Source organism: Ciconia boyciana, chromosome 4, assembly GCF_034638445.1.
Source record: "Ciconia boyciana chromosome 4, ASM3463844v1, whole genome shotgun sequence".
NCBI lineage: Eukaryota > Metazoa > Chordata > Aves > Ciconiiformes > Ciconiidae > Ciconia > Ciconia boyciana.
In genome coordinates this window covers 18,333,938-18,406,026 of record NC_132937.1, presented here as the reverse complement: position 1 = coordinate 18,406,026, position 72,089 = coordinate 18,333,938, and the positions used below count along the sequence as shown (strand labels likewise).

The 72,089-nt window shown below is 41.4% G+C and overlaps 2 long non-coding RNA genes across 2 annotated transcripts; both read right to left on the bottom strand.

The window, feature by feature from the left end:
- Positions 1-14,014: 14,014 nt before the first annotated feature.
- On the bottom strand, positions 14,015-46,175 carry LOC140650718 (uncharacterized). Its single transcript, XR_012042146.1, has 3 exons — positions 46,100-46,175; positions 40,039-40,114; positions 14,015-14,090 (listed from the first exon to the last, which is right to left on the bottom strand). It is a non-coding gene; the product is annotated as an uncharacterized lncRNA (long non-coding RNA).
- A 6,809-nt stretch (positions 46,176-52,984) lies between these two features.
- Positions 52,985-64,330, bottom strand: LOC140650717 (uncharacterized). Its single transcript, XR_012042145.1, has 2 exons — positions 64,255-64,330; positions 52,985-53,342 (listed from the first exon to the last, which is right to left on the bottom strand). It is a non-coding gene; the product is annotated as an uncharacterized lncRNA (long non-coding RNA).
- Positions 64,331-72,089: the final 7,759 nt, after the last annotated feature.

The window sequence follows — 72,089 nt, the reverse complement described above, 5'->3', positions numbered from 1 at the left end:
AAGTCCAGCATCTTTCCTACCCTCAGCACTCATTCTTTTCCAAGGACAGTTATCTGAAAGTTAAACCACATTTGTTGTCACTAAATCATCAGGAAAATAAGAGACCAAGACACAAAATGCTTCATGGCAGCTCTGCTGTACAGACTGCTGTCACCACTGGTGCCTCATCTGCTTTAGGAGGTTACCTGTGTTACCATGTTACCCTTTTCCACCTCTCCTTTCCCCTCTTCATGTTTATGGAAATCTCTGCCCTGCCAGTTTTGCTGACTAATCTGTTTATGACTAAACTCAGGAGATGAAAGCAACAACCCTTCAAAACCACTTTTTTCTCCAAACAATTGTTTATTGTAAAATTTAGTGAGAAATTAATGCACTGAGATGGGGCTCAAGCAGAAGTTCCACCTCAAATCGTGACACCATTCCCATCATAACCACTCTTCTTCTATGAAACATTTCATTTTTGATAAAACAACATTACATGGAAGTGAAAAGGTGGAAATCTGTCATGTTTAACAAACCTTGGGCTCCCATCTTGCAGTACTCCAAAGACCCCACCAACTTTGCTAATACCTTTCCCTAGAACAATTAATATCTATGGGATAAATTCTGCTGTTACTTATATCTTAACTGCATTATTAAAGTAAGTGAAAGGAAAAGAGATTTAAGGAAGGGCAGAATATTATTCCAATTTAAACCATGGAATATTGAATGTAATTAATCATTGCAATGAAGTAAAAAATGTACTCGGGCATAACCAAGAGGTGAATCTGACCATATGGATATATAATATGTGTAATCCTCACATTTTGCAAAGACTTCACATACCTGTTTAGCCCCAATACTATTATGGTTCAAGTGCGTCCTTAAAATTCATTTTTGAAAGGCTGATTGCCATAAGAATGCCTCATCAAATTTTAATTAATCCCCAAGATAAAGTGGCAATGGGCATCTTGAGGAATCTTCTCTATTGAACTGACACACTGGTTAAAAAGTAGAGCAATAAAATTCCAATTCTTTGAAGGACTGTTTGGATTCTGAAAAACTACCAGTGCATTTAAATATTTAATGTGGTTGATATGGGAATTCTTAAACATAATTTTTATTGGAATTCTGTTTCTGCTATTATTTGATTATTCTAGCTTCTGTCATATATGAAAGCACCTTGGATGTTTAAAGTGGAAGTGTACTAAGTCTCTAAAATCTTGTGAGATGATTCCTTCAAATTACTTTGTACCATTATTCAACATTAAATTGCAATATTTTCAATTTTGGAAATGCAATTCTATACCAGGCCGATGATAACTGGCACTTATGCTTACACTCTTTGCTTTATGCTCTAAAATGAGCTGTACACATTAATCAGTGTAGATCCAACTTCTTTTTGCCTTGAGTGCCTCAAGCTCTGGGAGGGATACAGTTGCCATACCTTAAGCATCTAAGTCTGAGCTGGTCACTATATGCTCCATCTATAGAACAGAAAACTAAATTAACATTTCCAGAGAGTGATTCACCCCACTTTAAGATGGATGTCTAAGGCAGGCTAGATGACTCGACCTCCAGAGGTGCCTTTTTTTTCCATTGACTGTATGAGAAGCCTAGTATGAAGTTGGACTGAGGTATGTAGCTTGCTGTTTGAGCAGATCATAGGGTCATTTGGATTAGAGGAAGTTGTACATCTCAATCTACACTATCACTCAAGTATGGTACAAAATGGGAATGGACTGCCTGCGTGATAATCTCCTACAACCACTGCTTTTGTGAGGATATAACTTGTTCTGTTTTTTTGGTTTGTTGTTGGGGGTTTTTGTTGTTGGTTTTGTTTTTGGGGTGTTTTTTTTTTGGGGGGGGGGGAGCAGTGCCTGTTCTTGGGAATTTTGGCTGATATTGAGTTGGAAGAAGAGACATGAGCAATTTTACAATGTCTTCCTACCATTCTTGAATCTATCTGAATTTTCAGTCAAGACATGCTTGCTTTGATGTTTTCTTGCCCTTGGTAGTGGAGGGCATCACAGCTGCCAAGGGTAGTAGTTCTGGAATAATTCATTCTAGCTGATGAGAAGCCAACATGTTTTGGAAAGTTATAAAGCCAGACCTGTGGTTGTATATTACATTCTTCCAAAGAGGATTTCCAGCAGATAGGGCAATAACAATGAAAGCAAATTAGCTCCACATGTTATAGGAACCTTTCCCTCCTGAGTCACTATTGTATCTCTCAGGATTATAGAGAGAAGAACACAAATTCTCCTTTGCCCCATTATCAGGTCTTATAGAAAGAGGTCAGTAAATGCAATACATTAGTGACTCAATGTAATTAATCAAATCAAATTGGTAGGGTTTGCATGTTGTATTTCTCTAATACTTTTTTTTTTTCTTCATAAAAAGGGCCAATTTCCACATTAACAATGTTTAATTTGAGATTATCTGTTTCCATTCACAGTTCTCAGATGGGTGATATGACTCTGTCGTGGTTTAGCCCCAGCCAGCAACTAAGCACCATGCAGCTGCTCGCTCACTCCCCCCTGGTGGGATGGGGGAGAGAATCAGAAGAGCAAAAGTAAGAAAACTCATGGGTTGAGATAAGAATGGTTTAATAATTGGAACAAAATAATAGTAATAATAATAATGAATTGTAATGAGAAGGAAAAACAAAAGAGAGAGAGAGGAACAAAACCCAAGGGAGGAGAAAAAAAAACCACAAGTGATACAACCACTCACCACCCACCGACCGATGCCCAGCCAGTCCCCGAGCAGCAACCGCTGCCCCCTGGCCAACTCCCCCCAGTTCATATACTGGGCATGACATCATATGGTATGGAATAGCCCTTTGGCCAGTTTGGATCAACTATCTTGGCTGTGCCCCCTCCCATTTCTTGGGCACCTGGAAGAGCATGGGAAGCTGAAAAGTCCTTGACCAGTGTAAACATTACTTAGCAACAGCCAAAACATCGGTGTGCTATCAATATTATTCTCATACTAAAATCCAAAACACAGCACTATACCAGCTACTACGAAGAAAATTAACTCTATCCCAGCCGAAATCAGGACAGACTCCTATCTCATCAAGTGTTTTACTTTACAGCGATTGCTCCTGTGTATTTTGTGATCCTTAAAGAGATACAGTTATTACTTTCAATGTGTTTGTGCTTCAGTTAAGAATAGGTGTATCTTTCAGAGAAAGAAATATGGTTTTTTCTTGAAGAAATAAAATAAAATGTGGCTAGAAGGGACATGAAGAGGTCATGTAGTCCGTCCCCTTTCATAAAGACAGGGTCAGCTATGTCACTTGTGACAAATGCTAGTCCAATTTTTCTTAAAAATCTCCAGTGATGAAAACATTTCCTGATGATAGATTTTTAATCTTTTTTGCTTTATTACCTCTTGGCCTAACAACAGTAGACACAGAAAAGAGTTTATTTCTTTCCCTTAGCTCCCTTTTACCATTAAAGACCATTTCCACATTTTCCCTCAATTTTTGTTTTCTCTAGATTAAATGATCTTAATTTCTTTAAACTTTTCTCCTAGGTCATGTTTTCTACACCTGACCAAATCAGTCTTGTTCTCTTTTGAGGATCCTTTACAAATGGTCCCCATCCTTCCAAACTATTGTGCCTTCTATACATAAGCACAAGGTTTTTGACTGAAATTCAGCTGTGAATTTTGTTCAGCTGTAATCTGATATTACTCAGATCCCATTCTACAACACTGCAGCCAGGCCAGAAATCCACTTTAGTATTTGTGCAGTTCTGTATTTCCAAGAGTTTCACTTTACATTTGTCCTTCCTGAATGGCAGTGTACTTTTTCTCCACTTGTCTCCAATTATTTTGAATTCTAGTCCTCTTCCCCACCATGTTTGCAGACACTCACCTTGGTGCTCTCTGTGGCTGTAATAAATATGCTTTCTTCTTTCATCCAAACCATTCATGAAATTATGAACGGTATCAGACGTTAGACAGAATCCTAAATAGCCAACTGTATTGAGTGGGGGTAGCTATCTAATTTTGATGTTTTGACAGTAGCTATGTAACCCTGCACTCTAGAGTTTCACCTAGATAACGTTTCTCAAACTTTTTTCTAAGTCCTTCATGTAAGACAGTATCAAAGCTTTGCTAAAGTCAAAGTATATGACATTTGCTGTTTCTCCCTTATGCACAAAGCCAGTTACCTTGTCATAGTAAGAATTAGATTAGTTTGACATGATTTGTTTTTGATGAATGTAAATTCATTGTTGCTCTTCTCTTATTATCCTCTAGATGCTTACAAACTTTTGAGTTATTTATTCCCGTATTTTTGTGAGAATGTGACTTCAGCTAAATCTGTACATTTGTCACAGTTTCCTGAATCTTTTAAAGATAAGCATTGTATTTTCTCTTTTCAAGAAAGAATTCCAAAGTACCAGAAAAAAATCTGGAATTTTCCTTTTCTATAACTCAACCAGCTGTTTTACAAAAAACTTACAAACCCCCAAAAATCTGTTTTTATAGGTGTTAAGAATTTATGCAAGATCTGTCTCTGCATTCAGTTATTGAGTCATATGATAGATACTTATGCAGGCTTGTGCTTCAGACACTATTATACCTACAGGATTGTAATTCTGTTACAATAGCCCTATCTACCACAGCTCTTCAAAGCAGCACAATGGCATCAGGACTAGAATTGCAATTTTGCTTCTTCAAGTACTTATGACACAGGGAAAAAAATTCTCTCTGCTGTTAGCAACATTATTGAAATGACAGAGGTGATCTGTTCCAACTCAGGAAGGAGAAGTTAATGATACATAAAAAATTGCATCCTTCTTCCTCTGCCCCTCACCTTCTGCGGCATTTACAATACTTTGAGGGCCATCAGGTGGAAATACGCAGCTCAAAGAGATACAGACTGCCCAAGTTTCAAAGTCTTGTTCTCAGATCTCTTTCAAAAGTTTGTTCTGAAGAAGTTTGTATCTATAAGGAAACAAATGAATAAGCAAGCAAAGAGGAGTTGAAATAAAGGAACAATCTACAAAACCCGCAATTAATCTGATTTAAATACAGGCAAAAAAATCAGAACTCTGACAAAACATGGACTTGCAGAAAATGTGACCAAAATGCCTTGTTTCTTATATATTGACTACAAAGGAAGCATGCTACAAATAACCAATTGTCTCTTCTACAGCTCCACCATAAGATAATTAATTGAAATCTCCCTAAGCCACATATTCTTTATTCTATTTCATTTTTATTTTTTTATTTGGTCATGAGAGTTTCTTCTCCTTTTGATTCACTTCCAGTTGTACTCTCTCCCTGTCCCTGCCCAATCTGAAGATGAGTACGAAAAATTTGGTCTTTCAGTACTCTGTTAAATTACAGATAGTGAGCTGTGTAGGTGTTAGTGTTTCTTGGAAGCAGGGTCCCGCTTATTTATAGCTCTGTTTAGCCTTCTGTGTTGGCATGCTGTAGTACTCTGCCAGAATACCTACTGAATATGCAAGTTCATAGGCAGCTTCACTAGCAACTGAAATCTTAGTTTATGACTAAAATAAAGGATGTGCTTGTAGCAATCACACTGAGATTTGGCATGGAGAATAATTTGATGAACATATGATAGGCTTTGATACCCTATTTTGACATCATATTTTGATATATGGCTATCCTGCCCTAATATTTGATAGGAGGACCTGTGTGAGTTAGTCCTGCTCATCAGGAATGGTGCTTCTGACTTTGAGAGCCTTATGGTTAAAGGATTTTCCTATGGGCAAGACTCAGCCAGTTTAAGAGACTAAGTAATTTTGAGAGAATTGTTCCCAAAAGCTTCTCTAATGGGCCACCTTAGGGTGGAGAAGTCTACATGCAATACCCACCTTATTTTTGAAATAAAAAAAACCCCACCCCAAACCCAAAAACCACACCCCAAAAAACCCCAGTCAGTAGGATTTAGATTTTGGTTAAAATATCCACCTTTATATAAGTGCCTTTATATAAGTGTCTACTTCTCTGCTGGATGGTGAAGCTGTCTTTATAGTCAGTGGAGAGCTTGCAAGTGCAGTAGGTCCCACTGAATCATTCTCTGCCACAAAGCTTGATCATGAATTGGCTATTCATCTAAATTGTGCCCTAAATGCCATTGGGATTGTATTATCTCTTTCCATTGACTAAAAAAATAGTTTAGAAATACCCCACATACAGACACCTACATCTGGAGGCCTAAATTGAACTCAGCTAAGATTCAGATCACAGCCTGAGTTGCTTGGACAACTATACTTGAGAACTTGTGCAGTCTGAGCAAGCAGGTGCTGAGGTCCCACTTTAGACTGTATTGTTTTAGATTACAAAGTCTTTTTATCATGGTTTATGGTTTTCTGTACATTTCTTTTCCTATATGGTTTGCACCTACCTCCCACACCTGGGGTTTCATGACCCTCGGATAATTCAGCCAGTTTCTGAGACTAAAACCACTGCCTCTTTGTGGGATCTTTTCTAGCCTGAACTTGCAGAAGCTTGTTCAGTGTTTTAGCATCTTGAGTGCCTAGCCACAGGAGATGCATGTTAATGCATAGCCATCTCCCTCAAGTCCATCATTTCATCTGCTACATGATTTCACTGGGTGCTACTTAATATTCCTCTGTGAAGCTGTTTGCTTTTCCTGAAGGATACAAAAGACCTATTTGCAAATGGCAGCTACTTAAACAACCCCCCCAGGTTGGTTTAATATATATTTTACTAATGAAATAAAATCAGCGAAGTGTCGTAATGGAAAATTCGTGAGGCACTGAAGCAGCCTGTTGAGCTGAGCAGCTCATGAGCAGCTCAAATGCTGAGCAGCTGTTAGCTCCATCTGACTGAAGATGAGGGTCCTCCTCTTTGGGGATAGTATTGTAGGTGTCCTGCAAGCACTCTTTATTAACCATTTGGGGAGGTCAGGACATTTTGATGTTGTTTGTAATAAACTGTGCCTGCGTCTTCAACCAAGGTGATCGTCCCATTGCAGTAGGCGTAGCAGTAACTCATAAAAGAGGCTTTCTTTATATTAAAGGTACTATGAGTAGATAGAGACAAAGAAAGGTGGAAGTGAAGCACGGTTGTTCTGAACTGACAGGTGGAAATTGATTCACAAATAAAATGTTGCAAGGCTCAGTAAACCAGGGCACAAATAGTGAATTATGGGTTTATGGTAGAATCACAAGGTAAGTTGTAAAGACAGTCTTATATAGGGATCATCTGAAATCCAATGTAGAACACTGTTGTTTTTTGGTTTTTGTTTTTAAATAATATATATATTTCTATGTTATGGTTGCTGGTGTTATTTCTGCCCACTGCTATGACAGTATTTTTTTCTTTAAGCCATTTCAGGTACAATATGACTGTTACATCCCAGTTCCTGGAAAATGATTGGTTTTAGATGAAGCTGTGTTTCAGATGAACAAGGTTCAGAGGTGCCATTCTCATGTCTTCTGTTCTTACATGAAGATCACAAGATCAGTAAGATAGTCAGCAAGATAGGTCATTGCAGACAAGTGAACATGATTTTAAACAAATCTGTGAGAGTGCCTACTGCATGAGGTCTGTTTTGAATTCTTGAATTTTTCAAAAGACAAACTTATCCAAAGTTAGCAAACTGTGTCAGCAGTTACTTGGTTCTTTTTCAGAGAGTCCACAAAATATGACTTTTAATGAATTTTGCCAGGATTCAGGATTTATTATTTCTATACAGCTTTAGACTTGGTAGCATTTAGTACCTGTAGTGAAGTAATGCTTAATAATGATATGAATTTCCTCATCATTTATTTTTTCTTTTATAGATGGAAGAAGATCTGCCAATAGTATAATCGCAAGCTAATCCTTTGATCTTTTAGTAGCTTATATTTCATCTTCTACAAAACATCACTTACAAAGTAGTCCTGGCACCTTGAGCTCCTGGAGGGAGAGAGCTTCTGTACTGCTGTGTTGTTGCTATTAGAAATCAGATCCTAATTTTTCCTTATTGTATTGCAATACTATTTTAATTCCCAATGTAGGATGAGATCTGCACTTGTAGGCAGTGTCTACTCTTAGTCTGTGTAGGAGGGACTCCAGATGGATATGACAAATAAGCGGAGGAAGCACAAGGTACCAGTAGCATGATTATGATTCGTGTAGTAAGTGGCAGTCACAGCACACCCACTGTCTAGCTATTGTCGGGCGTTTTGTAGTCATTATGGCACAGAAGGTAAACATTAATGGGAAAATATTACATACTGTGAGACAGAGCATTAGCCTGTGTAAATCATCAGAGCTCAGCTGAAGTCAATGGAGCTGTAAGGTTTTGGACCAGCTAAGGATATGGCCTTAAACTCTTCCTTTTCAAAAGAAAAATAAATATCTTGAGTCTCTGCTGCCATATGCTTCAGACTGTTCTCTCTGTACAGCTAGTTCTTCAAGTGTACACATATCTATACTTAGTGCGTGGGCATTATTATTATTTTGGAGAAGGAAGTGCAATACACCTTATGTGCCTAGGGGAAAGGTCTGTGTCTGTAACTGTCAGCAATTCCTGTAATTACACCCACTGTCAATATCAGCTCTTGGAATTCCCCTTTCATACAATCTACATTTGTTCTCCTTCATCAACAAAGCTGAGTGTGACATCCTCTAACAAGGTTGGTAGAATGGTTATGCAACTCAATTATTAACTCAAATGCAACTCATATACTGCAGCAAATAGAATTTCTTCTGACAGGCTGCTTGTCATATTATGGCCTTATTTGATTAACTCACAACTTTGGAGGTGTTCATGACTTCATTATATCTTTAATGATAAAATTCCATTCTGCTATGTGCTATTTTACATTACGTTAAAAGGGATTCATTCATTTTTCGCTTGTCACTTGCATAATAGGATAAATATTTAACAGGGGCAAGTTGATTAAATTTCTGCTAAAACTATACTCACTACCAAAATATATTCCGAACACCTTAAAAGTTGGTCTGTTGGCCATCAGTGGAGCAGGTGGTAAATCCAATGAGACTTTCCCTCTTGAAGGTCACATAAAGTCCTTCTTTTGAACTCTGCAGAGCCCCAAAAAGGAATAACAAGCAAAGATTTTACTCCAGTAGAAAATAATGGGTTTAGTAGATTACACTGCAAAGAGTTTGAATCGGAAGATGGGAGCCATGACTGAGGTGACATGTTACTGAATTAATCAAATGTGAGAGCTAGTGCGTCTTCTGGTTAAAATGTGAGATAATCAGGGTCAACATTCTGAGTCTTTGCTGCTGAATCACAAAGGCCAGAAACCGATTTTTAAGATCTCTTTGAAAGGGATTTAATTTAGGTCAGCAAATACAAACTGTATATATAATCCGCATGTGCACAGGCCTCATTCTCCCATGATTATATTTGGATGTCAAAATATTTTGTTTTATACATATCTATGTGTCCTGGTTTCGGCTGGGATAGAGTTAATTTTCTTCCTAGTAGCTGGAATAGTGCTGTGTTTTGGATTTTAGTATGAGAATCATGTTGATAACACACTGATGTTTCAGTTGTTGCTAAGTAATGTTTACACTAGTCAAGGGCTTTTCAGCTTCCCATGCTCTGCCAGGTGCACAAGAAGCTGGGAGAGGGCACAGCCAAGATAGTTGATCCAAACTGACCAAAGGGCTATTCCATACCATATGATGTCATGCCCAGTATATAAACTGGGAGGAGATGGCCAGGGGGCAGCGATCGCTGCTCGGGGACTGGCTGGGCGTCGGTCGGCAGGTGGTGAGCGGTTGTATCACTTGTGGTTTTTTTTTCCATGGGTTTTGTTCCTCTCTTGCTCCCTTGTTGTTTTCCTTCTCATTACTATTATTATTATTATTATTATTATTATTATTATTATTATTATTATTTTGTTCCAATTATTAAACTGTTCTTATCTCAACCCACGAGTTTTCTTACTTTTGCTCTTCTGATTCTCTTCCCCATCCCACCAGGGAGGGGAGGGTGAGCCAGCAGCTGTGTGGTGCTTAGTTGCTGACTGAAGCTAAACCACAACACTGTGGAACATAGGACTCCGTATGTTGTCAAAACTGTCTTCAAAATTTGTATTCAAAGTAATTTACCAACTCAGATTATTGACATCAAACACAAGTGCAAACAGGCAGTTAATGCTTGAAAACATGGGCAAGATTGTGGCTTTATGGGATTCACAGCGATTTCAAAACTAGTCTTTTTTTTTCTTATTGTCTCTGTTTCCCTATCTATAAAATAATATGATGTGAACACCTGTAGATAAAATGTTTCTGTCATTCACTTTTAGATCTTAACATAAAAATCAGTGGAGAAGGACATATAATTATTAAACAATTTTGTTTGGAAGGATTACATTATGCAAAATGTCCATTAAAATAATCACTGACATTTTGTATTTTGACAAAACAGGCTTAAGTATACATTTATCAAAATTGAAACCTCTAATTTGCTTATCTCTACTTTTATCTGATTGCCTATTGTCCAGGAGGGTGACATGAAATTCCTGTCATAAGATTTTAACAACCATAAATCTATAAAGCCCTGGGCTCCTAGAAAGTAAGATAATCAGGGTCTCAATAGGTCTTCTGGTCCATTCATTTGCCCCAGAACAATATCAGTTCAGACAGTGCTTTTCAGGTAGATGTTTGTATAGCCTGTTCTTAATATTCTCCCATGCTGGATATTTCACAGCTTCCCCAGGCAAACTGCACCAATGTTTCCCTATCCTTGCCATGAGATTTGGTCTTACGTCTTCATTATATATATGCTCAAATAATTTCTGGTGTCTTTTTTACTCTTTTCAAATACAATTTATTTTATAAAGTCAGGAATTGGATATAGATGGATAGGTTTGGGAAAAAAAAGATATAGAAGAAAACCTGAATGAGAGAGATTTTGATGTATTAAAGGAAGTGTAAAATTTTCCAAGTCTCATATGATCAAATTTTTCATGGCTTACAACTATTTAAAGGCACCAAACCTCTTCACATTGTGCAGTTTCTCAAAATGAGTCTCTGGAGGCACATGTTTTTCTCCATTAGCTATAAACAGAGACAGCTGAGACTGAAGATGACGTTAGATAACCAAATTATATGCCTGAAGTTGCACGGACCCACCACCCCTTTCTGATCTTCAGTAAAACTGTTTATTCATCTAAAGGCACAGTTTTCAGTCTGCGTTCTGCTGGCATCAGAGGTTTTGGTTGTCAAAGAGTATTCCAGTCTTCTGGAGTTTGAACTTTTAAGCTGTTTATTTGTAAAAGTTTTTCCTTATGTCGCTTTGGCCTGGGTTGACTTGCACTCTTACAAACAAGTCCCAGAGTAGCCTGGAAGTTTTCATGGGCAAGAAACCAATCTCAGTTGGCACTTTGCATACAGCCACTCGGTTTTGGACAGTAAGAAATGTTACTTGTGTAAACGTGGGCTGATCCTTGCCTGTTGGCCTCACTGTCAAAGAACAATACCAGAAACATCTAATTTACCAGAACAGACATAGCCTATAGTCCATTGCCTAATTTGAAAAGTTCCAGGAAAGGTCACAGAGAAAGGTCACATTTGGACATTTGACATAATAATCTATGTAAATTAAATTTTTCCAGTGATCTGCACACCAGTCTGAAAACTTTTAAGGGGTTCATCAGTTGGAAAATTAAAAAGAAATAAACCCCAAAACATATCCCAGTTCATTATTCTTCTCTTTCAGTCACTCTACCAGGCAGATTAAAACCCTTGCCATATGATTCAGATGGGCAATCACAGAACAGCATTCTGGGCAATAAGCACTGAATAATTTTACTGGGAACCTGCCAAAGGCTGAAAATTATGGAATGAAAAATGAATGATGAATAAATGAATAAACAAATCTGTTTGCAGAAATTAGGGTTGATTGCTAAATGATTTGCTGCCTCACAAATGGGGCTAAATTAATCGTGAGATTTGTTCTGTAATAGAATGATTTGGCCTTTATAGCACCTGATTGAGTGCGTGTTGAATTCAGCTGAAAGATTCACAGCTACTTCAGTGGACTTTGAATTAGACCCATGCAACATTATTCATTGTCATATCATCCTATGCCCTTGGAAAGAAAGTTGTCATTATTTTCACTGCACAAGTGAGGACATTGCAGTACAAACAGAGAATGGCTGTGGTCATAGAAAAGGTCACTGGTACAGCTCACTGACACAAGACACAGATGGGAAATGAGAAGACAACAGTCATGCCCATAAGGTTTTATTGCTATATACACAGAAGTAATAATAATCCATAATAGTCTGGGATTGATTCATTTGCTATTGGGTGTGAGTAGCAGGGCTTTGAGGACAGAAACTGAACTTTGAATTACCTACAATATTGCATCAAAGTTATTTTTTCTTCAAGAACATTTTTTTCTTCCCACAAATTAATTTTTGATCTGCAGTATGAGAAGAAAGTCATCTGCCACCTGAAGTCCTGGGTAATCCTTTCCCAGACCTTCATTTGAAACCAGTAGGTGACAGTTGTACTATTTCACCCAAATTCACCTGTCCTTTTAACCTGCGGGGGGCAAATAGGAAGCAAAATAGCTTTTGCTCTTAACAGATCAAACCAAAGAAAAACAGTGGTGAGAAATGGATTGTGTGCTGAGCTCACTCACTCATTTGAGGGAGGGCAGATTTATTGACTGCAGGAGTCAATAAAATTGGAGCACAATCTGAGTTTTCATTCTGAGTCCTGAACTAACTCTTTGAACTTTGGCAGAAACTTGCTGCAAACAAGTTAGATTCCAAAGTGTTTGCTAGTTTAAACTATGGCTAAGCCAAAGCAGACACAAAGGGACTAAGGGGCATAAAACATCCCACCCCTGCATGAGAAAAATCTCCCTCATTCTGCTGCTAGTGTAGAGGGTATACAGCCCTAGCCAGCTGGTACATCCTCCTGTGAGCATGAGGGTGAAGGTGATGAGGAGGGTGTGGGGATCTAGCTCAATCCTTAATTTTCCACTGTTCAAGCCAGAAAAAACCATGGTCAGCCCAAGACTGGCCCTAAAACTGGATGCACATTTTTTCTTTGTTTTTAATCATTTTGATATTAAGGTCAGAATGGTAGTAAAGATATGGGTCCTGTAACGACCGTAAACAAGATAGAGCCAGTGCCTCACGAGTTTCATTCTCGTAATGGACACTGTCATCAACTCACCTAAAATTGCAAAGCTAGAAACAAATGTTTGATTGTTAGGTGTTATCATGTATAACAAATAGAAGTAACAAACACGATACCCGTATTTAACAAAGGGAAAACAAATTCTCCACTAGTCTTCAGTTTCATCAATTTGATCTCAATAGCATGCACTACTTCAGGAGTCTCCAAGGAATGGAACATTCAAGTGATGGAAATAGAGGAGAAATGACATAAAAATAAAAGTTTTCTATAGAGAAACTATGTATCTTTCTTAAATGAATGTTTTTTGTTAAAAAAAAAAAATGGTCAATCCACTAGAGCTAAATGTTAATAAAATATTTAGTTGTTACTGCATAAGATATTTGCTGTTAAGGAGCAGAAAATGGTAATTCCTTCAAGAGCTTTAAAGAGGTAAGAAACTGTATTAAAAGAGGTGATATGAGGCTAGAAATAGCTTACTGATGGAGGCTGGGTTCATGCATTATTATTTTTTTGAACAGTAATCTTGGCATGAAGGAGATTGCTTATGAAATTTGCTGATAGCATGAAGGAGGAAAGCATCATCAGTGCAAAGGAAAAATTAGATACCACATATGAAGAAATGGATAATGTAGTGGACAAGGGTAAAGATGGTTAAATTTCTTACTACAATGCGGAAGTTCATGAGCTGAGGGAGTAATAGCAAGAATTTAATGTATAAACTGCTAGGTCATCACTTAGTAACATCTTAAGGGAAGAAAGATGAGGATATTCTCATCAATCATAGCAGAAGAGTGTTCAACAGCATGCAGCCATGGGAAAAGCAGCTGTGATTGCTCAATGAGGTATTTTCAGTAGAGGTAAGGATTCATTAATTTCTCTACGCAAAATTGTGATGAGAACTCACCTGCAATTGTATAGATAGTTTTGACATTCAGGTTTAGGAATGAAGTAATAAAACTGGAACAAGTTTAGTGATGAACCTTTAGAGAAGGAAGATTGAATAATTCGTAAATGAGGAGACTGACACTATGTCTACACTGTATTCGCAGGCAGCTCGGAGGACATGCTATGCCTAGCTCCAAACCAACCATAAGCTGTATGCTCACAGATAATGAGGCAGCAATCCTAAGATTATACATGCTGCAGCAAGTCACACTGTTTTAGCAGAGATTTGATGCCTCACTAATATCATTCAATGGCTTGAAGCTTCAGCAGAGAGACTTAGCATTTCCCTAAAGTGAGGGCAAAGGGATGCTTGGACTATAAAATCCTATGAGAAGAGGTTGCATTGTTTAGCTGAGGCCAAGAGGAGGAAAAATTACTACAGACTATTTAGGATATTGTAGATAAGAAGAGTAAAGCATGCTATTTAAGCCCAGGAACAATTCTGGCACCAAGTCAAGTGTGTCCAACGAATGTATAAAAGGGCTGTTTGGATGTTACTGCTTGAATGTCAACAGTCTTTTCTGGTCCTGTGCTCATTTGAAGCTTGATTTTTCTCTATACTATGGGTACCTATTGCAAGATACAAAAAGTTGTCTTAGTAGTAAATGACCTTAGTAGTAGATGTGGTTTGGAAAACTTTATTTTTCTGTTATTTCTATTATGCAAGTTTGGCTGTTCCTGCTGCTTTGGCAGCCCTCACTGCCTTTACTGAGCTTTCTTCCCTGATCTGGATGTCTGCTCTGTTGTCACTTTTGCTAGCGTTGCTGCCATTGCCAACATGCTTTTGGTGGCCATGCTGGGGTAGGATGGTGGGAGATGAGTGGAAACTACAGGACTTTTAGAGTGCAGAGGATTGAAGTAGGAGGCTCCCCAGTGGTACATTCAAAGCTTGATTCAGCTGCTTAATCAACAGACATCAAGTGGTATTTGGTGGTATATCTCTTGGTTGCCTGTCCAGAAAGGTATAGCTGTCCTACAGGCTCCATGTCATTTCTGTCTGTCCTGTATGGATGTCTTATGCACCCAATACAATCTCAGACAGTATCAGAGGCCTATGTGGAGGTAACTGAGTCAGTCAACTTTTCAATGCCTCTGGTAGCCATTAGAGCATCATTATACCTCTGCTTTTGTTCAACCTGGATTCAACCTGGATTCAACCTGGATAGTTGTTCTGGAGGGAAAAATCATCATCTTACATGCAGAATGGTACAGAGATAGAGTGGCCTTCTTGAAAAATTAGGGTTTGTTTTAAGAGATACACGCACTTGAAAAAGGTGGGAAGCGAGCCCCATTATTGGAATTAGTAGTAGGACTGAAAAGGCCAAAAGGATCTGAACAATAGAAGAAGTCAAAGGCTTCAAACTTGTAAGTCTAAGGTTAAATATGACAGCAGTTTAGATTCTCTGAAAAACAAACTTCCTATTAGGTTCCTAGTGCTAGGAAGCCAAAATTTTGACAACTGAACTGTGCAGGACTGGAATTAGAGTCGAACCATGGAATCATCTTAGCATGGTGTTACCATTATTTACCATCTGACAGCTGTGAAAGTAGTCCATCTTAGATATTTAAATTCACACCACAATCAGTCTTTTTCTCTTAAGCTTTCAGGAAATACTCTTATAACTTATTCAATGGATTTTACACTCTCTTTAAAAATTCATTATTAAGATTTTAGAATTAAGAAAACTACAAAAGAAAGGCCCACGTTCTTTCTATATTGGTGCAGCTTTTTCATTCAATGCAACTATATCAGCTTAGACCTGGCCTACATTCCTATCTTACTGAGACTGTACAATCTAATTATAAGCAAGACAAATAGAAAAAAATATCAAATGATGGAAAGAACAGTAGATAAGAATAAAAATTATTCAGTGGTGCAGCTGCTTAGATTTGTTATCTTCACATCTTAGAGATTCCATTAGGTTTCCAACACAGACTGCCTGGCTGTTTTTTTCATAGTCTACTAGTGCACTAAATATCCATAGACATAAAATGTACAAAAAAGTCTTCTAAGCCAGAGGGAATAGAACTGTAAATGTGTAAAACTCTGTGTCTGTGTATATATGTCACATCAGTTAAAAAGGAAAGTATAGTTTCTTGATTGCCTATACAAGCTCCATTTACTAAACAGCAAAAGTACCAGACATACATTTTTCAGGGAGCATTACATTGGCCAAAGGTCGCAAAAACAATTTCAGAGGCAGCCTGCCCATATTAGTTTCTTGAGATCTTGATTACAAATTTATAAGAGACATACCCTAGACATTGAGAGATGGTCTCAAAGATTACTGTCCTTCCTGCCATCTGCACGCTCCACTGGGAACATTAGAAACCCTGTCCATCAACCAAAATAAACAGCTCTTCTCATGAACAGGCCCAAAGAATGCCTTATAAATCATACCTGTCAAAAATGCTAGTAGCATTGCAGAAGACAGAAATCAATCCAAAACTCATTAGTTCGCCTGACAAGTGCTTAATCTTATATTGTTTAATGCTGACCTGAACAACTCAGATAGAATAGAACCATGCAAAGCAGTGGCTGGATTTTCTATTATAGAAACTTTTGCAGTGATTATAGCTTAATCTTTCTCTCAAATCTTCTTCCTTTTCTTTCTCCTTTTCTCTATGCCACCTGACAAAAGATATTGACTCCCACAGAGTTTTCTTACTTCTAAAGGGATAGATACATCATGATTGCCTCATTCGATAGCATGCAAGACTATACATCTACATTTTGCAAATGTCTTCTGCTAAGCAGGATAAACAAGTATGGATTGGATTATATACGGTATTGTTTGAAGAGGTTGCCAAGCAGAATGGGTATACTACTAACTTTTTATTATATTTGTACTAAATCTTTTAATCTGCCAGCATGGAATAAAGTATAAAATAATTCCTAGGTCATGTGAGATAACAGGAAAATGCAAGTACAGAAAGTAAATTGTAAGTCAAGGTGGTTTTCATCCGCAGATTTGGGGAACAAGACATATTACAGTCCCACGTGGAACTCATATTTTGTGAATTCCTTAAAATATTGGAGGAATGTGTACTTTTATTTCAGTGGCTTTATTCAAGTGATTTAAATGTGACTAGGGACTGTTTTTTGCAGTCGGACCTGCTGGTGTGGAATGGCTTGCATCCATGTTATTGGACTCCCTGATTCTCCAAGAAAGGATGTATGCCTATTACTAATTCTTCAAGGGCTGTTTAGGAGAGTGCTAAATGGCACTGACCAAAATGATGCCCAGGATGATTCCAACAGCTTTAACAAAACGGGTGGCTGACTTCCAGTGTAAAGTTGAATTTACTAGTATATACACTTAGTCTTACCATTTCTGTTTAGTTTACCAGCATATGCAGAGCTGTAGTATCTAAGATCACAAAAGTGAAAATACTCCATCCCAATATAAGAAAACATTAAATTTTGGGAAGAAAGACATTATTCTGAAATGGCCTTCAAAGTGACACTACCAACATCCACATGACATATAAGTGGTGGTTTTGTTTTTCAGTTTTCACAAAATATAAACTGAAACTTCAGAAGCCATATCACCTCTGGAGAATGTATTATGTTATGAGCTCAAGTGGTGAGTGTTTGACATACTGCTTAGCACTCTGATATCAGGTGGCCCTTTGGATCTATGGACATCACAGAAGAAGCAGAAATTCAAATCTAAAACAAGGAATGCATACAGCCAGTCATAAATAAAGCTAACAGCACTGCACAGTAACTTCCCATATAAATCCAGTGAAGAGCCAACTTGTAAGGAACATGCTCCAGTCAGATCACAAGACACAAAGCTGGTCTGGCTTGGTGTAATCACTCTGGACTTTGAATGTCAGAGCATATGTTGTGGGAGGAAGAAGTAGCCCTGTCTTTCACTGTGTGCTTGTAAGTGTTGTGCATACAGCTATAATTGCAATCTGGAGTTACAGCAAGGATGGAATTAGCTGCTGCTTCTTCTTTTTTTTTCACATTAAAGGGTCAGTTCAATTTTTGAAGCAAGAGAACCCCTTGTCAGTGTTGTGCATCCTTGTACAAGGTACCTTCCCTGAATCTCATGGATTTTGCTGGAGTCAGGCATTAGACCCAAATCTGGAATTGTAGCTCCTAATGAATTTCTTCTGTTCTTTTAGTCTAACTGGTCTAAGATGTGTGCAAAGAAACTGGCTGTTATGAGGACTGAGTATCTAAGACCTTGTTTTAGGATGGTGGGAAGATAGGCAAGAAGTTTTCTGGAAGAGAATGTGGTTTGAGAACCGGAGTGTGGGAATATTGGGTTTGGAACTGGGGGGAAAAAAAAAAGGGGTCTGGGTAGGTTTGGGAGTCATTGAAGGGAAAACAGCTGAAAGGAGATGAAGATATAAGGGAGGAGATTGGTGCTAGTGCTGGACCAGAACAGGGCAAGAAAACATATTCAATTTTGACTTCACAGAGATTGTATCAAACAGCTAAAGACATCCATCAGAATCTGATAGCAGATGCTCAGGAATAATTTACAGCCTGTGCTAGTTTAGGAACAACAAGTTCTGTAAATATATCCCCTGTCTGCTTTTTACAGAGAAAAAAGGAAGAGAGAAAAGCAGAACAATACAATGGGATTATAAAATGCTATAGCAGTAGGAATTAAGGAAATGGAAATAGTGGGTGGTTTCTGTGATAGGCCCAGAAGAGCATGAAAACCCTGCTTGATGATGTAGCTTCTGGATCAATGGGTGATTTTTAGTTCACTGATTCCCCTTCTCACATCGCTTATTTTAAGGGGGGTGAGGTGGTGGTGGAAATGGCACTTCCAATTTAATAGTGTCTATAATAATCCTTACAGACTTTACAGGTCTTGTTCTCTCACTCCTTTGCTCCCATCTCTATTCCTAAGCCATCTTCTCCCCCATATTCTTCAGCTTTCATTTAGGAGCTGCTTTCCCCAGGGAATCTGACCGATGGTGCTCCTAATTTCAGAGTTATTATTTCCCCAGGCTCCTGTCCACCACCAGCTCACAAATTCCATCAGTCAGTATGGCAATCAGCCTCTCCCACCTGCTCCTGTTTTTTCTGATCAGCATTGTCCCCTTCTCCTTCCCCTTGTACTGGAGTCTCACCTGTACCAGCCTCTTGCTGGTGACAATTCATCCCCTTTCTCCACCGCAAAACTGCTACAAATATCTGTGTCTTCAGGCTTTTAGCTCACAGATGTGTATTGTTTTTAATGTCTTGCCATTCCAGGCAAGAGTTTGTATGGGTTCCCTCCCCTCATTTATACCCTTCCTAAGATCCCTTGCAGCCTGCTCTTCCCCCCATGCAATCATCACCCACATTACCTCTGTCCCTTTTAACGGGGAGGTTTGCCATGAGTTTTGGGATATTATGAACTCCCATTTACCTGGAAGGGAGCAGGGAGGGCAAAGATGTGTAAACCCACAATTATGTTAAAGTTGGCATCCTCTGAGGAGTTCCAGATGACACAACCCTTTTTTTTTGCTTCAATTGTATTGACTTAAATAACAAATTTTCACTGCATCTTGGGGAGAACATCCTACTTAAGGATGGATTAAAAGTTCCTATAGGAGCACTGATGACAGAACTGGGAGTTTTCAGAGTAGCTAGGAAATTCTGTCTCAACTTCTGCTTCCTTTTTTTGCAATATATAATTTTAATAGCAACAACAACAGCAAAAATAAAACTAATAATAGAACCTCCATCCTTGGAGATATTCAGAACTCAACTGGACAAGGTCCTGTGCAACCTGATTTAATTAAGCCTGCATTTAGCATCAGGCTAGATTAGATAACATCCAGAGGTCCCTTCTGACCTTAATTATTCTATGAATCCATGATTAGTAGCTGTTAATAGCAACGGCCCTGAAAATGAAGATTTGAAAGATGCACAGGGAATGAAATGATTATTTACTATACCTTTTTTGTGGGTCTTGAACTTAAAATAAATTATTTACCAATATGTAGGCATGATGTTCTTTCTTTAAATCAGGGGATAATTTCGTTTCCCAAGGGGGAGGAGGAACTATAATTTTACTTTAAGCACATGCCCGAATGCCATGGAAATCAATGGGATTTGAAAATGTGCATAATGTTAGACATGTGTTACATATTTTCTGGAGTTGTAGCCTATGGTGGGGAAGCAATATTAATAACAGAAAAAGGCAGTTCCTAGAGATTAGAAAGAGATTACATCTCTCAGTACTTCACCTTGGAAAGTCTTTTACCATTCCTCAGAAAATGAGACCATTATAATGAAAAGTCTTCCTTTGGTGACCCTTGTAATCTTATTAGTAAATGGAATCTTTCCTTCCCCAGGGGCTTGATTGACTAACAGCAATGGAGCAATGCCTGCAAGGTTCACAGGGAGGGAGCCTAACTCTTGTGTTGCTACTTGTGTTGTGGGCAACAGGAAAAAATAATGTGCCTGTGGGTTTATGTCCCATGTTCACTTTATGCTCCTCCATTTCCAACCAGATTCAAGAGATGCTTCTCTAACACTGAAAAAATTTAAGCATCCTGCTTTGTAATTGAAAGAGAAGACTCACATCTACTATCATTAAGCAATAATAATTTTGTTTTTCTAGGGATAATTCAGTAAGATAAACACTTCACAGATAAATAAAGTTCCAGGGATTCAGGCCAAGATATTTATTGACTTAGAAGGTACTTATCTCTTAGTTCACTCCCATGTAAAAAATGTAATGATAGTAATTATGTTAAAAAACAGATCACTTCTTAAAAGTGCTCTTCCAGAATTTAACAGGATGATAATTGCTCCAGCAGCTTTTATGACCTGTGGGGAAAAAATTAGCCACAGGGAAAAGGAAGATCCCAACCTGCTCTTTGTATTTCATTCTTACTAATTTAAATTATTTTTAGGATGGCATCTTCATTTCAAATACAAATGGAATTTGGGGAAATAGACTGAATTCTGAGGACAGGAAAAGATTCAAATCCCTTGAAAATGACAGTTAGTCTAAAAGCCCCAAAAGAGAGCAATATCAGAGAATTGTCAGATTGAGTACCTAGATAAAACTTAGACATAACTAATACTTGTAACTCAGAATCTCAGTATCTCAGAGAAATTCAGACACCTGAATTTTTTTTTTCTCATTCTGTAGTCTAACAAGTGTACTCTAACAGGAGCAGGTGGAAGGCCAAGGCTTACGTAAAGTTGATAAGGGGGATTCAGACTGGAATGTGGAATGTCTAAACAAGAATTACTGTCCTTGGGAGTAAAGCACATCCTGGAGAAATATGTAAGCTAATTAAGATGTTTTGGGAACCATCTGAAACAACTAGTAGAAGTGTGATAAGAAGCACCCTCACACGAACTATCCTCATTATAATACTAAAAGTCACACCCCTCAAGCTGGAGACCTCGTCCAAGCAGAGACCCCTCACCTTTGAGCGTGCGCAGAATATTAAAGTAGCACTGTAGCTTTAAGTTGAAATAAGAGAAATGTAGACCAATAGAAAACTGCTTTGTGTAATAACTTATGCATATGCATAACTGGACTGTATAAATACTGTACCTGCATGACCGAACTTTGTGCTAGCTTTGTGGAGCTACCACCCAGCACCCATCTCTGCGCAGACATGAAATAAAAGTACCTCTGCCCTGTGTGTATATTGGTGTCTCACACACTGGGTAAATGACCTCACACTTGTGGGATAACAGTTTTGGCACCCCAGATGGGACTGAGCTGACAGCCTTGCCCGGTTCGTCTTGCCGCATCCGACGGGGAGAAGAGACCTGAGTGGACTCCAGTGTGCACCAACCTGTTGATCAGGGACTCCTTCAGCTCCTCTCCTGCAGTCGGGCGGTAAGCGACACAATGGTGCAACGCTACTGAAAAGAGGTATTTTGGGGGCATATGAGAAAAGGGAGGGTAAGGGCAAGATCTCTCGGGAAGCAGGCACCATCTGTTCTGTTCTGGGCTCTGCATAAGACGGGATCAGAAAAGATAAGCGGCAGCAGCATAGTTCTGTTTGTTTCTACACGCTGTTCTGTTCTGTTCTGAGTAACGAAGGGAGACGTCCCTCGTTTTGGTTTGTGTAGAAACGCTGGGGCTTTCAGTACTGATATGGGTGCTGCTGCTTCCCAGGAGGCACCCCTTTGCTCTCCTCTAGGATGCATCCTAAAGAATTGGAATAAATTTGGGGGGGATCCCATGACTAAAAATAAGCTAAAATGATATTGTAATCAATGCTGGCCACAATATCAATTGGAAGATGGTGAAAAATGGCCTGAGAATGGATCCTTGAACTATAACACTATATTGCAATTAATGTTGTTTTGTCGGAGAACTGAAAAATGGGATGAAATACCTTATGTGGATATGGTTTTTTGCATTAAGAAATGATTGGGATATTAGAAAGAAATGTGGTTTAGTGGATTCTAAACATCAGATTGGAAGATATGCGTTAAAAGAGAAAAAGGAAAATCTTGTTGTATTGAACTGAAACAATCCAGAAGGACTGTATAGTACTGTTAAAACTGTAATGATGACTCATAATCCTAACTGAGGCGAGAAGAATGATTTTAGAGAAGGCTAGAGAGGGACTGATCTAACAACAGGGGTGGTGTGCCTAATACCAATATGTACCTCCCAAAAGAGGATCCGGGGTGGGATCCAAACACAAGTGAGGGATTACAAAGGGTAAAGGAATATCAAAAGTTAATTTTGTATGGGATTCAACATGGAGTGCAAAAGCCTAAGAATTTATCTAAACTGTACGAAGTAAGGCAGGGGGATAAGGAAACCCCGTCAGCCTTCTATGAGAGACTGTGTGAAGTAGCTCGAAAATGGACAGTTCTGAATCTGGAAGATGATAGCAATTCAAAGGTATTTAACATGCTGTTTATTGGCCAAGCGGCAGCAGATATAAGAAATTACAAAAGGTAGAGGGTGCGGATGGAATGACAATCTCACCGTTATTGTCAATCGCATATAAGGTGTATACAGTTTCCCCAGCCGATCCTCTGGTTCCAGTCAAGCTGGGGAATGAAATAATAGATTTTTTAATTGATAGTGGAGCCACACACTCTGTAGTAACTAGTTGTAGGGGACCCTTAAGTAGAACTAAAATAAGCGTTGTTGGTGCAACAGGGAAAAAGACTTTAAGGCCGTTTTTACAGCCTATGGAATGTTCAATTGGAAATACTAAATTAACTCATGAATTCCTTTATATGCCAGAATGCCCCTTACCATTGCTTGGATGGGATTTACTCTGTAAACTGAATGCACAAGTAACTTTTTCTGAAGACTCTGTTCAGTTGCATATTCCTCCAGAGACTGCCTGGAAAGCCCAGATATGTTTGTTAACTGAGAAAGATCCTAACAAAGAAATGAATGTTCCAGAGGAAGTATTGAATGCAGTCACACCTCTGGTATGGGCATCGAAGATACCCGGATGAGCGAAGAATGCGACCCCGGTAAAGACTGAACTGAAACCAGGAGCTCAACTGGAAAGAAAGAAACAATACCCCATTAAGCTGGAGGCCCGAAAAGGATTAGAACCTATAATAAGCTCTTTTTTAGAACATGGATTGTTACGGGAGTGTCAATCGGAATTTAATACTCCCATCCTACCTGTAAAGAAGCCCCATTCTTCTGAATACAGACTGGTACAGGACTTATGAGAAATTAATGCAAGGACAGTAGATGTCCACCCTGTGGTTCCAAATCCATATACCCTCCTTACTACAATCCCTAACAGTAATACTTATTTCACAGTGTTAGATTTAAAGGACGCCGCCTTCTGTATACCTGTGGATGAGCAGAGCCAGACCATCTTCGCCTTTGAATGGGAGAATCCAACTACAGGACGAAAGACACAGCTCTGCTGGACTGTCCTTCCCCAAGGATTCAAGAACAGCCCTACCTTCTTTGGTAACGTACTAGCCAAAGAATTGGAACTATGGCAAAATGATCATGATGCTGTAACATTGTTGCAATATGTTGATGATTTGCTAATTGGTTCTGACAGTTATGAGGCATGTCTGGAAGCCATCATCACTTTGCTTAACTTTCTGGGCTTGGCAGGGTATCGGGTTTCTAAGAAAAAGGCTCAGATTGGGAAAAAAAAATGGTCCAATATATGGGGTTTGAAATCACCAAAGGACAGAGAGAATTAAGTACGGAAAGAAAAGAGGCAATTTGTAGAATTGCTGCACCTACATCAAAGAAGCAATTAAGAGGATTTCTGGGAATGGCCGGATGGTGCTGCTTATGGATTCCCAATTTTGGACTAATTGCCAAACCACTGTATGCTGCTGTGAAAGGACCTGAGGGGTTCTCGAATGGACACCTGAAGGTAGGAAGGGTTTTGATGAAATTAAAAGGAAACTCATGGAGGTTCCTGCTTTGGGACTCCTGAATTTGAGGAAACCCTTCCAATTATATGTACATGAACAACAGACAGCAAGTGGCATTAGGAGTTTTGACACAAAAATTAGGGAGCTGGAAAAGACCGGTGGGATATTTTTCAAAGCCGTTAGATGAAGTCAGTAAAGGTTGGCCCGCTTGTTTGAGGGCAGTAATGGCTACTGCAACTTTAATTGAAGAATCTTGGAAATTGACATTAGGCCAACCGATTACTGTGTTTGTACCTCATGCTGTGTCTTCTGTCCTTGAGAATAAAGGGCATCATTGGATCTCCCCAAGCAGGTTAGCTAAATATCAAGCAGTGCTGCTGGAAGATGATGGAAATTCTACTCGAGAAACTGCACCAAGAAACACACTCGGGAGCAGATGCATTAGTGCTAATTGCCAAAAGACACATCATTGGGCCAAGAATGCAAAGCCTAGCGGATATAATAGTCAAAAAGTTTGCTATTATTTGTTGTGCCAGTAACCCCAAAATTGCAAAGAAAATCACGGGAGGAATCGTAAAACAAGGAATAACTCCTGGCAAATAGATTTTACAGAATTGCCAAGGTGTAATCTGTATAAATATTTATTGGTAATGGTAGACACCTGTCCTGGTTTCAGCTGAGATAGAGTTAATTTTCTTTATAGTGGCTGGTATGGGGCTATGTTTTGGATTTGTGCTGAAAACAGTGTTGATAACACAGAGATGTTTTAGTTGTTGCTGCACTAGTCAAGGACTTTTCAGCTTCCCATGCTCTGCCAGGTGCAGGAGAAGTTGGGAGGGGACACAGCCAGGATAGTTGATCCAAACTGACCAAAGGGCTATTCCATACCACATGATGTCATGCTCAGTATATAAAGCTGGGGAAGAAGAAGGAAGGGGGAGGACATTCGGAGTGATGGTGTTTGTCTTCCCAAGTAACCACTATGCGTGATGGAGCCCTGCTTTCCTGGAGATGGCTGAACACCTGCCTGCCCATGGGAAGTAGTGAAGGAATTCCTTGCTTTGCTTTGCTTGCGTGCGCGGCTTTTGCTTTACCTATTAAACTGTCTTTATCTCAACCCTCGAGTTTTCTTACTTTTGCTCTTCCGATTCTCTCCCCCATCCCACCAGGGGGGAGTGAGCGAGCGGCTGCATGGTGCTTAGTTGCCAGCTGGGGCTAAACCACGACAACACCTTTTCTGGTTGGCCCGAAGCTTTCCCTTGTCGCACTAACAAGGCTAGGGAAGTGATTAAAATTTTACTGAAAGAAATTATCCCCAGATTCGGTGTTCCAGAAGGTATATCCTCCGATAACGGACCCCACTTTATTGCAGAAATAGTGCCGGGAGTTTGTAGGTTTCTAGACATGAAATGGGATTTGCATACCCCTTGGAGGCCACAGTCCAGTGGCAAAGTAGAAAGAATGAATCAAACCCTAAAAGGCAGATTTCTGAAGTGTGTCAGGAAACTCAAATGAAATGGGTAGATATTCTACCCATAGCATTAATGAGAGTACGAATTACACCCAGAGTTAGGGAAGGTGTGAGTCCATTTGAGATCCTGTATGGGAACCATATCCAATCAATCATTTAACCACAAAGGGAGACCAAATGCATATAAAGGGACAGGCTGTAATTAAAGAGTATTTGATCTCTCTCTCGCAGAATTTATCCTCCCTGCATAGGTACCTAAACCAGAAGACTCCCATTCCCTTGGACACCCCGGTACACCCCTTCCAGCCAGGAGACACGGTCTATGTACGAACCTGGAAAGATGAGCCCTTGAAAGAAAAGTGGAAAGGACCTTATACAGTGCTATTAAAAACTTATACAGCGGTAAAGGTGGATGGGATCGACTCCTGGATTCATTATACTAGAGTAAAGAAGGCGCCAGACCAGGACAAGTGGACCTCCATGCCAACTGGAGAACTGAGACTCCGATTAACCAGGGACTGTCAATGAATTGTATCAAGGTTTTTCTTTTAGAATACTACTATTGAAATTACTCCTAGGACACTCTCGGAAAGTGTTATTAATTTAGCATGATTACAATGAAAATTGTATCTGTGACGTTGATTAACCTAGCATTTACTTTTTGTAACAGAAATCTAGCCTTAAAACTTGTCCAATCCTTTGGAAGAACCCATAATGTCAGCAGTATAATGGCCTGTTCACCATTACCTAAATCCGCAGCCGATCCCCTCGAGTGGGGAATTTTAACTTTAGATTTAAACCGAAGCTTTCTTCAGTCTCCAAATTATCTCCTTTCAGAGTCAAATGTGGTTGTACAATCTAACAGGACAAGTAGAACTATTAGCGAATGCAACCAGAGCAGGATTACAAGATTTAAAACACTCAATTACAGGAAACTTCAAAGATGACATTGCAGAACAGGCTAACCTTAGATTTAATGTTATTACATGAACACGGGGTATGTGGGTACCTAAAACTGAAAAACAAAGGCTGTTGCATCCATATCCCCAATATAACTGAACATTTAGATCAACACACACATGAAATAAAACAAGTGGCAAAATCAAGTAGAAATATTCAGGCCTCTAAACAAAATATTACAAAGTTTTGGATTCTCCCTAACTGGATGGTTGGCAAGTTTACTTCAAATGATAATTGTAATTGTAATCATCATGATAATCATCTGTATTGTTGTTAGTTGTGCCTTAAAATGTGTTAGATGACTAATTGTACAAGTTATTAATGAGAACTAATAATGAGACATATGAGGACTATGAAGAAAAGTCTCATAGTCTCAAGGGGGGGAATTGTAGTCTAACAGTGTAGTCTAACAGGAGCAGGTGGAAGGCCAAGGCTTACGTAAAGTTGATAAGGGGGATTCAGACTGGAATGTGGAATGTCTAAACAAGAATTACTGTCCTTGGGAGTAAAGCACATCCTGGAGAAATATGTAAGCTAATTAAGATGTTTTGGGAACCATCTGAAACAACTAGTAGAAGTGTGATAAGAAGCACCCTCACACGAACTATCCTCATTATAATACTAAAAGTCACACCCCTCGAGCTGGAGACCCCGTCCAAGCAGAGACCCCTCACCTTTGAGCGTGCGCAGAATATTAAAGTAGCACTGTAGCTTTAAGTTGAAATAAGAGAAATGTAGACCAATAGAAAACTGCTTTGTGTAATTACTTATGCATATGCATAACTAGACTGTATAAATATTGTACCTGCATGACCGAACACTGTGCTAGCTTTGTGGAGCTACCACCTAGGACCCATCTCTGCGCAGACATGAAATAAAATACCTCTGCCCTGTGTGTATATTGGCATCTCGCACACTGGGTAAACGACCTCACACTTGTTGGGTAACAGATAGAGTTAGCAAAGTGACAATTATTTGCAATAGGAAGCAAAACTGCATAATGAACAAAGTTTGTCACATTTCAGTGAAAATCAAAGCAAAAGCCAATTTCTGAAAATGTTGTACAAGTCCATAAACCCGTATTTATGTTCTTTAGGAAAATACACATGTGCCTGAATGTGTCTTGGGTTTAAAATAAAACACAGTCACTGGATTTTGTGTATTTCATGGGTAGTTTTTTCTCTTACTATGAAAATCTGAGCATATTGTTGTTTTATTCTACACCTGTCCCAGCTGAGTTTGCATATAGAAACCTTCAGGACAGCATACCACACTGACCAGTGTTTGCTCACTGAGTAGACCAGCCATAGCCAAAGGTCTCATTATGTGTTTAAGGGCTCATGATCTACAGGAGTCCTTATTGGATAGACCTGCTATCTGTCCTAGCCTATGCAACATTTTTTTAAAAATCTCAGAGTAAAATCTAGATGGCAGGTTTCATAAATCACAAGGAGAACATTTAAAAAGCTTTATCAGTAAGACTTGAATAAAAGACCAGTCTTCCTTGATCCTGGGGTGAGTTTCAAGTTCCTTTTTTTTCCTTTTTTTTTTTTTTATAATAATGATGTTCATCTCTGGTGAATTATTTCAAGATTAATGCAGAGAAGTTATTCAGCCGCAGTTTAGCATTATTGACTGTGTCATTATATGAGGCACTGCTGGTTGACCATTATGTCTTGTTTGCAGTTTATAAAGATGCTGAACAGGATGTGAAACTCAATAATGCATCAGCAGAAAATGCAAATTTCCTGTATTTACTAGAAGGGGGGGAGGGAATCCACTACCAACAAACCAAAAAAGAGAAAAATATTAGGCCATGCTTTAATGGGTTTCTTTGGCAGCCTCCATCATTTTGTTTTTCCAAATCTGCCAAGCTGACAGAAACCTCCACAGTGATGCGGCCCTCTCCCAGGTCCCTGATGCCCCAGCATTGCCAGCTGCTGCTGTTTAGTCAGTGACAGGCTCTGACTTCTCTGTGAAAGCCAAAGGGCCACTTATGGCCCCAAACCTCCCTTTTCCAGGTCACAGCTTCTTTCAGGAATGTAAATCCTCAGCTGGGATGTGGTAGTTGATATTCCTGACAAGATCACTGCTGCTGGGAGTAAAAGACCACATTTTTTTTAGCAGTCATTTTGCAAGAACAGACCTTTAAAGTACTCCAGTCTTCTCATTAACTTTGCAGATAGCAGGAGTTCTTATCTATTTCATCTCCTTTTGCTAGAAGCTTCAGTCCCCATAATCATGAAATGGCTATGCTTATTAGGAGCTCCCACAAAAACACGCAGCTGTCCAGGTCTCAGGGTGCAGGGAGTGCCAGAGCCTCTCACTGTTTACGGATGGCAGCTGTGTGGACAGCTGTGTGAGGTGCAACCAGGTGGATGATTTGCTCTGCATGGTGGCAGAGCTATGGGAGGAGGTAGAAAGGTTAAGGAGCATCAGGGAGGCTGAGAAAGAGATAGACTGGTGGTGCCATGCTCTGCCCCCCCTGAGACAGGAACAGGAGCAGCAGCAGCCACCAGTAAAAACCCACAATCAAGGGGATCCTGTATCCCCCCGCCACTGGGGTGAAGGCAGCAGCTCAAAGGAAAAGAGTGAATGGAGGCAAGTCCACGCTCGTGGTGGCAGGCGAAGGCCCTCCTTGCCCACCTTGCCTTCCCAGGTGTTTCTGTACAACAGGTATGAGGCCCTGGAGGTGGAAGGCCAGTCAATGGAGGATGGGGATGATGGTCCATCTATACCAGAGGTGTCACCTAGGTCAGAAAGGCAAACGTCTCATATCAACACCACCTCCACAAGGAAGAGAAGACGGGTTATAGTTGTGGGCGACTCCCTTCTAAGGGGAACCGAGGGTCCGATATGCCGGACGGACCCTCCTCTTAGGGAAGTCTGCTGCCTGGGGCCCAGGTGAAGGATATCACTAGGACACTCCCTAGCCTGGTATGGCCCTCGGACCATTACCCCCTACTGCTCTTCCATTTAGGGGGCGATGAAGCCACAACACAAAGTCCTAGGGCAATCAAAAGAGACTTCAGGGCCTTGGGACGGCTAGTAAGGGACTCCGGAGCCCAGGCTATTTTCTCCTCTCTCCTTCCAGTTGTGGGCAGTGACACTAGAAGGAACAGAGGCACCCAGTCTATTAACTCATGGCTCTGTGGCTGGTGTCATCGCCATGGATTTGGTTTTTTTGACAACGGGATGGCCTACACAGCACCAGGTTTGCTGGCGTCTGATGGGATTCATCTTTCTCAAAGGGGAAAGAGAATCTTTGCTCAGGAACTTGCAGGGCTCATCGACAGAGCTTTAAACTAGACTTGAAGGGGGAGGGGGATAATATCAGGCTTGCCCGAGGGAAGCTGAGGGACGACGTGCCACGGTTAGAGGGAGCGGGTGCCAGTGAGGGCACTCAGCCTTTGTCTCTGAGATGTGCAGGGTACACTGGGGCACAGCTGAAGTCGAACAGAGTTGAGCTAGGGGATACTGAGGCAATAGGAGCCAAGAGGGAAATGCCAGTGAAACACCTCAAAGCACACAAGGGGTGTTCCTCTATGAAGGAGACAAGGACGGCAGCCCAGCTGAAGTGCCTCTACACCAATGCATGCAGCATGGGCAACAAGCAGGAGGAGCTGGAAGCCATTGTACATCAGGAAAATTATGATATAGTTGCCATCACGGAAACATGGTGGGATGACTCGCACAACTGGAGTGTGGCGATGGATGGCTATAAACTCTTCAGGAGGGATAGGCAAGGCAGGAGAGGCGGTGGGGTAGCCCTGTATGTTAGGGAGTGTCTGGATAGTTTAGAGCTTGATGATGGTGATGATAGGGTGGAGTGTCTATGGGTAAGAATCAGGGGGAAGGCCAACAAGGCAGATATTGTGGTGGGAGTCTGTTACAGACCACCCAACCAGGATGAGGAGACAGACGAACTATTCTATAAGCAGCTGGGAGAAGCCTCACGATCGCTAGCCCTTGTTCTTGTGGGGGACTTCAACCTACCAGATGTCTGCTGGAAATACAATACAGCAGAGAGGAAACAGTCTAGGAGGTTCCTGGAGTGCGTGGCAGATAACTTCCTGACACAGCTGGTGAGTGAGCCAACTAGGGAAGGTGCCCCGCTGGACCTCTTGTTCACGAACAGAGAAGGACTTGTGGGTGATGTGATGGTTGGAGGCCGTCTTGGGCAGAGTGATCACGAAATGATCAACTTTTCGATTCTTGGAGAAGTGAGGAGGGGGTTCAGCAGAACTGCCACCTTGGACTTCCGGAGGGCAGACTCTGTCCTGTTTAGGAGACTGGTCGACAGAGTCCCCTGGGAGGCAGCCCTAATGGGCAAAGGAGTCCAGGAAGGCTGGACATTCTTTAAGGAGGAAGTCCTAAAGGCACAAGAGCAGGCTGTCCCCAGGTGCCGAAAGACGAGATGGCAGGGAAGAAGACTGGCCTGGCTGAATAGAGAGCTCTGGCTAGAACTCAGGAAAAAGAGGAGAGTCTACGACCTCTGGAAGAAGGGGCAGGCAAGTCAGGAGGACTACAAAGGAGTAGCGAGGTTGTGCAGGGAGAAAATTAGAAGGGCCAAAGCTGAGCTAGAGCTCAATCTGGCTACTGCTGTAAAAGACAACAAAAAATACTTCTTCAAATACATTAGCAGCAAAAGGAGAGCTAAGGAGAATCTCCAGCCCCTAGTAGACGAGGGAGGGAACATAGTGACAAAGGCTGAGGAAAAGGCTGAGGTACTTAATGCCTTCTTTGCCTCAGTCTTTAATAGCAGGGCCAATTGTTCTCTGGGTACCCAGCCCCCCAAGTCAGAAGATAGGGACGGGGACCAGAATGGAGCCCCCATAATCCAGGGGGAAATGGTTAGTGACCTGCTGCACCACTTAGACACTCACAAGTCTATGGGGCCTGATGAGATCCACCCGAGAGTACTGAAGGAACTGGCAGATGTGCTCACCAAGCCCCTTTCCATCATTTACCAGCAGTCCTGGCTAACTGGGGAGGTCCCAGTTGACTGGAGATTAGCAAATGTGACACCCATCTTCAAGAAGGGTTGGAAGGAGGACCTGGGGAACTACAGGCCTGTCAGCCTGACCTCAGTACCAGGAAAGCTGATGGAGCAGATCATCCTGAGTGCCATCACACGGCATGTAGAGGATAACCAAGGGATCAAGCCCAGCCAGCATGGGGTTAGGAAAGGCAGGTCCTGCTTGACCAACCTGATCTCCTTCTACGACAAGGTGACCTGCCTAGTGGATGAGGGAAAGGCTGTGGATGTTGTCTACCTAGACTTCAGTAAAGCCTTTGACACAGTTTCCCACAGCATTCTCCTGGAGAAACTGGCTGCTCATGGCTTGAACGGGTGTACTCTTCGCTGGGTAAAGAACAGTCTGGATGGCTGGGCCTAAAGAGTGGTGGTGAATGGAGTTAAATCCAGTTGGCGGCCGGTCACAAGTGGTGTCCCCCAGGGCTCTGTGTTGGGGCCAGTTCTGTTTAATATCTTTATCAGTGATCTGGACGAGGGGATCGAGTGCGCCCTTGGTAAGTTTGCAGCCGACACCAAGTTGTGCGGGAGTGTTGATCTGCTTGAGGGGAGGAAGGGTCTACAGAGGGACCTGGACAGGCTGGATCGATGGGCTGGGGCCAATTGTATGAGGTTCAACAAAGCTAAGTGCAAGGTCCTGCACTTGGGCCACAACAACCCCATGCAACGCTACAGGCTTGGGGAAGAGTGGCTGGAAAGCTGCCAGGCAGAGAAGGACTTGGGAGTGTTGCGTGACAGCTGCCTGAATATGAGCCAGCAGTGTGCCCAGGTGGCCAAGAAAGCCAATAACATCCTGGCTTGTATCAGGAATAGTGTGGCCAGCAGGACTAGGGAAGTGATCGTGCCCCTGTACTTGGCACTGGTGAGACTGCACCTTGAATACTGTGTTCACTTTTGGGCCCCTCACTACAAGAGAGACATTGAGGTGCTGGAGCATGTCCAGAGAAGGGCAACAAAGCTGGTGAAGGTTCTAGAGCAGAAGTCTTATCAGGAGTGGCTGAGGGAACTGGGGTTGTTTAGCCTGGAGAAAAGGAGGCTGAGGGGAGACATTATTGCTCTCTACAACTACCTGAAAGGAGGTTGTAGAGAGGTGGGGGTCGGTCTCTTCTCCCAAGTAACTAGTGATAGGACGAGAGGAAATGGCCTCAAGTTGCACCAGGGGAGGTTTAGACTGGATATTAGGAAATTTTACTTCACTGAAAGGGTTATCAAGCATTGGAACAGGCTGCCCAGGAAAGTGGTTGAGTCGCCATCCCTGGAAGCATTTAAAAGACGTTTGGATGAGGTGCTTAGGGACATGGTGTAGTGGTGGTCTTGGTAGTGTTAGGTTTACGGTTGGACTTGATGATCTTAAAGGTCTTTTCCAACCTATACAATTCCGTGATTCTGTGATTCATATTACAGTATCACCTCTTTTTGAGAGAATGTGTTATAAGGGAATCAGTAGAAACTGTAGCTGTATTGCTTTCTGGTTTTTAGCTCTTCATCCCTGTAATCCATTACATTTTTTTCCATAATTATGAGAATTTTAAATAGCTAATCAAGCCCCATGAAACAGGAAGACCAATATTTTACAGAGACTAGTACTGAGAAATAATTTGAATTCCTGAATGAGCAGCAAGATGTGCATTATTGTCCATAAGGATGAAATTCACATCCAAGTTTCAACAAAGAGTTTATAATTTGAGTGGAAAGCTCATATATTATTCTCATGTAAAACATTCTGTCCATATTGGATCATCTATACCATTTATATTACTATGTTTGACATTTCTGGTTATTTTCTTTCTAAAGGGATCCTCTGACTAATCCCAAACTTTTGTAGAATTTAGGGTCAGGCACAAAGGGACCATAGTTCATAGCTTCCAGATATGCATTTGCTTTCCTGCTGCTACTCCCCCACAAACATCCTCTCACTCTGCCCATACACACGCACACTGATGTATTATCATTTCCCTTTGAAATTGGTTCAGTTGTTAATTTTTCCGGTCCCCGTATAAATTGCTATATCAATAGTCAATGTTATAATTATGTTACTGGTATTAGCTGAACAATGTGTGGGGAAAGAGGATTTGTATTTAGACTAGTTTTCTATCATGCAGTCATATACCATTGTTACAGAAGGTTTAGATAAAACTCCTGAATCTGAAATGCATCTCAGCAGAATCTCAGTCTTGTACTATTTATTCTTAGCTTAAGGGAATCAACTCATGGATTGGAAAACAAACTTCAAAAATTTCAACTAGGTAAATCATGTGAAAGTTGAATAGCTGGGTAGAAACAAGCATTTGAAGATCTCTATGGGAGATCTACTACACTGATTGTGTCTGCCCTCTGTAGATATTCTTGGGCTAACACTAGGTATGAAAACATGGGCACCAGAAGTAATGTAACTACATAACTAAACTAGCTGTTCAAGCATTCACCCAACTTTTCAGATTAATATAGTTTGGGATTTTTTCCTCTCAAGAGGTTATAAGTGCTGGAAAACTTACAGAAAACCCTAGTATCCTCCCCCCACCAGGATGTAGGCAGGGACTTAAGGGGAAGCATCGAGTGGAAGCAAGTCCGCAAACAGGGCAGCAAGCGGATGCCCTCCTTGCCCACCATGCCTCCCCAGGTGCCTCTGCACAACAGATATAAGGCTCTAGAGGTAGAGGACCAGTCAGTGAACAATGAGGATGTCAATCCATCTACACCAGAGGAGCAGCCAAGACCAGAAAGACATACCCCCCATATTACTACAACCTCCACAAGGAAGAAAAGACACGTCATAGTTGTAGGAGACTCCCTGCTGAGGGGAACAGAGGGTCCAATATGTTGGGCAGACCCTCTTCATAGGGAAGTCTGCAGCCTCCCAGAAGCCTGGGTTAGAGATATCTCTAGGAAACTTCCTAGCCTTGTACAGCCCTCTGACTACTACCCATTACTGCTCTTCCACGTGGGAGGTGACGAAGTTGCAGTACGTGCTTTTAATCTCCCAAGGGAGATTAAAAGAGACTTCAGGGCCTTGGGACAGTTAGTGAGGGAATCGGGGGCACAGGTGATTTTTTCCTCCCTCCTTCCAGTTGTGGGCAGTGACACTGGAAGGAATAGGCAGACCCAGTCTATTAATACATGGCTCCATGGCTGGTATCAACGACACAATTTTGGGGTTTTTGACAATGGGGTGGCCTACACAGCACCAGGCTTGATGGCATCAAATGGGAGCTACCTTTCTCAAAGGGGAAAGAGGGTCTTTGCCCAGGAACTTGCGGGGCTCATTGAGAGGGCTTTAAACTCGATGTGAAGGGGGTGGGGGAACATATCAGGCTTGCCTGTGGCAAGTCGCAGGAGGACACACAATGGTTAGAGGGACGGGGTGCGAGTATGTGCCCTCAACCTGTTGCCCAAGGGCGTGCTGGGGACACTGCACCACAGTCAAAGTCTTGTGGAGATGAGCTGGTGGCTCCTGAGGTAGTAGGAGCCAACAAGGAAACGTCTGTGGAACACCTTAAGGGAAACAAGGGGTGTTCCACTAGGAAGGTGACATGGCCGACAGCCCAGATGAAGTGTCTCTACACGAATGCACGCAGCATAGGCAACAAACAGGAGGAGTTGGAAGCCACCATGCTGCTAGAAAGCTACAACCTAGTTGCCATTACTGAAACTTGGTGGGACGAATCCCATGACTGGAGTGTGGCTATCGATGGCTACAGGCTGTTCAGAAGGGACAGGCAGGGAAGGAGGGGCGGAGGTGTTACCCTCTATATCAAGAAATGGATAGAGTGTGAAGAACTGTACCTGTACAGCCACGAGCAGGTCAAAAGCTTATGGGTAAGAATTAGAGACCGAGGCAACAAAGGGAACCTTGTGGTTGGTGTCTACTACAGGCTGCCTGATCAAGGAGAACCTACTGATGAAGCCTTCTTCCTCCAGCTACAGGAGGCTTCACGCTCGCAAGCTCTTGTCCTACTGGGGGACTTCAACCACCCTGACACCTGCAGGAAAAGTAGCCCGGTGAGCTGTAGGCAATCCAGGAGACTCCTGGAGTGCATTGAGGATAACTTCTTAACCCAAGTAACAGACACCCCTACCTGAGGGGATGCAATACTGGACCTGATGGTCACCAATGCAAGTGAGCTCATCAGCAACGTCAAGATTGGAGGCAGCCTAGGCTGCAGTGATCACGCGTTGGTGGAGTTCACGGTCCTGAGGGATATGGGACAGGCGAGGAGTATAGTCAGGACCCTAAATTTTAGGAAAGCAAATTTCCAGCTCTTCAAGGAGTTAGTCAGTAGGGCCCCCCAGGAAACGGTCCTCAGGGACAGGGGAGCAGAACAGAGCTGGCAGATCTTTAAGGATGCTTTAAAAAGCATCCATAAAGCGCAAGAGCTCTCAGTCCCCAGATGTAGGAAATCAGGCAAGGAAGGGAAGAGACTGGCATGGCTGAGTCGAGACATGCTGGTCAAACTAAAGAGCAAGAGGGAACTGCACAGGCAGTGGAAGCAGGGACAGGTAACCTGGGAAGAGTATAGGGACGCTGCTTGCTTGTGTAGGGAAGGGGTCAGGAAGGCCAAGGTGCAGCTGGAGCTGAACTTGGCAAGGGATGCAAAGAATAACAAGAAGGGCTTCTACAGGTATATCAACCAGAAAAGGAAAGTTAAAGAAAGCGTACCTCCACTGATGAACAAGAATGGTGACCTAGTATCAACAGACGAGGAGAAGGCTGAGGTACTCAACAACTTTTTTGCTTCAGTCTTCTCTGGCAACAGAGGGGGCTTTCCTCACCCCTCCCGAGTCAATGGACAACATGTTGGGGACCAGGGGGTAAAGCCCCTCCCACTGTAAGGGAAGATCAGGTTCGTGACCACCTGAGGAATCTGAACATATGTAAGTCTATGGGACCTGATGAGATGCATCCCAGAGCCCTGAGGGAATTGGCTGATGTAGCTGCCAAGCCACTCTCCATGATATTTGAAAAGTCATGGCAGTCAGGTGAAGTCCCTGGTGACTGGAAGAAGGGAAACATTGTGGCCATTTTTTAAAAGAGTACAAAGGATGACCCTGGGAACTACTGACCTGTCAGCCTCACCTCTGTGCCTGGGAAGATCATGGAACAGATCCTCCTAGAAGCAATGCTAAAGCACATGGAGGACAGGGAGGTGATTCGAGACAGCCAACATGACTTCACCAAGGGCAAGTCCTGCCTGACCAACCTAGTGGCTTTCTACGAGGGAGTTACCACATCAGTGGACAAGGGAAAAGCAATGGATGTCATCTATCTGGACTTCTGTAAAGCCTTTGACACGGTCCCCCACAACATCCTTCTCTCTAAATTGGAGAGATACGGATTTGATGGGTGGACTGTTCAGTGGATAAGGAATTGGTTGGATGGTCGCATCCAGAGGGTGGCGGTCAACGGCTCAATGTCCAGATGGAGATCAGTGACGAGTGGTGTCCCTCAGGGGTCTGTACTGGGACCAGTGCTGTTCAATATTTTCATCAATGACATTGACAGCGAGATCGAGTGCACCCTCAGCAAGTCTGCAGATGACACCAAGCTGAGTGGTGTGGTTGACCCGCCAGAAGGATGGGATGTCATCCAGAGGGACCTGGACAAGCTGGAGAAGTGGGCCTGTGTGAACCTCATGAGGTTCAACAAGGCCAAATGCAGGGTCCTACACCTGGGTCGGGGCAATCCTCAGTTTCAATACAGGCTGGGGCATGATGTGATTGAGAGCAGCCCTGCGGAAAAGGACTTGGGGGTACTGGTGGACGAAAAGCTGGACATGAGTCAGTGATGTGCGCTCGCAGCCCAGAAGGCCAACTGTATCCTGGGCTGCATCAAAAGAAGCGTGGCCAGCAGGTCGAGGGAGGTGATTCTGCCCCTTTATTCCACTCTGGTGAGACCTCACCTGGAGTACTGCGTCCAGCTCTGGAGCCCTCAGCACAAGAAGGACATGGAGCTGTTGGAGCGGGTCCAGAGGAGGGCCACGAAAATGATCTGAAGGCTGGAGCACCTCTCCTACGAAGACAGGCTGAGAGAGTTGGGGTTGTTCAGCCTGGAGAAGAGAAGGCTCTGGGGAGACCTTATAGCAGCCTTCCAGTACTTAAAGGGGGCCTATAGGAAAGACGGGGACAGACTTTTTAGCAAGGCCTGTTGTGACAGGACAAGGAGCAATGGTTTTAAACTAAGGGAGGGCAGATTTAGACTGGATTTAAGAAAGAAATTTTTTACACTGAGGGTGGTGAGGCACTGGAACAGGTTGCCCAGAGAGGTAGTGGAGGCCCCATCCCTGGAAACATTCAAGGTCAGGTTGGATGGGGCTCTGAGCAACCTGATATAGTTGAAGATGTCCCTGCTCTTGCAGGGGGGTTGGACTAGATGACCTGTAAAGGTCCCTTCCAATCCAAAGCATTCTATGATTCTATGAAAACTCCTTACACTTTACACTCTGCACTATTTCAGTCAAGATTCAGGAATCCTTCTTAGATGACATTAAAAATTCCATCTCAGTTATTCAAAGAAGATTTATTTCCTGTGGAATTTTCTGTATTTCTCATCTTCTGACCGAAACAGCATCAGACTGTTCACTGTGTTGTTCAGATGTAAATGAAAATTAATGTTAAGGAAAAAAAATCATTATTTTTAACACTAAATGTTGCAAACTATAGTTTTAAATTTCCATTGATGGTATTGGTCATATTTGACTATAATATGGTTTCTTTGTTACTTGTGTTATACAAATGGGCAATTTTCCAGATGGTAAAATAAGAGGGTAAAGCTCCACTGAAGTCACTAGTCACCAAATGATCCAATCCAAACAGCACTGGAAGGAAAATAACTAAATTAAGAGGGCGAGATGGGGGCGAGGGTGCAGGTGGAGGGTGAAGCACTCATTTGTAAAGGGTCAAATTAGACAAGGTCTTTTGCTAGCATTCATAAAGTGGGGAATGTATTAGGATATTGATAATGTAAAAATATTTTCTTCCCAAAGCTAAGTGTTTACCAACTACTGATGGGAAGAAAAAAGGCAGTACAGTAATCACTATATTGCCTTTTATAAGTTTTAAACTTCATCAATAGCTTTGATTCTGCTCTAAGTTTTGGAAGGAAAAACAAACCTCTTTTGAGTAACATTTCAGTGAACATCTTATGCTTAAGGCAAGGAATGTGTTTCAAATTATGACACTGGAAGACATCATTAAATAATATAAAAAACCCCCTCTTCTATACTGTTAACCTTTATTCCTATAGAAATTCTCAAATTCTAAGCTAAGAATAGCCCTGGGTGAAATAGTGTGGTTTTTTTGTCTAGTTCAATTCTTTTTTAGGATAGATATCTACCTGGATTCCTTTCTATGTAGCTGTAAGTTTTATGTAGAGGAGGATGAAAGAATTATTTTATTTCAGTAACATTGTGGTCCTGTACTAAGCAATTTAAAAGAAAATAACATTGTTAAAAATAGGTGAATAAAGCAAGAAATAGTGAACCAACTGCAGCTCTTACTTCCTTCCCCTTCCCCCACTCAAATGAAAAGCAAGAGAATATGAGAAACAACAATTTTTATTATTATTATTATTTCCCAAGGGCAAAAACCTGCAAGTAGGAAAGCTGTTTGTGAGGAAAGAAAATAAAAAATTAGGTGGGTAGTATTTATTATGAAAGAAGTTAAAACATAGCATCAGCTTTTTCCAACCTTGAGTATCTATAATGAGGCAATTAAACTATTAGGTAAATCTATTGGTAGGACACAGAGGCATTAACAAGTGCATCCATCCAAGCGCATACCCTGGGCACATCCTAACCCTCCTCTCTGTGGAAGGAAAATTTGGGTATGCAGGCTGGAAGAACGCTAAATCAGGGTGCCACGAGTCCTTCCAGCAGGACTGATGGGGGTCAGGACTGTGGGGAATGCTGTGGCACACATATGCCCTGCATGGTGGACACAACTGGAATTTGGTAAGGTCCCTTGGGCTCTCCTTGCCCCAAGTGGTGGAACAAATTATATAGATAGGATTCATGGGGGAAAAATACAAGAAGAAAATTTGTGATAAAAATTTCTTTGGCATAGCTAGCAATGTCACGATAGTTCAACAGGTGGAAACATGTTAAACAAACTCAAATCAAAATATGTCATGTGTTTTAAGTAGTGTGAGCAATTGTGGACAAGCACTTTTGAACTAGGAGTAGGGTAGATTATCCATACACTTACATTTGCATTTGAGGATTGGGTTGACATCTTTTCCAGTTCTTGATCCTTTTATGGTGAAGGCTCAAAGATACTGTTCCTGACAAAGAGAAATCAAAGAAAATATGCAAGGAAAATGGCTGTTCCCTTGGACTCTGCCCATGGGAACTGCAAACCATGTAGTATGGGATTTGCAAGGGAAGGATTGTGAAGAAAATAGGTATTCTAGGTATTTCTCATGTTAGCACATTCTGTGTGTTTTTATGCAGCACAAACCATCACCCTGGGCTCTGTTTCTACAGTAGAAATGATGAATTTGATTCAGGAGCCACTTCATGAAATTCTTTAGCCAGTTTTATGCCTCAGGTCAAACTAGATAACAATTATGATCTCAAAATTATGAGTTTATAGTCTCAATTAGAATATTATGGCCTCATTATGCTCTGAAATTTATCCAAGCTTCTTAAGAGTCAGCACAAAGGTTAGGAAGCCTTGAAAAGTAAATGATAGTCACAAAGCCAGAAACTGTACTGATAAGACAGATGTTGACCTCTTCCCTTTGCATGGGGAGGGAAATTGGGGTGCTGCAAAGTACTCTTGAACGGCCACACAGGATAGCCTTATTCCTTGGGTGAACTGAAAAATCATGCACTGATGGAAAGGAGTGAGCAATTGGCCTGTGAAGAACTTGCATCTATAAGAGCCACTATTGAAATGGAGTGATGTTTTGCTAGGAAAATAGCAAGTATTATCCTCAGTAAGTTTGCAGATGACACCAAGTTGGGCGGGAGTGTTGATCTCCTTGAGGGTAGGAAGGGTCTACAGAGGGATCTGGACAGGCTGGATCGATGGGCCGAGGCCAATTGTATGAGATTTAACAAGGCCAAGTGCAAGGTCCTGCACTTGGGCCACAACAACCCCATGCAACGCTACAGGCTTGGGGAAGAGTGGCTGGAAAGCTGCCAGGCGGAAAAGGACCTGGGGGTGTTGGTTGACAGCTGCCTGAATATGAGCCAGCAGTGTGCCCAGGTGGCCAAGAAAGCCAATGGCATCCTGGCTTGTATCAAAAATAGTGTGGCCAGCAGGACTAGGGAAGTGATCATGCCCCTGTACTCAGCACTGGTGAGGCTGCACCTCGAATACTGTGTTTAGTTTTGGGCCCCTCACTACAAGAAAGACATTGAGGTGCTGGAGAATGTCCAAAGAAGGGCAACGAAGCTGGTGAAGTGTCTAGAGCACAAGTCTTATCAGGAGTGGCTGAGGGAACTGGGGTTGTTTAGCCTGGAGAAAAGGAGGCTCAGGGGAGACCTTATTGCTCTCTACAACTACCTGAAAGGAGGTTGTAGCGAGGTGGGGGTCGGTCTCTTCTCCCAGGTAACAAGTGATAGGACAAGAGGAAATGGCCTCAAGTTGCACCAGGGGAGGTTTAGACTGGATATTAGGAAATTTTACTTCACTGAAAGGGTTATCAAGCATTGGAACAGGCTGCCCAGGAAAGTGGTTGAGTCGCCATCCCTGGAAGTATTTAAAAGACGTTTGGATGAGGTGCTTAGGGACATGGTTCAGTGGTGGACTTGGCAGTGCTAGGTTAACAGTTGGACTTGATGATCTTAAAGGTCTTTTCCAACTTAAACGATTCTATGATTCTATGGTTCTATATATATATGTATATAAGATAATTTTACTTTAGTTCATTTAATCTTCCTGAGCTTCCTCACCTATTACCTGTGTAGGTTAAACAAGTTGATCTCAATCCCTTCCTTCCTCCTGTGTCAGCATTAAAGAAAATGAATGTCATAGAGACAATATGGAGAGAATGATGATAGCAGAGCATTGATCTGTTCTGTTTTACAGACAAACCATGATGATGATGGAACACAAACCACCCTTGATAAAACAGAAAGCATCTGGCCCATAATAATTTCCCTGAAACATTAAGGCCCCCTACTTCAAAACAGATCACAATCATTTCCCTGAGAAAGCAGTTTTAAACAATCCATTGCCCAAAACCTCTCAAAGTTTTAACAAGGAGAAAAATTTCATGAGAGGAAACAAATGCTAATCCGAGCTCTATCATTATTTATTTTCATTGCCATTGTGTTAGAACTTTTCAAGAACCGCAGCCAAACAAGATGAATTATGCTGTTGTGTTTGTTTTTTTTTTTAACCTGTGTTATAAAATTCTGGTTTCTGAACCAAATTTTAAGTCTATATGGGGAAATGATATAGCTGCCTGGGTAAAAAAAATGTGATCTACAACTTTAAAGTAATCCCAAATCCAGGGTCTTGTGTGAAAATACAGCCCCAGAGTAAGCTGCTCATTGCAAGATTGCATTGAAATTGTATACCGCAACACTTCAGCTTCCTAAGTGGTATGGACAGTTATCTAGCCCAAAAGACTAATTCAGACCATGTCTTATCCTGGAGGCACTTGAAAATGGTTGGCATCCCCTTGTTGGACTACAGATTTCCCCCAGCACTAAAATGCATGCTGCCATGTACATTCAGAAGCAACCCAGTCTGAGCTGGAAGCTACTTAAGCTCAGTGATAATTCATATGCATAATTCTATAATTTAGACATGTTCAAAGTGACAAAATACAGCCACTTGGAAGCAAAGTTAAAGCACCAGGTCTCAAGATTTACTGTCTGGACACTAATCCAGTTTTTACCCTGGAGTGGCAGATGTTAACATGATTGAGAAAAAAAAAAAGTCCTAAATATTTACAGTAGATTTTTTACATAAGTATCTTCTTCCAGCAGGAAAATATGTAGTTTTATATTTAGTATCTTATTATTTTTTCTAACTGGGGACCGTGCAGTTTGATTTCACATAGGCTGATTACATGAGTAAGAATTTCCCCTTAATGAGTTTAATATTTTTACATTCTTGGTATTTCTCTATCCAAGCATGTAGACACACATGCTAACACATATAAATATGGCAGACAGTGTTATCTGTTTGCTGATAATGTATACACCTTACCAATACCAAATCAATTCATGTACAGTGCACTTGGCAGATGAGATCCAATTTTTATCCTAAATCAATGGTGAATTAATTAACAAGATGGTAAACCAAGGTTGCATCTAATATATCGCTGGGGCTATGTCTGTAAGGGAGCTACAGCTTTGACTAACTCACTGGTATTGCTGCTACCTAATCTGTGAAATGCTCTATTTTTTGCTGTACATGTTAAAGATTGGTGTTGGCTTTTGCAGTTCTCCATGACTAAGTTCTTACCAAGATGTGGGCAAACCTGTTCTTGGAGGTCCAGATCAAGTGTTAAAGGGTAAAGGGCAGGAGGATCGATTTGAAGTAAGAGCAGTGTTGTAATCCAATCTGAATGCCTTGATATTAAAGAGTGCCTACATTTTAAAAATGTACATAAAGCTCCAGAGTCATAGAATCATAGAATCATAGAATTGTTTAGGTTGGAAAAGACCTTTAAGATCATCAAGTCCAACTGTTAACCTAGCACTGCCAAGTCCACCACTGAACCATGTCCCTAAGCACCACATCTACACGAGTTTTAAATACCTCCAGGGATGGTGACTCAAGCACTTCCCTGGGCAGCCTGTTCCAATGCTTGACAACCCTTTTGGTGAAGACATTTTTCCTAATATCCAATCTAAAGCTCCCCTGGTGCAACTTGAGGCTGTTTCCTCTTCTCCTATCACTAGTTACCTGGGAGAAGAGACTGACACCCACCTCTCTACAACCTCCTTTCAGGTAGTTGTAGAGAGCAATAAGGTCTCCTCTGAGCCTCCTTTTCTCCAGGCTAAACAACCCCAGTTCCCTCAGCCACTCCTGATAAGACTTGTGCTCTAGACACTTCACCAGCTTCATTGCCCTTCTTTGGACATGCTCCAGCACCTCAATGTCTTTCTTGTAGTGAGGGGCCCAAAAGTGAACACAGTATTTGAACTGCGACCTCACCAGTGCCGAGTACAGGGGCACGATCACTTCCCTAGTCCTGCTGGCCACACTATTTTTGATACAAGCCAGGATGTTATTGGCCTTCTTGGCCACCTGGGCACACTGCTGGCTCATATGCAGCCGGCTGTCAACCAACACCCCCAGGTCCTTTTCCACCTGGCAGCTTTCCAGACACTCTTCCCCAAGCCTGTAGTGTTGCATGGGGTTATTGTGACCCAAGTGCAGGACCCCAGTCCTTTAATATTATTTTCGTACACTAGAGAACTAACCTGAAATTATCCTGGTTGTCACTTTTTTCTATTTACTTGCCAAAGATAAGTATAGTCTTTCACATGTTCCACACAATTCCCAATCAATCAGTAAGTTTTCCAGGAAGAATACTTTTGGGTTTTTTTGGCTACATGACAAGGTAGCCAAGAGTCATTAACACAAGTTCTCCTTGTAGGGGGAAGTTTGGTACAAATGTTCTGAGATCCAAAACAGAAATAAGATGCTGAAGAAATCAATACCTAGTATTTAATGCAAACCCTTCTAATTAGCCCTGAAATAATCAATTGGGATAGGATGGGAAGGGAAGACTCTCCTCTCAAGAGTTTTTCCTTCTATGGAGAACACTGCAGACACCAGAATAAAGCTCCCCCCCTTTTCTGTCTCTTCTGACATTATTTGTGGGGGGCTGGAGATTCCTTTGTTTGTTTGTTTATTATGTGTTCTTGGGCAATTAAACTGATCTATATCCCAGTTTCATCTTTGTGTATGTGCTGGAGAAAAGAGACTTCCTTTCCCTACCTCCTTTTCCAAAACTAAGAGTTGAGTCCTTGTCGGTTCATCCTCTCTCCTAGAGAAAGAGTGTGCAGAATCTGTTGAAGTTAAGGAAAGTTCCCCAAAATCATCCTGCCTACTTCTGCACTGTAAAGGAAGCAGTCTCTTGTCACCTCCTGCTTCTAGCACAGAAGAGCTTTGTCCTTCTTTTCCCTTGCTGGAGACAGCTATGTGTAGGACATAGATCATCAAGATGATACAGAGATTTTTGTTTATGTACTTTCCCTGAAGACCTTTAAAAAATGTGAAATGAAGGAAATTCAATAGCTTCTTCAATCTCCTCTGAGAAAGTTTTCTTGATTTTTAGGCCAAAATAGGGGATTCCCCTAATGGAAATGTAGGTTTACCCTTTGCTTTCAAAACTGATTTGCTGGGTACTTTCATAGGTCATTTCCTTTGTGTTTCCTTCATTTTCCTTACTATAACATAAAACTAAATGTTTGGAATGAGGTAGAATGTCTCCTATGAGCCTTTGCAGTATTTCTGTTGATCTAGAGTTAGGAGTGAGGACTGCCACCCTCCATATACTGCTCTGCTCCCTCTCCTGAGCTCCCACCCAAGTATTTGCCATGACCTGAAGAACAGAACATTCTCTTGAATGAAAAACAAATCACAAAACTGTGCCCTTGAAAGGTGATCCCATATGTCAGGATGAGATGTCCAGACATGGGTGAGACAATGGGGAAGAAAGAGACACACAAAGACCTACACGTTTTTCCCAGCTGGGTTTATAGAAGGATCTGTGTTGCGTTAAGAGTTACTGTCGCATACAAATAGGAATTTGAGGAGTGGCTGGGGGGGGAAACCCTCCCGTTGAGTCACGAGGTTCAGACAGGACCCCCTTGCTTTCTGAACTCCTTCTCAGAGAGGAGTCTAGGTGCGGCTAGGTCTAGTCATAGTCTCAGACTTGGTCAACGGTTTATTTTCTAAGGACTGTGTGTATAGCCACTTATTAGTTCAGGGCTTTCGCTAAGGCGACAGCATCAGTTTTACACCCCCCAGTCTGGTCGTGTTGAAGGAACTGTCACGGCCAGAGCAGTGAAGAGTGCAGTTTATTAGAGCAACAGACACACAGATTCTTTGGATTACTGGTGATAAAATCACTGTCTGCAAAGCACATGCAAATACCAAGAATATGAGTATGAATAACACGGCTGGACACAAACATGTATATAACACGGCCGGACACAACGCGTATATCAAGAATATGAGTAACACGGCCAGACACAAACGCGTTAAAGATAATAAAGCGACTCTCTCTATATATAGAGATTTCTAAGTTTTCCGCGGAGGCACTTGATATAACCAAGTGTTCAACTCTTACCCAAAGGCGTCCCGATGGGGGGGAAGAGAGGCTCAGCCCGTCGACCGATCCGAAACGTCAGAGTGGTACACGATGGTGTCTTCCCTAACATTCTTTCTCTTAAACCATTTTATACTATCTTTCACCTTTTGGGTGGAGCTTGAGTGACTCTAGTCATACATACCTTTGTTTAGGATTGGTGTAAAGTTTTCTCGCTTTGCTTTTAAAGGTATAAGCTAGAAAAATTCAGTGCGCAAGCTCAGTGAGGGGTGGTCGCACCTTGGAGGCGGGTAGCTTTTGGGATGGAGGTGTGTTTTGGTATTATAATGATGTTATAATGAGCAAAGTTCACCAAAAGGACAGCATTTTGTCAAAAACGTGGCAGGCTGTTGGCCCAGGGTAGTAAATATGCAGCTTATCAGTTCAGCCGCATTCCACCTGGGGAGCTTCTTCAATGCTGTGCCTTATCTAAAAGTGTGAATATAAGTTCTAATTTTTAAGTCACCTCAGCCATTATCCCACAATCATCTGCCATGCTGTTTGTTCTCTCCTCTTTCACATGCGGCCAAAGAGCACTGATTATTCCCAGCTCAGTGGCAGCACGCTCAGCAGCAGCCCAGCAAAGGCATTTTGCCAAAGGCAGCTGAAAATTACTCTCATACGTTCCTAGTGCTGTAATGTCAGTGCAGCTTCTAAATTTAGAAAACTCCATTTCTCCATTCCCACCTAAACTGGCTGCTTTTGTGACATCTACTCATGCCATGTCCTCCAAGACACTTGGTGAGAAGCACTCCTGGGGCTGGGGTAGTAATTGAGGGTTTTCAATCTTCCTACTCTATCACTCTCTTTCCATTTACTGTACACTTTCTCTGGGGTAAGGATAACTAACTAGTCTTCCACTGTAAGCACCCATATGGTTTGGGAATCAGGATCTAGTTCAACATACTCCTGGGACATTAGCTGTTGGTGACTTACAGTATTTTTGTTACAAAATATGCTAGCATCACCATGGGAAAAAAATTGTGTCAGGAGATGGGAGACCAGCTGCCGGAGTGGGAGACGGACCCGAAGTAACGATGAGTCTCAATATGAGTATGGTCGTTCTCCTTTAATTAGACTATTCGACAGGTTTATATAGACAACCAAGCAAAGCACGCGCTAATAACAACTATACTATTGGATAACTACATTTGTCCATGCACCTAAACCAGTTACTTGGTTGGTACAAAGCTGCTGTTCATGCGCTGCTCACTCGAAGGGGGTCCGTCGACATTTCCCAGGCTTGGTTCTGCTTATCTTGTTTACCAAGTGCTCCTCCTGCTTTCTTCCTTATCTCAAGGACATTCCACCGTGACATCTGGTTCTTCAGCCATATCAAAGGCTGGAATGCTCACATCAATCAAATCGTGCCCTTTGTCACTCAACCACTCTCCCACAATTCCCCCTTCTTGTTTTTGAGCAATCCAGGCATGGTTTACTATGGTTAAAAGGGTCCTTTTAATACAGCTAAATGCTATACAAAACCACAAACCTACAATAACTAAGATTATTAAAAGTCGCAACCCTTCAGCCAACAAGCCTTTTAGCCATTGCGGCAAAGGCCCAAATGAACTGGTTAACCATTCATCAAGAAACCCCTGATCCTGTTGAATTTTGTTGGCATGCTCTTTTAGCCGCTGCAGCTGTTTGTGAATTGATTCACCATGATCAGACAGGTTCATACAACACATGCCTTCAAAATCTTCACAACCATGACCTTGAGCTAATAGCAAAAATCAATTGCTGCTCTATTTTGCAAAATTGCATGGCGCAAGCTATTTTGATCCTCTAATAAAGCCTCTATTATTTCGGTAGTGATATTTGCTTGTTTTTCGGCCCAACAGGCTAGTTGCCCTATCTGTTTTGAAAAGGTGTCTATAGTTACATGCAGATACTTCAATCGACCAAACTCGGGAACATGTGTGACATCCATCTGCCATAATTCTAATGCCTTTAGTCCTTTTGGATTCACTCCAGACCCTATACCTGGACCATGATTTCCACATTTTGGACAGGCCTGAATTATACCTTTTGCCTCATTTTCTGTTAAATTAAATTGTCTTCCTAACCCCTTAGCATTTTGATGGAAATTTTCATGACTTTGTCTAGCTTGTTGAAATTTATCCATAGGAGGTACATGACACACTGGACTGACTAGACTATCAGCCAGCTGATTACCTTGGCCAAGACCAATGTCCAATTGATGACTACGAATATGGATAATACAACAAGCTGCTGTTCGTTGACCTAATACAGATCGTAGTTTGACAAACAAATTCCCCAATCTAGGATTCGTTGTTTCCCTTAATAGGGCATCTTCTAGACGCGGCACTACTCCAGCCACATACATTGAATCAGTCACCACATTTAAGGGAATATTTATCCAGTTAGTCAAAGCCCAAACTACGGCAGTCAGCTCCAAAGTCTGGAGGGAATCTTGAGGTTGTCCCTCCATGATATGTCGCTTCCAATTGCCACCTTCCTTCCAGACACAGGCTGCACGCCGCAGACGCTTGCCGGCATCAGTGTAGACAGTGACACCGCCTGGCAATGGGTTCTTACTTACTTTGGATCTTTGTATCCATTGATTCCGCCTTAACAATTGCCATAATTTCCCTTGTGGCTGCTGAGAATGTATCTTGCCACCATAGCCTAAAAAGGCATTCTGTATGGCCTCATCATTACGAAGCCACCACTCCACATCTACGGCGCTAACGGGTATGCTAATATCTCCTGGCTCTTGGCCACTGATTTCTATGGTTCGTGACCGTCCTTTCCGTATTAGTTCACCTATTGCTTCAGTCCGTGTTTGGATACTCATTTTTGGTTGTACACCTAAGAATACCCATTCCAAAATATTAAACATATCTCCTTGTCCTTTGCATTTGGCAGTGGCATCTAACTGAAGGGGAGAAATGAATTCCCCTTTCTTGTTTTGCCACTGACAAATGACTGCATAAGGTGAGTCTTTTCCGTTGCATATGATCAATGATATTGGTAGTGGCAGGATGCGGCGTGATGACCAAGCCGCGTGCATTTTTGAATAATTTGTTGTAGCGCTGTGTGGTGCTCCATTGTTAACGTCACTTTGTCTGCAGGATTTGTTCCACGCAACAGCGCAGTCAGGGGTGCAATATCAGTATTGGAAATACCAACACAGTTGCGAACCCATTGAATGTCTCCAAGCAAGGTTTGGACATCATGTAATGTATGCAGTTGAGTGGCAAGTTCTGTCTTTTGTGGTCGGATTTTTGAGTCTGAGATGGACCACCCAAGATATTTCCAAGGGGCAGTACGCTGCACCTTTTCTGGTGCAATGACAAGCCCTTTTTTTGCTGAGATGCAGGTAAGCTGCTGTAACGACCCGTCTGAGAATGGTTGTTCTTGACAACAAAGAATATCGTCCATATAATGACAAATTATTGTATTTGACCACTGGGCTCGAAGTGGTTGCAGCGCCCATGCTACATACAATTGACACAACGTGGGTGAATTTTTCATCCCTTGTGGCAAAACAACCCATTCGTATCGCTCTGCCGGTGCGGCCTTGTTCACTGTCGGCACCGAAAAGGCGAAACGTTGAGTGTCTTGCGGGTGCAGTGGAATGGTAAAAAAGCAGTCTTTTAAATCAACTATCAAGACGTGCCATCCACGTGGTAACATACTAGGAGATGGCATCCCAGGCTGCAATGCACCCATAGATTGCATTTGTTCATTGACTTTACGCAAATCATGCAAGAGTCGCCACTTTCCACTCTTTTTTGGGATTACAAAAATGGGAGTGTTCCATGGACTAACAGAAGGTCTAATATGACCAGCTGCAAGCTGTTCAGCAACCAGTTGTCTGGCGATTTGCAGTCGCTCTTCAGTCATGGGCCACTGGTCAACCCACACAGGCTCGTTTGTAAGCCATGTCAATGGCGGGTTGGGCGGGTTGGGCGGGCTGGGCGACTGCTCCCCAGTGCCCATGACTGAAAATACTTCGTTGTTAAAACTGCTCCAATTTGACTCAAAACATCCCTTCCGATTAGTGCTTCTAATGTCCCAGGTAAAGGTAACACATACACCTTAAGAGTGGCATGCTGCCCTTCCGGAAATTGCAAATGTATTGGCTGTTTACTAATATAGGGTGTTGATTGTCCACCTACTCCTGCGATACATGATGTCGGTAACTCTACTGGCCACATTGAAGGCCGTATGTCACGGCTGATGATTGTAACATCAGCCCCAGTGTCTAACATTGCATCAATTTTTTGTGATATGCCCTGTTGAGTAATGGTTATTTTTATCGTTGGCCGTTGGTTCAGTTTTGCTGTAAAACAAATGGCAGGTCCAGTGGACCCGAAACCGTGATTGCCTCGGTGAACATTTGATTGTGGCAAATGGCCTAGTGGATTGCAAACTGCGACTATCTGTGCGATTTTACTACCTCCGGGGATAAACAAAGGTGGACAAACGGTATAGACCATAATATAAATACGACCCGTGTAATCTGCGTCGATCACTCCGGGCAACACAATGAGACCTCTTATACCGGCGGAGGACCGGCCTAGTAACAATCCTCCAACGTTGCTATCTTGATGAACGAGAGGCCCTATAACATTGCTGGGAATTCTTTGAACGTTAGAGTCAACAAGGGTGACGTCTATTGTGGTTTCCACGTCGACTCCCAGACTTCCTCGGGTGGCTGGTTGGTACTGTTGTAAAACCCTGTGTTTCGTTTTGGGGGTTCATTTGTGTCTGCGCGCGACCTCTCCCCGCGCTCGGCTTCCAGTTTCCCGAGCATGCCTTGGTGGCATGAGTGCTTTTCTGACAGCGCTCACACCAAACTGCGACACGACAATTCGTTTTAACATGGCCTGACTCCCCGCAGCGGAAACAATTTCCCGAAAAGGTTGTCCAGGTGGTCGATGAGACTTTCCCTTGGGAGCTGGGCCTTGTTTTTTCTGCACCACTGCGGCTAGGGGTTGTATTATTTCTCGAACTGCTCCCTGGACCGCAGCAGCGACGGTGTTTCCATGTCGTTGTGCCTCGGCTCTTTCCACCCGCAGAAGCATTTCCTCTACTCCAGCTCCTTTGGGCAAACTGGCCAGCGTTTGTTTTGTCGTCTTATTGGCATTGTCAAAAGCCAATATTTTGAACATTTGTTGTTTGCTGTCTTCTGATAGATCAGGGTGATTCATGAGCGCTTCCCAGAGTCGATCCACAAAATTACTGTATTTCTCTGTTGCACCTTGTTGTAGATTACTAAATGAGGGGACGCTTGATCCTGGTAAGCCAAGGAATGCTTCTAGTGCTAACTGAGCAGACAACTGCAACATGTGTGCCGGAAATGTAATTTGTACCTGAAGGTCACTGTATGGTCCTTGCCCTACGAGCATGTCGACGGTGACTCCACGAAGTGGATCCCCGTCCCTTTGTCTTTGAGCCGCAGCACTAGTGGTGCCTAGTCGTGCTGCCAAGACGACATCCACAGTAGATACTGTGTTGGGGTAAGTAACAGTCTCATTAAGTTTCGACAATCCTGCGGACACATGAGGTCGGCAGCAAAAATCCAACTAACAATTTGTCGTGTTGCTTCGGACTTTACTCCATATGTTGAAATAGTGGTTCGGGCTTGTTGTAATATTTTCCAATCATGCGGCGCCCATTTTCCTTGCCCGTTTTCTTGTATGACCGGGAACGCTAATGTTGCAGGGCCCTCAGCCCCTCCAACAGGCTTCCATTGTCCTTCTAAAATTGCATCTTTGATGACAGCACTCCAGCGTGTAGTTCTAGGGAGTGCTGGAGGGTTCATTAAACATGGAGGCACAGCTTCTCCTTTCCTTTTTGCTTGTAATTCCAGATCGTCAAGATGTTTTACAAGTGTTTGCAATATTTTTGCAGTGACATCTGAGGATTGTGGCAGCTCCTCCCCGCTAGTCGGCGTGGTGGTTCCAGAGGATTCGGTAGAGGGAGGCAGAGGCGGGTAGAACGAGGATGAGGGTGGTACCGGAGGCGCGGAGGGTGGTTCACTGGAAGGGGCTGTAGGGGGGGGTCGGCAGGATGCTCCGCCCGAGTCATTAAGTTTCGTCAACCCCGCCCCTCTAGGAGCCTTTGGCGGAGTTACTTCCGCATTTACTCCACAGTTCGCATCAGCTCTGCTAGCAGGAACTTCCGTTTTTCCCGGCGTTTGCATCGACCCCGACGTAGCACTGCCCATTTCATTTAATGAGACGAGACCTTCTTTTTCCCGCAGTTCAGAGACATTTTTACAGACAGCTCCAGACATGCCCTTCACGGCAGGCAACCCAAAAAATCGCGCAATAGGTCCCGGTTTACTTCTGGGCTTATCACTAGACACTCCCGGACCTAACATTTGGGCAGCGGCGCAAGCTACTTCTCTCTCCGCCTTCATCGCTTTCAAAGTCTCTAACACAGCGTTCCAGAGCCCACGAACCGCTTTTATTTCCTTCTCATCCTTTTCATCTCCCTCTATTGTTTTTTGCCACATTGTTCCTCCAAAATCCCGCCATTCCGAGACGGAAAACAACATGCAGGTGTCAGAAAAGTGACCCCAACTTTGTCCCAGCTTAATTAATCGAATTAATTGCTTCACTGGTGCTTCTATCCCTCTCTTGGAGAGGATTCCAGCGAGCAGCGTGGCTGCAGCTTCTATTTCCATCACTGCACCTGAGAGGTGAGGAGCGACCTCACACCAGCGTCTGCCCCGCTTCTGCCCCAAGCAGCGCTTCTCTCAGCCGTGGTTTCCCACTCCCCTCCTCTAGCTGCTTACCGCAGTCACGGAGATCTCACCGGCGAGTAACCATCCTCTGCTACCAGATGCCGGAGTGGGAGACGGACCCGAAGTAACGATGAGTCTCAATATGAGTATGGTCGTTCTCCTTTAATTAGACTATTCGACAGGTTTATATAGACAACCAAGCAAAGCACGCGCTAATAACAACTATACTATTGGATAACTACATTTGTCCATGCACCTAAAACAGTTACTTGGTTGGTACAAAGCTGCTGTTCACGCGCTGCTCACGCGAAGGGGGTCTGTCGACATTTCCCAGGCTTGGTTCCGCTTATCTTGTTTACCAAGTGCTCCTCCTGCTTTCTTCCTTATCTCAAGGACATTCCACCGTGACATCTGGTTCTTCAGCCATATCAAAGGCTGGAATGCTCACATCAATCAAATTGTGCCCTTTGTCACTCAACCACTCTCCCACAACCAGCAATGCTACATGAACAAAATGGCAAGAAATATATGGGGTATGGTGTTAAAAACATTGCTCTGGTAAAAATGTAAAAAGCAACATTCAAAGAAATAAAATATTCTGACAATGTGATCATGCTAAAGCAATACTGTGAAGAAATAGATGGATAGGGAAAGGTCTATACAAATGTTAACATCTTGAAAATCTCAAAGCTTTCTGCAACACAATCTAAGTTCTCACCTCACTTTAGACAGCTAAAGGACAGACATCTAAAATTTAAAATTTAGCTGTTACCTTAACATCCCATTATAGGGGATATGATTGCGATACAGATACCTCCAAAGGGTGATCCTTCTCACCTATCTTAAGCTCCGGTTTCAGATAAAACAAATCACTATCTGAAGGTGCCTGTACCTGTTAACTGAGCCTAGGGTGACCATTAGGGTGACCAGGCTAGAGTCTGATTTCTAACTTGAAGATTTATTTAAGCTGGGTAAGATGAATTCCACCCTAACAGCTCACTTCAATTGATCATATTTAGGCAGCTGCTCACTTTTTTTTTTTACATGTGAATATCTGCTGCAGAGAGCCAGCAAACATGACACAGGATCTGCAGAAAACCTGCTGTCCACTGGAGCTTCAACTAGAGGCCAGGCAGAATGACAGTCATCATCCCAAATGACAATAGACATCCTTGTGTGGTAACTGAATTGAGCTTCAAGTTTCACTGTGTTTGACAGTTTTTGCACTGTGGTCATTGTGTTTTCCGACACCAAGCAATGTAGTTTGCTGCCAGACAAAATGGCAAGTTTTTGCAACTCTTTTTAGCACATGTGAATTTCCAAACTTGCAAGATGGCCGGAAGTTAAGGCCAGACTTTGAAGCATTACTTTTATACTTAGATGAAGAGTCCCTGCCCTCAGCAATTTGATAGAAAGAGGAAGGCAGATAAGCTGGACAAGTTTTCAGAGGTTAATGCCTTGCTCAGTTGAATTTATGTATGGAGCTTTGGTAGTTGTGTTAGGTGGACTGGATTGTCCTCTTAAGGCCAGAAACTCATAGAGCTGGTGTTGTGGCATCTAAATTAAGCAGATAGGGTTTCCTCTTTCAGTTCTCAGGGGCAAAAGATACTCAGTTTAGTGTCAATTCCAGTATTAACCTCTCAAAGAAGAAGAGAGATGACTTCATAGGTGATATTCCTGGCTCAGCTACAGATTCAGTTTCTGATTTAGCTTCTCTGTTCTTGCAGTTGCCTGTGATGTGCATATAGATAAAAATACTTAACTATTTTCCAGGTCTTTCCATTTTGAAGCTTAATTACTAGATATTTGTTACGAGCTTTGAGGCATTTATGAACATAAACTGAAAATGCACTCTCTCCTGTCCTGCTGCTTATTAAGGGTTATTATTTTCTTATGGCTGTTTAGCTTGTTTGGTTTTCAGAAGGTTGAATAATCTCCTAATAATGGCATTATAAATGAAAGACAGACTAGAGACATTCTTCTTTGGTGACATTTACAAAGAAACTGTAATTCATGTTGTTTGAGAAAAAAATCTTGTCTTTCTTCATCAAAGATAAAAGCCACATTCTGTCTCAAGGCCTGGTCTTTCTATGATAGCAAGACATCTCACATCTGCTTTTGTCCCTCAAAAAAAGATTTGCTTCTCATACATTCTCTTTCACTCCATCTCTCCTCCTCTCTTCCTCTCCCCCTCTCCCCTCCCCTCACTCTCCCACACACATACACACACATATAGTTATGCAAATGCATGGTCTTAGGAAAGTAATCCACATATTAAGTTAAAAATAAACTTGGAGAGAGCTTCCCTTTTGAGTCCGCCACATGATCCTCCTATCTGTCTCACTGAGGGACCTACAGGGTGGCAAGAATATATGGAGTTCCTATTTTAGGACTTAAAGACCAGGTAGCTCATAGTGGGTAAATGATGGTTTTGGCACTGAGTTAACTGTAATTATGTTAGTGTGTTGTAGAAAAAGCAAGCTTTGCCTTTTATCATCAGCAGGGATCTAGAACCAGAGACAACCAAAGGCAAACAGGTAGAAAGATAACCTATAAAATGGATAGGTTTAGAGGGTAAAAAAGTTCTGCTCTCTTGGCTACTTGATTATCTACAGGGCAAACATATTAGAATACTTCAGGGCTTCCTCCAAAAAAGCCCAAATCTTGGTGTGATTCCACAGTTACTTGAATCCAGGGACTCTTCCTTATTAATAATCCTGTTGAGTCAAATATAGAGCTGACTTCCCTTACCCTGGTAGGAAGAAATTGTTGGGCTGTGGGCTGAGCTGGAATATCTACAGAAGAGAGGCTGGTATCTCTTAAGACTGATATATGGATTCATTTAAAAAAAATAATCTATTATTGACTCAGCCTTTTGTGTGGAGGATGACAAGTCCTTGGCATAACAGAGGCATCGAGGAGATCTGCAGCTTCATGAACATGAGCGAAGCTTTGTTATGTGAGGGAGTGTGCCTTGACATGCCCTGGAGTTTTGCTACCCTGACTATTGTCTAGAGTAATAAATTGCACATGTCAAAGAATGTTTCCAGGCAATTCACTTGTCTGTACACTAAATTTTGAGGACAGTCCCTAACACATTTTTGACCTGCACCAACAGGCACTCTCCCAAACTATTTTGGGGCATAGCACAGCACCTGCAGAAGACCAGAGCCACTTCCAACAGGCAGTCTGAATGCCATAACCTGTCTGATGCTGGGAGAGCTCAGTAATGTAGATGCAGGTCCTCCCATGTCAATAGGCCTCAAAACCAGGGAGTGGTCTGGGATACATGCAATTTTTAACATAGATACAGTTTCACTGTCTAATTTGGAACTTGTTCTTTTCTAGTCCATGCTCCTGGGAATCATTTTAATGTGAGTGAGGATATGTGAGGCAGAACAGGACTAATATGTACCTCTACCTTCCCTTTATAAAGAATTAGGATGCTATCCTTAACTGGTATAGGTTAATGTGCCAATGTGGTTAGGGAAGTTTGCACCAGATGAAGTGTCAGTATTTCAAGAGGTTTTAAATATTCAGGGTGGCAAATGGGTCAGACTCCAGAAGAAGGAGAAGGCTTCTCCACACATGAGCATTGCTTCTAAATGCTGGTTAACAAATGCTGGTGTGTTGGGTGGCTGACAGCAAGAAGTGTCCAGTAACATTTGACCAGCAGTAAGAGAAACTGGACTTGAGAGAGATGGTGAGGTTTCTGGAGAGACACTGTTTGCTGAAAGTTCAACTTAAGCAAGACTGCCTGCTGCTGAACAAATGTGTAGTGTATAGCCTGAACTTAGACATGGTCAGAACAAACCTGTTGTCCATGCCCACCTGCTCCATCCTCTTTGCTTTTTACACTTGACCTGCAGCTCAGCAGTGACATGAGCCAATAAATTATTTCAACTTAGTTTCTGCAGTCTAGTGATCATCCAGTCTTTGACTCAGTTGTCTGCACTTATCACACTGCTTCAGTCTAAAGCAGTGGAATGACTTCATTTCTAAAATCTGAAAACCTCAAGTACTTGGATGAAGGCAAGATGCCTCCTATATCACACATTGGTAATAAAACATAACTACATTCTTTTATTATCTCTCCTGAGAGGATGTTGTAGGTAGCAGGCATGATAGCCCATAAGTAGGTCTAGATAAAAAAACCAAAACCAGACTCATTCCTTTTCTTCAAGGGCAGAAGACAAGCTGACATAAACTTAATTCCTCACTTTTGGAGGGCAATAAACTCAAAGTTGGCAGCTACAAAAAAAACAGGCTTTCTTTATTTAGCAATTTTAGAGTTCTTGGGCCATAATAAAGTGGCAGTTTTGAGTCTTCTGTATGTTCTTTAGTAACAATAAAACATTCCTCTAGCCTCCCATAAGGCTGACACTGGGAATTCCTAAGCTCTCTAGACAGGCCAGCATAAAAGAGATTTTTCTTCCCGTAACACCTTTGAAGTAATAAAATACACCTTTATCAACACTCTGTGTGACAACAGAGGACATATATCCCAGGCTGCCTTTTATGCACATGATGTTCACTGTTTGCTGCACAGAATCCATCTGACCTGGAGGCTGGTACCAGAATGGATGGACAGTAGTCGTGAACACTGGCCGGACCTCTGGGTTTCTTGACATTGCTCATATGATGCTAAATAGTGGTATGTTCTAATAAATAATCAAATGTTCTTTGACTACTATAGATCCTAAATGCCTTCAGTAATTAAAATGTATCATAGAAGGAGTATTTTTATTTCTAAAAAATTATTTTACCTTTGGTTTGTGCCCAATTTGATACAATCCCACTTCGTGTTTAATGTTCACACTTTGTTAAGCAAAGAACATCTTGGAAATCAAATTCACAAGTCATCAAGGTGAATAAAGCTAAAAAGACATCCAAGACAACACGTTACTTGGAATCATTTCTCCACACGGCTGGTTAAAGAGGGCACTGGCATAGCTTAAATAGAGGTCCTTGAGCAACTAAAGACTTTTACCAAGATGTATTGTGTTAGAGCTTCATTACAGCAGTTTAGACTTGTGTATAGGACACATAAAGCCCTGTTTCAGGATGGCACATGTTGGTAGTTAAAGCTATGGTACCTTTCCATATGAATTATTGTTAACAGCAGCAGCAACAATATTGTATAATGCTACAACCAAAATTGGAGGCTTCTAATATTGTGACCTGAACATTTGCATTTTAATTGCATAGACAACAAGTAAATCAGATTTGGTATGTAATTGAATATATTGTCTATTAGTAACAACACAGGTAAAACTATGTCTTAATTTCATGCTATTATACCAGGGTAAATCTCACAGTCTTTGTTTAAATTCAAATTCATCCAATGATTTCTTAAAACACATGGCCTGTGAATGTTTTTTTTTTTTTAAATTTATTTTTTCTGTTCATTTTATTTAATTGTTCAGATTAATTTTTAAAAAATATTTGAAATGAAGCATCAGAAGTTTTATTTAATATTGTAATTGTATTTTGCATGCCTTCCAGCTGATCTAAACCAGAACAATAGTGTCGAACTATACAGGCTGAAGAATAAACTATGGACAAGCAGTAAAAGAAAAAATGCATACAAATACGCACTATATAAAATATCTTTCCAGTGAGCCTCTTCCCACAGAATCTTCTTATCAATTTCCTTATCTTTTCAGTCATATATCTATATTTACTTTTAGTAGAAAGATAAGTTTTCCCTATGTGAAGTAATGTTTTTAAGGTTTGTCATTAATCTTATAAGGAAGACAGTCTTATGAAGCAATTTCTGACATGTCAACATCCCGATCTTTTAAAAGTGGGACACAACAACTTTTCTACCTTCTAAGGATCTGCTTTTTGGTAGAGCCAAGGGCAATAAATATTAGTTTCTGTACTGAGGAAAAAAATCATGCAGCAGACAGTAGCTGTGATGCTACTGGTAATGTATGACGCTGTATCCCTTCAAACACTTAGAACCTGAGCAAACCATTCCTATTAAATTAGTTTAGGACCAACTGATGCATATGAAATATTTATTTTCTTCTGCTTCCGGCAATAGTATTTGGAAAGCAAAACTTGTATGTCTATAGCAAATTAATTTAGAATTTTTATGTGAAAGATAAAGGTTTACCCATAAAGTAAAAAAAATTAAAATTAAAGAAACCATTCCCCTTGCAATGATTCTTTGTCTATGTCAACTGGCAACATCGTACCCTAACACTAAACAGTAAATCTCAATCTCATTTTTATGTTGTGAACTCTACAGAAGTATCTGAAGTGGATAGATGTGACTGTTTTGAAGAAGACTTTGAGAAAGTGAGTCAATATGCATTGCAGAACTTAGTTGACTTTTACCTTTCACTATCTTCATGTTGAATGATGTATCTATAGGTTGGATGGATGGAAGGAAGGAAGGAATACTGAAATATCTGATAGAGCTGTAGTGAATGTCTCTTTGTGGTTGTATGTATGTGAAACTCTCAGATATTCTGAGTGCTATTAATGATCAACAGATTGAATCATAGAACAACAGAATTATTTAGGGTGGAAGGGACCACTGGGGGTCATCTGGTCTTACCCTCTGCTCAAAGCAATTATGCATGCTGTGCATAATGTATCTATCTATTCACACATACATAAAAACTTCCTCTTCGTCTCTGTCTGTTCCCCATGTGCGCGCACACACACACACACACAAACACAGTTTCTAATATAAGACCAGGAAGTGAAACAGACTCTCAGAAACTAAAAAAAGCTATGGAAAATTAATAAAAGTATCATGGCCCTTACTTTTAATGATTAAATATCCAGATTAGCTTAGTGTAGTTGTTCTGTGTGCAGAGTAGGAAATATAGCATGTTCTGCAGAGATCATCATTAAGTAAATCTTTCTGTTATATCCTTCTAAATGAATGTATATTTAATATAAAAGGTTCACAGAGAGAAATGTGTTAATTATTCATGTGGGAAATTTTTGACAATCCCTGTGGCAATGAGGTTCAGAACAACCAATAAACTGCAGAGGCGTATATTTTAAATACGGTAATGAAGTACTAGAGTAATTCATTTGGAAAAACATGAATACACTACTTTAAATATTTATATAAGAACTAGATATTTTCAGAAAGAGATTCTGTAATTCTTGCAAGAGCTGTGGTCATGATGCAACGTTTACCAGGTGGTGCTCCCAGCCCCATGTTACCTAATCTTTTGAACCTAATCAAATTTGAATCATTTGATTACTGAAACAGACCCTTCTTGCTTTGAAATGTATTAATCCATGAATATTCTTCAACAGTGGAGGTCAGCAGCTGCTCAGAATATAGAGTTTAATTGCAAATGTTAGATAAAGGCCCCTCCCCTCACCATGTCATGCTCTGGTGATCTAATGTAATAGATTCATATCCAGTAATGAAGTTTTCTCCCATGACACTGAACTATGAAGTTATTCAACAGACTTTTAAAAAATAGAACATCAGCCTTACAAATTAGGGTGGCAGATTTGTCCCAGGTTTTATCCTCTATAGCTAATGTTGTCTAAGAATATAAGAAGTGAATTTTTGCTGCCACCTTTTAAAGTCAAATTCTCCATTCTAAGAAGTGAAAAAAAAAAAAAATCTCAAACAACCCAAAAATGACTCCTACAAAAAGCAAAATGAAAGGGTCTGTATGCTGCTGCCCTTAGTCACACTGAGTAGTAGTTTAGTTTGTTAATACTTCCTAATGCATGTCTATGCTTGAATCTGAATTTACAGACCATCTTTACTGTGTGTGCATGTCACAGATGGAGTGAGGGTGCACTTCACTCGTAAGAGAGAAGTAAAAATATAGTTTATTAATACAGAATAGGGAGTTAACAAAGTTCAATGCAACAGTGTTTTAACAAGATTCGATGGCGAGGTACACTTGATTATTTACTGCATAGAGGACAGGGTCAGACAAAACTGTCAGGGACACCCTCCCATTGAGTCATGAGGTTCGGAAAAGGATCCCCTTGCTTTCTAAACTCCTTCTCAGAGAGGAGTCTAGGTGCGGCTAGATCCAGTCCTAGTCCCAGACTTGGTCAACAGTTTATGTCTAAAGGATTATATGTGCACAATCAATCCTTTATATCACTTAGCTAAGATTTCAAAGTTTAGCATGCTATTAGTCACTTACTGAGGATCTGTTGCAGCAAGGAATCTCTCAACCTTGAGGAGTAACCTTGAGAGGCGTCCCTGCTCAAGGGGAGATCCTGGCATGCAGCCTGCTGCCATGCAGAACTCAAAGGGCCCTGGGCTGCTCACTATTTATGGGGGATAAGATGATTGACCCATAGTCATATTTGCATGCCGACCACAGGTTTTAGTTTCTTCAGTGGGCGCATTGCACAATAGCCCTAGGCTATTGTGTTGTTATCTGTCTCCTGAATCCACTTTGAGCCAATGCAGCCATCGTGACCAGATGCATCCATTACAATCACCACTGGTGATTATCACCTAAGCAGGGTTGCAGGATATAAAGGTCGGGGGCGGGGGAAGCACACCATCACAGTGCAGCTCACTGCATGGGGAAACACCACCGTCACCTTTTCACGTGGATTCATGCACCTACATACAGTGCAGATGGTTTAACCTTGCTATGTCAAGTCATCACAGTGTAGTCCCTCTGTCCTTGGAGCAGTATTATGTGGTCACAGTTGAGCTGAGATTTTTCTAAGAAGAGTTTGACATTGCCCACTGAAAGGGTAATTGGGATTTTAGACTCTCAGAGCTCATGTTGCCTTACTTTGGGCAGAGTAATTCAAGCCATGATCATCCTGTCAGTGTTGATATGAAAAAGCACTGCTGGGTTGGGGTTAAAAGCAGGGGCTATATCTGCCTAGATACACATTTCAGTGATTCACTTCAAGTGCCATACAATTTGCATCCAAACTATACATACCATTATGCAGAACGAACTGATTCTTTCTAGCTAACCTTCCATTTCTTCTCTGATTTGTTTCTCCACAATAAATTGCTGGTAAGTCTTTTTCCCATCTTTAAAAGATGATGAGATCAAACACAGAAGAGAGAGAGAAAAAGAGGAAAGAAAGTTCAAGATAAGGGAAAATGGATAAATCCAACCCTATGGCAAGTAAGTCACTCGAGGTACATACACTTCAGATGTCTTCTATTTCCTTTTTACAGTGGAGAAACTGTGACCTGGAAGAGTGTTTAAAAAAGTCATGATAATCCAGTAGCAAGGCCAGGAAAAGCCACAGAGGAATTTTGTCTTACCTGGAGCAGCCATTTATTCCAGTACAAAACCAAAACAGGTATGATCTAGCTGCATTTTGCACAAAATATGCACTGGTACAAATTACTCAATAGCACCAAGTAATAGTGCCTTGTAGCAGCATGAATTCACATGAGATTGCTACATTGATAGATGGAAATGCCAATGAAGTCATAATTACAGCTATGGAAAGGAATACATTATAATTAGCAAAATTATGTGTGACCTTCACAGCTCTGCCTCTGTTTCTGGAACTACACATGTTTTTTAAGCAACCACATAGCTCATTAGCTACACACACATGAGGAATTTGCATCCTCAATGTGTATCAACTAGATTTCCTAATATATGTCCACAAGGCCTTCAGACTTCCCCCTTAATTTATTCAGCAAATTTCACATCTTTTAGAAAAGACATATTGAAGGACTTGGGGGTACTGGTGGATGAAAAGCTGGAGATGAACTGACAATGCGTTCTCGCAGCCCAGAACACCAACTGTATCCTGGGCTGCATCAAAATAAGCATGGCCAGCAGGTCGAGGGAGGTGATTCTGCCCCTTTATTCCACTCTGGTGAGACCCACCTGGAGTACTGCATCCAGCTCTGGAGTCCTCAGCACAGGAAAGACATGGACCTGTTGGAGTGGGTCCAGGGGAGGGCCACAGAAATTATCAGAGGGATGGAACACCTCTCCTATGAGGACAGGCTGAGAGAGTTGGGGATGTTCAGCCTGGAGAAGATAAGGCTCTGGGGAGACCTTCTAGCAGCCTTCCAGTACTTAAAGGGGGCTTATAAGAAGGATGGGGACAGACTTTTTAGTAGGGCCTGCTGCGATAGGGCAAGGGGTAATGGTTTTAAACTAAAAGAGGGTAGATTCAGGCTAAATATAAGGAAGACATTTTTTACCATGAGGGTGGTGAAACATTGGAACAGGTTGCCCAGAGAGGTGGTAGATGCCCCACCCCTGGAAACATTCAAGGTCAGGTTGGATGGGGCTCTGAGCAACCAGATCTAGTTGAAGATGTCCCTGCTCATTGCAGGGGGTTGGACTAGATGACCTTTAAAGGTCCCTTCCAACCCAAACGATTCTATGAATCTCAGGGCCTGGGATTTGATTGATCCCAATGTAGAGGTAATACGTTATCTTGTTGCAGCAAGATCTGACAGGCATTTATTATGGATTTTAAAAGGATAAGGAGTCTCACACAACAGCTACAAAAGTCTGTGAAATCCCTAAAGGTCATATCCAGAGAAGAACTTTGAAACAGAAAAAGCCATTCTAGTATTAAAAAATAATGATCTGTTGCAGAACAGAAAAGACCACATATGGTCTGATCCAAAGCTCACTAAATGGGATGGGAGTCAGATAAGTATGAATTTATATTAACAACATAAGGAGAGCAGCAGAGGGATTCAATTATTATGCTTAATTGGTCAGGGAATATCAGAAAGTGCTGTATTATATTGTATCAGGGATAGTTTTAAATAAATATTAAGAAAAATATATTCAGATGACAATCAAGAGGGTAAGGAAAAGAGCATATCTGGTGAATTAGAAGACAGTGATTAGTTATTTGTGTGAGATGCTAGTGGCTATTAACCTGAGTGACCTGTTAGCTTTCCATTTCAGATGGTTATATTTTGCTTAGTGAAAGTGTTACATACTTATCAATTAGTGTTGCGTTAAGAGTTACTGTCGTGTAGGAGTCTGAGGAGTGGCTGAGGGGGGGGGGAACCCTCCCGTTGAGTCACGAGGTTCAGACAGGACCCCCTTGCTTTCTAAACTCCTTCTCAGAGAGGAGTCTAGGTGCGGCTAAGTCCAGTCCTAGTCCCAGACTTGGTCAACGGTTATTTTCTAAGGACTGTATATGCAGCCATTCATCAGAATAAAGGCGACAGTGTTAATTTAAACATGCTGCACCCCCAGTCTAGTCGTGTTGCATGAACTATCACAGCCACATTAATAAAGAGTGCAGTTTATTAGAGCAACAGATACACAGATTCTTTGGATTACCGGTGATAAATTTACTGTCTGCAAAGCACGCGCAAATACCAAGAGTATGAGTAACACTGCCAGCTATAAACACGTTAAAGATAATAAAGCAACTCTAGAGAGATTTCTAAGTTTCCCGGGGAGGCACTTGGAATAACCAAGTGTTCGACTCTTACCCAAAGGCGTCCCGATGAGGGGGAAGAGAGGCTCAGCCCGTCGACTGATCCCAAACGTCAGAGTGGTACACGATGGTGTCTTCCCTAACATTTTCTTTCTCTTAAGCCATTTTATACTATCTTTCACCTTTTGGGTGGAGCTTGAGTGACTCTAGTCATACATACCTTTGTTTAGGATTGGTGTAAAGCTTTCTCGCTTCGCTTTTAAAGGTATAGGCTAGGAAAAATTCAAAGCGCAAGCTCAGTGAGGGTTGGTCGCACCTTGGAGGCGGGTAGCTTTTGGGATGGAGGTGTGTTTTGGTATTATAATGATGTTATAATGAGCAAAGTTCATCAAAGGACAGCATTTTGTCAGAAACATGACAGACTGTTGGCCCAGGATAGCAAATATGCAGCTTACTGGTCACACACAATACCTTTGAGTTCCCATTTAATTGCAGAGCCTGGCTGTGGCATCTCCACACCGCTCCACCCTCCGAACAGTACCTTCTTAGAGTCAGTACACCAAGCTCCCCTGGCGTCACTGACATCTAAGGTTACAGGCCTAGGGAACTTCCATGGAATGGCCTTGCATGTCAGCCGCATTCCACCCGGGAATCTTTTTCAATGCTGTACCTTACCTAAAAGTGTGAATATAAGTTTAATTTCTAAGTCACCTCCGGCTATTATCCCACATAATCCACCCTGTGACTATAGTCACTCAAGCTTCACGATATTTGGAATGCCTCGGGTGTGTCACATACGTTCCTGTGGTGAGGATTATTGAGCACGTATACATCTTGTGGGGATATTCGATGAGACAAACGCTTCACCATAGTCCAAATTCTAACATACAGCGCGATGGTTAGAACAAAGCATAACACAGTGAGCACTAGCAGAACAACAACGGCATGAAGCGTCTTATTGAGAATTCCGGTTGTGGTTGGTGACCATCCTAGCAAAGGGTCCCACCAACAGTGTCCTCCATCCTGCTTCACTCATTCTAAGATGCGATGTATCTCTTCCGCGTCATGGTGGATGGTGACTAATGTCTTATGTCCATTATTACGGACACGTTCCAGCAGTTGATTCAGGTCATCGTGTTGTAGTAGTTTTCTCACCAATGTGAGGTTCATTCCAATGTGAGCAGGTAGTAAGTCTTGATACAGTGTATAGTCAGCTTGCAGCAGTTGGTGAGTTGTGACAGGAGCTGAATAGTTAGAAGTCGCATCCCATAATTTTGGTAAAATTACAAACACAAATATTTACAAGTACAGTTTCAGGGGCTTCATCTGGTTGTATCTCAAAATGACAAACATTTTGTTCCATGTCAAGACAAATGTCTTGGGCTCTGAGGGTGTTACTCTCACAAATAAATCCTTGTTGTTCCCGTACAACGCATGCATTCACATCAATAGTTTGCCATTTGTTCCCATTTTGTTAGGCCCATACTCTATGTTCTAATGGATAGAGTATAGCTCCATTGTGATTCAACCCCAACGCAATGATTGGGTATATGGTGTATACCGAAGCATTGCGTATTGTTAAGACAAAAGCTGTGGCTTTGCCATCAGTAGGGTCGTAGGTGAAATTAACTGGATACCACCAGGATTGGAATTCTTCCACAATCAACTGGTGGTCTTTCTCATTTACCTCTCCCCACTGAGGCAATATGTCTGATAAGAGCCATTGGTTAGCTCCCAGAGCTGAAAGAGAAAATTGTAAAGGGTGTTTAAAAATAGATGAGCAAGCTGATGTGGAAAGAAATACGTGAAGAATATCTTCACATGGCAAAGACTGTGGAGAAAAATAAGCTTATGAAAATAACTTTTACTTCCTACTATTAGAGCCTAAACTTAGGAAACTGTGCATGAAATTTCTGCAAATATTTGTTCTCATTCCTAATCAATTAATTTAGCTATATCTGTCTCCTTCAGTATGAATTTTCCTTAAGTATGAATGCTCTCCACATGTATTTGTTTAGAAATGTTCTTGAAAAATCCTTTCAGTGTAATCAAATTTTAAATATTTGTATTGAAAGACACATATTCATCCCACTTAAACTAAGCATACCAGAATATTATAAACTGAGTCCCTATTCATCCTACTTTTAATATACTGGAAAAGTAATGTAAATCTGGAGGCTGATTAAGGTCTTAATCAGGCTAAATACTCCTTAAAGGTGACAAAAATATTTCTTTTACTATATAAGGAAGCTGCACGTTTACTATATAGTATTTAGGTAGGTGAATCCGCATAAATTTGAATTTAGGTAGGTGAATCCGCATAAAAGTGGTCACACATTTTCCACAACAAATAAACCCTACCCCCTACATTATATAACTAATGTAAATAATCTCTCATAGCTTAAGCATTGCACATTATGGAAATAACCACCAATAACCAAAGCACAGCTTCAAAGTGCATTATTTGTAGAAAATGGAAATAGACAATAAAAATGAACCTCTGAATCCATGGTTAGTCAAGGACTCTGGTTCTCATTGGAGATATTTGATGTTATGTGTCAGTACTTTGTGCTGAATAGCATGTTAGCTATAGTCAATAATATAATGTATATTAATATACCTTTAAATGTATATTAGACGTATCAAATGTAAATTAATTCATATATGTAATTAATACATGTAAGATGTCTCACTATCCATTTACAGCTATTCTGACAGCAGGAAAAGAGATTAAACATATTGAACATATTGAGAGGAGAGAAGGATTACGAGATAAGATACAAACCCTGAGCATTTATGCCATCCTTTTCTCTCTGCATTAATGTCTGCAAAAATTCTGCACAATGCACAAGAAGGTGAGGAGCTGTGAAGATAAGCCTAAAGCACCGACCTCAGTGTTAGTCTACCTTATGTAAAATATTGAACATGATGCTCTTTGTCAAACTCATCGAGAAACGCAGGTGCCCTCGTGCTGCAGGGAGGAACTTTTACTGTCAGCCAGGTCATAAATCAGCAAATTCTTTAGTGAAAACCCAACGGACAGTCAGCCACCTAATCAGAAATTTGGCATGCTACTTCAATTTTTGATCTTCCAATTAAATGTTATCTCTTTCACTCCATCAACACTTGCAAAAATACTTAGGACACTCTGACATGTACCTGCATGAAGAGGAAGACAGAATATCCTGATCTATGGCCCAGATCTGCAGTTATCTAATTTTCTAAGGAGACTATTACCAGCTAACACCATCAAAAAATTATGAGCCAAGCACTCAGTAGTTGTGATTTTGACTTACAAATCTGCTTTTTAACTTAAAAGGCCTTTTTTCCCTGGGTTATTTTGGTGGTGGTCTGGCACAGGTCCTGGCTCTTCTCCGTACAAGGTTGAAAAAATTCAACCTGAAGCTGAGATGCATTTGATTTTGGGAATTTCATGGTGTTGAGAGCACTATTAAGAGATCCAAATTTCATCACAGAATCACAGAATTGTATAGGTTGGAAAAGACCTCTAAGATCATCGAGTCCAACTGTAAACCTAACACTACCAAGACCACCACTACACCATGTCCCTAAGCACCACATCTACATGCCTTTTAAATACTTCCAGGGGTGGCGACTCAACCACTTCCCTGGGCAGCCTGTTCCAATGCTTGATAACCCTTTCAGTGAAGTAACATTTCCTAATATCCAGTCTAAACCTCCCCTGAAAGTCAGCTGACAAAGTGAGCTCCAATTTGACAAGAGGTGTTAAATGTTACTGTAATTCACTATGACTTGATTTTGAGGCTTACGGTACAAAGGTCCTAAGACCTATATCCTTAAGGTTAATGATACAAATGATTTGTTTTGAGACCAATATGAATGCATGGGAACACCTAGGACTAAGTGACTTTTCTGAAGACAGGTTTATGTTCTGTTGTCACTTAGGAATTTTTCCCATGACAAGACATCATTTGGCCAGTGCTGCTCAGTACTTGTCTAAGACACCTTCAAGAAAAGTTCAAAATACATCTAGGAAAAGAGGATTATTGATTCATTGTAAAATCTTGTTCAGTTCATTATTGTCTTGTAACTGGCATTTTGAATCAGACTGGAAATGCCTACATTAAAAATCTAGCCTATAATCCTGTGTTTGACAGTAGCCAGGAACAGACATTCAGGAAAAGACAGTAAGAACCTATGTAACCTTACAGAAATCTGCTCTGCAGGGAGTTCCTGACCCTGGAGTTTTAGCTGTTGATTTTTTGTTTAATGGAACTTTTCTATATTAATTTGCCTAATTGCAGTAGAAGCTATGCTGTCTCCCAAATGAGCAGAAGAGAAATGAAGTTTTCAACTTGTCTCAACACACTGAGCAATAGCTCCAGTTTAAAAAACTTTGTAATCACAAAGAATTGCAAAACAACTGCAACAAGGGAGGAGTATTTTGAAGGAAAATACTTTCAGGAACCACAGAAAATGCAGAAGGTGTGCTGCTGTCAGGTGTGCTGTCTTCCTATTTTCTTGTATAGGCTCTGGCATCATGCATCACTATACCGGTTACTTAACAGACGTCACCTCCCTTTGCAAAGAAAGGGACAATATTGTGCATCATGGAAGATATAATCCAACATCTCTTTCTGGACCATAGAAAAGAGCAAGAGCGACTAAGACATCAAAAGAATTCCTAGACCACATTATATTTCATTTTATTTTGTTTTGATAAAAATACAATTTGGAATTAATTTTTTTTTTCCTGACTTTGAAAATACATAAAAGGAAAATATTTTCAGGTGGGCTTACTTATCACAGTACAAATATTTTTGTGAAGACGCTTATTCTGGAATCAGGCTGTCTTATTTTATGGCCTCAAAACAGGCTTGCTCTGAAATAGTTAACAGCATGGATCAACTGCTCTGTTATTTCTGTTTTAGTGTAATTAAAATTTTAAATTTTTAAAATTCAGTATCTAATGCATTAATTATGATATTTTACAGTTATAATAGGGCCTAAGTACAACAGATGAGATCAGACACTTGTAGAAGCATACTGGGAGAGCCCAAATGAGAAAAAAATATTATATAAAAGGAAAAAAACCTGGCCAATATTACAGCTAGAAAGTAGGAGAAAAAAATGAAATTATATTGTCTCCACTAAGCTAACTTACATAGGAAACAGCCTTTCCTACTCCTTTTTTTGTTGTGATTTCCTGGTATTTTTAACTCTGGGAGTTTGATCAAGTTTAAAAAAAAATTTAAGTGTCCTCATGTAGCTGTTTAAATGTACGCTGGGTGTCTGAGCTACCATCACAGTCAGAGGAGACCTGTGCAGTATAATTCCTGCTGCCACTAGAGCTATGGCCAAAAACAGGTCCCTGCTTTAGGGTGGGTTGCATCTCCTTCCCTAGGTTCTACTGCATGCATTAATTTGGTCTCCATTGACTCCAATGGGAGTTTAGAACCTAACTGAATCCAGGCACTAATTAAGGTGTCTTAATCTGCAGCTGAATCCCACTATTGGGGCTCAATTCATTTGTCTAAATATCAAGTCCTTTGATATAGCTTAGCTCACCTTTGCCTCCTGACCAGCTGAGGAGGCCCAGACGTGTATGTCCTATGTCAAATCTGCAAGTCTGCTGTGGGTGTCTCAAACACCTTTGTGTATCTCAGAAACCATTAGATGTTTAACCAGCTGTTCTGAGACCTAAATGTCCTTATATGATAGTGGAGAGCATCCTGGAGAAGGCAGGAAGGCAGTTCATACATTACTCTGTGACAGGATGTCACAGAATATCAAAGCAGTGGGAAATGCAGGGACTATAGTGACAATGTAGTCCTGGCACTATATGTCAGAAGACTTATCCATGGTATCACTTTCTGAGGTCACCATACTTCCTCCCATCCCTTTATCATTAAAACAACACAACAGAAAAAGGGGTTGAAAAAGTCTGAGAGCAGGTGATAAAGAAGGCCCATGCAGCTTGCTTGGAAGTGTGTCCACGTAGATTTCCCAAAGACTGGAACATGAAAAGGTCATATAATTTACATGGTGACTCCGTTTGCATTATCTCTAGGGTGTCAGGCCAGGCTGTAAAATAAGCTAAACAATGCAACTTTCCAGGCTTTGCAAAAACTCCCTCCTTTGTATCTATTTTAATGGTTCTATTCCATTGCTTTCATCCCCACCCCTTCCCAGGGATTGTTCTACCTAATAAATTTTATGTAGTCATAGCAATGTTTGCAATTTAAAAATTTAACAGATTTGAGCCACAGCTGCACTATCCTGGCAAGCCAGACCATCTTCGGGTAACAAGATTTATTTTCCTTGTGTGCTGCCAAGTCAACCTGAAGACAATGTTAATAGAAAAGGTCACAGACTGATAAGCTGACATGTCTCTCATTCTTTAGGACAAATCCATGGATGGCGAATTGAAATGCTACTCTGCAGCTCCTCAGGGGCAGAGGCATTAAAGTTAAATGTTACAGATGTGAAGGAATGGCAGCAAGCATGTTTGGTTTGCAAAAGAGCTTGTGGCTGTGGTGGTAGAAATGTAGCAGACACCAGCAGAATTTATTTTCTGGGCTAAAGGATATTTTAGGGTGTCGTGGTTTAACCCCAGCTGGCAACAGCACCTGTGATAACATCCCTGTGTTATCAACACTGTTTTCAGCACAAATCCAAAACATAGCCCCATACTAGCTACTATAAAGAAAATTAACTCTATCCCAGCCAAAACCAGCACATTAGGACACACCGCAACCACCTCCACGTAGAGCAGATCTATCTGCCAGGGTCCAATTGGTGGTGTGATAAGAAGGGCACGGTTCACAGGCAGAACAGGTCACTTTAAAATAAAGATCTAATTTCTCTGTTTATGTTAACATATACTTTGCAATGTGTGGAGGAGAGAGAGTGAAAGAAAATGGAAAGTTATTCTGCTGCTCTCAGGATAATGGTTTAAGGCTTCAGACTTTTCATCTGGAGGCAGGTTGCTTACTAATGTTCCAAAATTCATCAATTTGAATGAAAAGTCTCCTTTTGCCCTCAGTGGTGACACACTAGTAAATTGAACTGGGACAGGGAAGTGCCCAGAACCAGAATACAATCATCTCTACTGTTAAATGGTTGGAAGAGCCCTTGGTCTAACCCACAATCTCCTAAACAATTTGTGGGTACAGTTTGCAACTTAGGACAAGCCAGTGACCATTCCCAACAAGCATTTTAGACTTGTTTGGAGAGTAAGGGAAATTAATAGGATGGAAGTGGAAGGTCCTAGTACAACTGGTCTCAGCAAGAGAACAGTCTTGGGCTTGTTTAACTTACTAGTACACAGAAAGTGGCATATGGACCATCCTTTCTTCAGCTTGCTCATCTGTAATGAAGAGTTTGCAGCTAAAGTTTGCAGAAACAGCTAAAGAAACAACCTATGTTCGGTCTTTCTCCAGGCTGATGGAGAAGAAAGGAAAAGGTAGGCTTTTCTTCTTATCCCATGAAGTTCCTGTGGAATGAACAGAAATCTGCTACATGCACCCCTTTGGTGTTGTCTTCTGCTTCAGGTGAAATCTCAGTGTCTTGAGTACAATATATCCTTAGAGGATGTAAAAATTCAACATGAGCAAGAACAGCCCTGTCTTTTTGTGCATCGATTGAACAGGTTAAAGAAATGTGAGATATTATTACCAGAATGACACGACTAATTTGTGTGAATATGGAGGCTGCTAATGATATTTTTGCTATTATGACTCAAGGGAGACTAACAAGATAAATTTGTCTTCTTTTTTTTCCCTATTTTTTCCCTGCTCTCAATTTGAAAGACTGACATATTATAAACAGAGGATAATGAAATGGTTCTGCATTAATTATTTCCATTGTTTTCGTGGTAAGACGTCCTAGCAAAGATCAAGGTCCCAC